Genomic DNA, 72,089 nt, shown 5'->3' on the forward strand with positions numbered 1-72,089 from the left:
GAAAAAATACAAATAATGAGTTAATGCCTAGTAAGTGATATTCTTCTCAACCCCGGATCAAGTAACCTTAATAAAAGACAATAAGCTTTATAGTGATTAATAGGTGCAAATCACGATCTTTAAGTTGTATCGAAGTCATATAATTCCATCATATCATACACAGGTTCTCCAAAATAGCAACTTTAGCTTTAGCTACACGGGCATCAACATTATTTCATAACACAATACTTCCAAAGCTCAAATCATTCTTTAACCCATGACTCATTGGCAACCTACACCCACCATTATACCTTGTGGAATATGTCATTATCGGTATAATGATCTAAAAAGACTCGACGATTCGGAATGAGTCAAGCTCGACAATTCGAAATGAGCATTTAGGAACGTTCCAAGCCGAACAAAACAAATAACAAATTGTAGGTTGTCTCATGAGTTTGGTCAAAGATTCCAAATAATTCTTATAATTCATAAACCCCATACTTAGGCATGCCCAAAGATATCTTTAATCAAATTTAATAGTTCAAAAACATGTCATAGCAATTCTTAGAATTGAATATATTTGAGACTTTGGTGGTCACTTTTGATGGTGAATTGTCCACCCCCCTTGCAAGCTAGCAAATATGGCCTCTATTTCTCCAAATAAATGATAATACACAACTAACTATTATATTATTCCTTCTCATACATGAACATTCAATTCCCAAGTGAGTAATTAAGGCCCAAATCCTTAGCTTACTATAATAAGCTATAGGGCAGGCCTAAGCTACCTTCATACTTGCATTAAGACAACCTCTATACCCTTCCTATAATAAGCCTCAAGTACTGTCCATCTATATATGAGAAGGAATATTTTAAATTTATTTTAATAATTTTAAGTAAAATAAAATTTGAAAAACAAACAGCCTGAAGGATGTTATGAGCAGGTGAATACATTTGATTATCTTTAAGTCAGCAGGAACCACAAGGAAAATAAATGTTCTGGAAAGAAAGACAACTCAAGAAAATCAAGGTTTTGTACAGACACTCCAAACCTTGTCTGTGTTTAAGAATTAAGAATGAGATGATGGGGTGGGGTAAAATGAGTAAACTGTGGCTAAGAAGAAACAAAACAGTGAGAGGTTAAGTTAGATTATCTGTACAACTTCATTTGCTTACAAACAAACAAACAAACAAAAAAATTTTTAAAAAAAAACAAAAAATAAAAAAAAAAAAAAAAAAAAAAAAAAAAAAAAAAAAAAAAAAAAAACTTCAGACTTATCCTTCATTCATGGTTTGGAGGATTGAAATTCAGCTCTGATCCTTCCTGCAAACTGCAATGCTATATATGGCAGCATCCATCATATCAGATTTCTGAGAAGCACAAACCATTTTAGCTAGATCACCACTATGCACATTCAAATTTTGTCTTCCCATCCAACAAGTTTCCATTCCTATATATATTTCCAAAAGTTTCTAATAAAAGAATTTGTTCAACACAAAAATCCCTTAACCAACTATAACAAATAATCTCTAAAGAATTACTCCTATCAAATAGCAATTGAGGTGTAGTTGGTTAGTTGTGCTTAGAATCGATTTTTCATTTTTATAAATTCACTATATTGAATTGAATTGTATAACAACAAAATAATCTATAATAAATTCCTTAGAGCATTATAATCTTAAGAAATGAGTGAAATGGCATCATCCATCAGACCTCTAATCATCCCAGAAGTAGAAACCAAAATATATAACAGAGTAGTCACCAGCCTGCAAAATTTGTCTTCAAACAATTTCTCCTTCACCTCTCTCTTCCTCCTCTTCACATTCTGTCTCAGATGTTTACTCTTTCAGGCTGGAAACAGTGAAACAGACAGCAGGTAGCTAGATAGGTAAGGAAATATATAGACAAATTGTACCTACAGTTGCGACCACAAAATAATTAAACTCAGGCGGGGTGCATGGATGGTGAACAAACCATTTATAAGCAAATAGACATTCATATATAGAGAAGAATGAGAGAAAATTAAAGAGATAATGATTATTCATTGCAGTGCAGAGCAGAGCAGAGCAGCTATATTGCAACCATCATATCTTATATCTACAAACTAATTCCCCAGTAGCTAAATCTGTACAAACTTCACCTCACTTAAGAAACAAACAAAACAGATTTCTAAGAACGAATTGCCCGCAGAGACCATTTCAGCTCACCGATATGCCCATTAAAAATTTGTCATTTCTTCCAACAATTTCTCCACGCCTTCCTATATATATTTCCAAAAAGGGAAAGCAATAAGCTTAATTAATCCATTTTTCTTTAATTTGAGACAAAAAACACCAAAATAAACACTAGTTATATGTGCTCATACAACATACCTACATATTGCTATTCATTCATCACTCTCTTCCTCCTCCATCCACATAAACCATGAACTCTGGAAACAATAAATTCAGTAAAAAGAAAAGCCGAACACACAATAGTTAGATATATAGGAAAGGAAATATGAGATAGAGAAATTAAAAAGGAGATAGAAGTGAGAGAAAACAAAAGATGATTATCCATTGCAACCATCAGCCATCAAAAATTCAAGTAGTATGCAGTGCATGTTAAATGGTGAGAGATATATCATAGGGATAGAAAGAGACCTTAATATTTTCAAAACGAACAAAGAGGGCATCATTTCCATAGTTGTTGTTTTGCTCTTCTTGAATCCACTTTGCAGAAGCCACAAGGGAATACCTACATTTGCGTATCTGAATCAATGCTAGAGTGGTGATATCGGGTAAAACCACGAGGGATTTCTTTCAACCGATAGCACTCACTTATCTCTAAACATTCGAGCATAGGGAAATGGTCACCCACAGCATTCCAACATCGGAAATTTATTTTTTTAATTACCAACCTCTTCAATCGATGGAACCCTCCATCAGATGTCTCCCACTCTGGGCCTTCACAAGCATCTATCAATTTTAGAACCTCCAGATTAGGCAACATACTAATAGCGCTCAGCTCACTCCACTGCAAATTAGACTTCAACACGCTGAGCTTCTTAAGATTTGGTAAACTAGTTACCCATGGGATGCTACACGTAACAAGGTTGACACCCATCCACCTTCTGATGCTTAGTTTCTCAAGCTGCTCCAAGTGCACAAAATTATAAAAACAATCTAGACTATTAACATAGTATCCACAATCAACCCCCAATGTTTTTAAATTCGGAACCACTATAAACAGATCCTTTGTACATAACTTAGAGTCCAACCAAGATATATTCTCTAAGTTTCTATAAACAACCGACAGAGTTTCTAATGAACAAATTCTTCCAATGCAAAAATTCCTTAATAGTGGTATTTTCCAAATTCTAGATGACTCAGAGGAATACAATATACCACCACCCCCACTAACAATAAAAGTTTGCATATTATTCCAATGCTCTAAGAGTTTTACATCCAAAGTGCCATTTGTATACAAAGCTAAGTATCTCAAATGAACGAGATTTGCAAACACGTTTAGTGCATTTTCTACATTGGAAATTCTACTTCTCAAGTCTACTACTCTTAGTAGTTTTAAGTGTGAAAATAGACGTTTCACATCTGCATTCCAAAAATAGTAAAGATGAGTTAAGTGAAAGGAATGAGATTTGTGAAAGCACTCATCTTCAAACCTGAACATTATTTCATTATAGAAAGATTCTGATGTATGACTTATCCAACGACATGGTTTTTTAACTCCATTAACACTCAAGAGATTTTCAAGTCTAGCTTCTCTCAAGCACAAATCTCGCAACAGATCATGAATCCTTATTCTCTTCATTTCCCCATTGTAGCTCTGTTTGCTAACTATAACAAGACTTCTGTCAACAAGATCTTGCAAGCATTCCATAGCTACTTTCTCCAAATTCACATGCTTCATAGTGCTCAAAAGTCCCTCTGCTGCCCACAACCTAACCAACTTTTTCACGGATATCTCATAGTCTTCTTTAAAAATTCCAAAATATAGAAAACAGGCTTTTAAGTAATGTGGTAATTGGTTGTAACTCAAATATAATACTCTTGAACATGCTTCATTAGAATCACCAATTACACTTTCTGCAACATTCTTCCACTTTTCCGCCTTCTCCTCTATCTTGGAGAGAAGACTAGCTACTAAAGTAATAGCTAGAGGTAATCCTTTACATTTCTTCACTATGTCTCTACCAATTTGCTCAAACACCATAGGGAATTCAGTTTTACCAAAGACTTTGCAGTAGAGATTCCAACTTTCATTAGCATCTAAGAAAGGCATGTTAAGAGGAGAGTTACCTGAGCTAGCATATTCTGCCACCTCTTTGAGTCGAGAGGTCAATAGTATACCACTTCCATTATTATCATCTGGAAGGCATCTTTGCACATTATCCCAAGCAGTAGTGCTCCATATATCATCCATCACTATCAAATATCTCTGGTCCTTCAAGTGTTTACGCAGCGTTCAGCCAATTGGTCTTGGCCATCTCTTGATGCTGTTGCAGTAACACAACTAAGAAGACATCGGAGCATTTGTTCTAGGTTATACTCTTGAGATACAGTAACCCATGCTCGCTTGTCGAAATAAGAAGTAATTGATGGATGTTGATAAAGTTTGTGTGCTAAAGTGGTCTTGCCTATTCCTCCCATGCCAACAATGGAAACAACTTGTCTCCCCTTAGTTGATTGTTGCGTGAACTGATCCAATATCGTCAAGAACACCTTGTCGCATCCGACCATTTTACCATCAAACTTTGATGGGTTTTTGGAAAAGTTACTCACAATAATTTTCTTATGTAATAGATGATGCAGTGATGATCCTCTTCGTCGGATCCAACCAAGTAGTGAAACCTTTGCAAGCTGGTACTCTGTTTGAATCCTAATCAACTCATTCCTGTGGTAATCAGTTTGTTTTTGTGCTTCATTGAAGATTTCATGAAGCCTGAGCATGCAAGCTGCTATATGAAGACTATCCGTCCGTCTGGCCCTTTGCTAGATAAATGGGAGTCAACTCCATCTCAATCCTTTCTTCCGCTTTGAAGGATGCATCTCTGATCTGCGCCTCTAAATCTTTCATCGCCGCATCATGACAGGCGATCTCCAATTTCTCAAGACTTTGTTGCAGCAAGCCCAGATTTTGATGTAGAGAAACTATCTTTTGTTTGAGTTGAGCCACCTCTCTGAGCCGAGAAGTCAATAATGGTATACTATGACCCCAAGCAAGCTGCTGCTTCCCATAAAGCCTGGGGAGGCAAGCCTTTATACAAAGAAGACGCTTTGATGATGCTCCTTCATCCAACTCCATCTCGAGAATTTGTTGCAGCAAGCCAAGATTTTCATTGACATACTCTCTGATCTGTGCCTCTAACTCTTCAACAGGAAAGGGTGGTTGTGATTCCAAGAAATTTAGAGAAAGTGTTTCCATAAGCGAAGTTACAGCAGCATAAGCCATTTAATTTTGCCTCTGTCTGTCGATCAGATTACAACTGGATAGGAAGAATTACAAAGAAATCAAATATTTTTTTGTTACAAGAAATGGCCCCAAACGCATCTGATTTCCAAGCTAGCGGGAGTCCAAACTGGCGGGCGGCGACTCCAATGTAAACAAGAATTCGTTGGTGTGATTTGACATGCTTTGAATTTTGATTTTTCAATTTAATGAAAAACATTATATGTACTCCTACTTTTTACTCCCTTTCAAATTTTTGAAGTAGACACTTTTCTGGGACTCACCTGGTGAATATGTCAAATTCTTATTTGTCACATATAGAATAAAAATGATGAAGTACAATTTGAGAGTATATATAGTAGAACTCCAATTTAACAGGGCAATAATGTTTACCTTCCCCCAATCAAATTTAAATACAAGTGGGATTAAATTTTTTGGAAGTACATGAAGTATTATTTTTCAAACATAATTGCGGTTTTGTCCCTATATTATAGGACAAACGTACGTGAGTCTACTTTTTTTTGAAAACCGTGTGTCTACTTCTTAATTATCATAATTTATAAACTTAGCTCTTTATTAGTCACAAATATAATTTAGTTTGTTGTTCAAAAATATATTAGAAACCACAACAGTAACTTTCATATGCCACTATGATATAAATAATTATTATATCTAATTACTATTCCCGCCCGTACATTGCACTGAATGGTTTTGTTATAATATTTTAACAATATTTGGATTGGTATACAATTATATAAATTATAACATCGAATATTATATAGCACAATTAATGAAATTGGTTGGATCGATTATGTTTTATGATGTTTTCCTTGCTAATTAGAGTAAATAATTGTCCAATTACCTGTGCGATGAACGGATAAATTTTTTATTATATATTTAGATAATAAAAATAAATATGAAATTATAAAAAATTCTAATATTGAATATGTATGTACATTTATTTAATTATAAAATTAGTGCAAAATTATTACGCAATCAATTGAATAATATATGACTTGTTTGTTTATAATTATCTTTAAAAGATCGATATCAAATATGACTTATATAATTATATTATTACTAAAATAAATATGGAAAAAAAAGAAGAAATAATTTAATTGTAATTATTATAAAAATAAATTCAACCACCAATGTTTAGCTTAATTACCATAATAATTATTAGACAATTATTAGTAGTCAATTACAGTAATATATGTGCAATTATACTTTTATGCCTTAACTATATATTCATTTTCACAGTATCGCATTTATAGTTTTTTTCTTTCTCCTCCATATTTGATTGAATTAATTGTAATTATTATTAAAAAAAAATCTAACAACCCATGTTTAATTAATTTTTTTAACGATTAAATAATTTAAAGTAGTTTTCACAAGGAAAGTCTAATTTCAGCTTCCTTTTAAAGTTTTCATGCTTCACAATGCTCAAAAATCCCTCTACCGCCCACAATTTATAGTTTTTTTCTTTCTCCTCCATATTTGATTGAATTAATTGTAATTATTATTAAAAAAAATCTAACAACCCATGTTTAATTAATTTTTTTAACATTTAAATAATTTAAAGTAGTTTTCACAAGGAAAGTCTAATTTCAGCTTCCTTTTAAAGTTTTCATGCTTCACAATGCTCAAAAATCCCTCTGCCGCCCACAACCTAACCAACTTCTTCACAGATATCTCATAGTCTTCTTCAAAAATTCCAAAAAAAAAAAAAAAAACATGCTTTTAAGTGGTGTGGTAATTGGTTTTAACTCAAATATAGTACTCTTGAACATGCTTCATTATAATAATCAATTACACTTTCTGCAACATTCTTCCACTTTTCAACCTTCTCCTATGTCTTGGAGAGAAGACTAGCTATTAAAGTAATAGCCAGAGGTAATTCTTTACATTTATTCGCTATGTCTCTACTAGGGATGCAAATGAGCCGAGCAGCTCGCGAACAGCTCAGTCAAAGCTCGGCTTGAGCTCGGTCAAATTCAAGCTTGAGCCAAGCTCGAGCGGCTCGTTTAACAATCCAGCTGAGCTCGAGCTCTAATATCTTAGGCTCCTAGCTTGTTGATTCCAAAAAGATTAATTAGGGTCTCTTCCTATCCCTCTGTCCATTTCACATTTCAACTTTTGGTGGAGGGTAGGCCCGGGGAACTTGTTTGAAGTCAAACCTGAAGCCCTCTTCATTCAAGTAACAAACCATATATGGATTATTATGATGGAAGATTTTAGAAAGGCAAACGGACTACTTAATCTGATTGAACCTTATGGCTGATTTTTATTTTAATTTTTTGTGGCAAAAAAAAGCGTAGTCACTATCCGAGAGTGTGTACTAGGTAATCCTGTCTTGTGACCGTAATTAGTAAAGGAGCACAATGAAGTAAACAAACTTAAGTTGCCCATAACTTACCGGCGGTTCAAACTAAGAAGGTAAGCAAGCTGCTCACATTAAGAGCAAAACTTGCAATCTTGTGATACCATGTCAATAAACTGACTAACTTGACTAGGATTATCCGTTATGGCTGATCTTCTCGTTATGCTGTGGTAGTACTAGACATTTTTGAATCTGCATAAGGGCTTTGTGGATGCTTTGGTGGATTCGACAGAGAAGTTGGTTGAATACTCTGTTGGCCTTTTGCAAACATATCTAGATCTCTACTTACTCATAACTGCATTGGAGCATTAACTGAAATAGTCCAAACTCCATTATGTTTGGGACTATAAGAAATATTACATTTCTCAAATGAGTTTCACTTAAGTGAAAAATTATTTTCTAATTCCTTTTAATAAGGCAAAAAATATATTATATTTAGATAAAATAATGAATTTGGAAATGCTTTTTACAACTTGGGAAAATAGTACATGTACTCACATTTCTTACTCCAAATTAAGCTTCTACTCCCTTTCACAAATTTTTAATGTAGACACTTATCATGGGCCCACATGATGAAAACATCCAATCCTTATTTGCTACATAATGGAGTAAAACTGTAAAAGTGAGGGAGTAGAATTTGGTTATATGTAGTAGAACTCTACGAATTATATGGTTTCGTATTCCAATTATTTAAAGAGTAATTCTACATGTACTCCCAATTTGTACTCCTATTTTATACTCCCTATGATTTGGCATGCTTTGATTGCTCAATTTAGTAGGGGAACCATGATATTTATCCATTCATTTTTTCTTCATCTAATCAAATTTGAAGACAAATGAGAGTAAAAATTGGGAGTAAGGTTTTGGAAGTACATCAAGTATTTTTCTTATTTAAATGTTTGGTTGGTTAAGGACTTGAAAAGAAATATGACAAAAATACCCTTGCTCAAAATTAAACAACAAATAATATTTATTTGTATATAAATTTAAATTGATATAGAATAACCACACATAAGAGTAGTTGTGGTATCTAATACCTTTAGCTATTATTAATGACAAGAATAGCTAATACTATGGGCCCGGTCATAGAAATTATTATTCTCGTTAGAGAGGAATAGTGAACTCCATGGAATTGTATTATGAGGTATAAAAGCTAATCAAAAGTCAGAATAAACATATTTATATGGCTGCATATATACAACTGCACTTTACTACACAAATAAATAACATATGAGACTTGAGAGGAAGAAAAACTACTCAAGAAAACCATGCAAGGCTTTGTATAGAGACTCCAAACTTATCTGTGTTTAAGAATGAGTAAATTGTGGCTAAGAAGAAAAAAACAGTGAAAGGTTAAGTTAGATTAACTGTACAACTTCACTTGGCAACCCAAAAAAAAAAAATAAAAAGAGTTCAGACTTGAGATGGAGTAGTTCAGCTTTGATCCTGCAAACTGCAATGCTATGGCAGCACCTAAAATATATAATAGTATGATGTGGGTGATATATTAGAGGGCCCGGATAGAAAGAGACCCATATATTTTTGGAACGAACAAGGAGGGCATCATTTTCATAGTTGTGTTGCTCATCTTAAATTCACTTTGCAAAAGCCACAAGCTAGGGACTACCTACATTTGCTAACTGAATCCCATCACTCCTTTTTGTTGAAAAAAAAAAAAAAAAAGCCTTCGAGGCTTATAACTGCAAATTTAGGGGTTTGGTTCTCCATTTTAGCGCCGGGAGGTATACATAGGCGCCAACAGCTTAAAAGGACAAATTTGCCCCTGACTTTGACATAGACTTTAACGAAAAATGTAACAGATGACTAATAATTTAGATAAGATTTTAAACAGAGAACCTTTACAATTAAATCGCAATAGTCAAGAGACCCCGCTAGTGTAATATCTTTTAATTATCACATCAATCATTTCTGCATTGCTAGGTTTCTTCCCCGTCGGCTCTTTACTCGATCTAACAAATTCCCCATCAAAAGTCTCAAGTATCTTGTAGAGCAAAAGATTACGGCCCTGTTTGGTAAATGGTTGTTAGCTGTTTGGGTTAGAAGATATGATTTGTTGATAACATTAGCTGATTGTAGAAAGTTGGTTGGTAAATTAGCTATTAGCTGATAGCTGTTTGGTATAATTTCTTTTCTCAAAAAGCTAATTGAAAAGGCTGCTTTGAGTAGCCTTTTCAATTTTAGTATTTTGGAATTATAAAATGCTTATTAACCAAACAACTAATAGTGATCAAATAAGCCAAAATTGGCTGATAGGCTAATTATTTACCAAACATGGCCTACAATGTAAAGAATAAAGTCATATGTGGAAATTAGCTAAGGTTTGGAGCCAAGGTTTTAGCTAAGGTTCTAGCTAGGTTCTAGCTAAGCTTTTAGCTAAGGTTTTAGCTAAGGCTTAAGCTAAGGAATTAAAGAATTGTGTCAGGAAGTAGATTTGCATTAAATGTTTGTAGGAATTGTAAATCTCAATGCACACAATTCTAGACACAAATCTAAGGCTAATATTCACTTAGGTTTGCTATAAATAGGCAATTCATTTTCATTGTAAATCATCCATCTTAGATAGAAATTCGTAGCATAGCAAAGTATCTTTATCAGAGAGATAGATAGTTATATTTGTAACTCCTGTTGTAATATCCTTTTGCCAATACAGAAAATTCTTCTTCAAATTGCATTATTGTGTGTATGATTTATTCTAAATCTTACACTAGAAATATTCTCATTATTTCCAACCCAAGTTGCTATTGTAATTAGGTGTTGTGAACCCGTATCGATCCTAACAAGTGGTATCAGAGCCCCAGGTTGGTTCATAGATATATTGTTCAACATTTGAATTAAGAACACCATTTACAATGGCATCAAAGTATGAGATTGAAAAGTTCAATGGGAACAATTTCTCATTGTGGAAAATGAGAATAAAAGCAATTCTCAGCTGGAAAGATAACTGCGTAGCAGCAATTGGAGAAAGACCGGCCGATTTCACTGACGATGCGAAGTGGACAGAAATGGATAGCAACGCTCTTGCCAATCTTCACTTAGCACTTGCTGATGAAGTATTGTCAAGTGTGGCAGAAAAAGGTACGGCAAAAGAAATATGGGATACTCTCATAAAGTTGTATGAGGCCAAATCACTACACAACAAGATCTTCTTGAAGAGGAAGCTCTACACTCTCAGGATGATGGAGACATCCTCAATAACTGAGCACATCAACACTCTCAACACTCTATTTTCACAACTCTCGGCTTTGAGTTATAAAATAGAAGTGAATGAACGTGCTGAAATTTTACTCCAAAGTCTACCGGATTCATATGATCAACTCATTATCAATCTAGTCAACAACAAGGAGGTACTTGTCTTCGATGATATTGCAGCTGCAGTTCTTGAAGAAGAAATTCGGCGTAAAAACAACGAAGATAAAGTTGGAATCTCACAACAAACTCAGGCGTTGACAGTGACAAGAGGAAGATCAACGAAGCCTGGCTCTAGTGGGAGTCAAAACCGAGGTAGATCAAAATCGAGGAGTAAAAAGAATGTCAAGTGTTTTCACTGTGGCAAAAAGGGGCACTATAAGAGTGATTGTTGGCAGCTCAAGAAGGATGCGGTCAAAGGCAAAAATCCTGAGACATCAACTGCTCAGGGTTGTGTTGTGAGTACATCGGATGGAGGCGAAGTTTTATTTGGTGAAGCAGCAACACTTGTTGATTCGTTGAAGGCAGGAAAAGTCTAGCCAATGTTTGGCTCATGGACTCGGGAGCAACATGGCATATGACTTCACGGAAAGAATGGTTTCATGAATATGAACCTGTCTCTGGAGGATCAGTGTTCATGGGAGATGATCATGCCTTAGAGATTGCTGGTATTGGTACTATTAAACTAAAAATGTTTGATGGTACGGTTCGCACCATCCAAGAGGTACGACACGTGAAAGGCCTGAAGAAAAATCTATTGTCTCTAGGACAATTAGATAGCCGTGAATGTAATATTCACATTCAAGATGGGATCATCAAAGTAACCAAGGGCGCGCTTGTTGTGATGAAAGCTGAAAAGATAGCGGCAAATCTATACATGCTTAAAGGAGAAACACAACTACAAGGAGAATCATCAATTGCATCAGACAATCTGATAGAGGAATCAACGATGATGTGGCATCAAAAACTTGGCCACATGTCGGAACGAGGTCTAAAGATTCTTGCTGATCAACATCTTCTTCCAGGGCTAAAAAGGGTATCACTACCCTTTTATGAGCATTGTGTTACAAGTAAGCAGCATAGATTGAAGTTCGAAGGTTGTAAAGTAAGAAGCAAAGCTATCTTGGAGCTAATCCACTCCGATGTTTGGCAAGCACCAGTTACATCCCTAGGAGGTGCAAAATATTTTGTATCATTTATTGATGATTACTCCAGGAGATGTTGGGTGTATCCAATCAAGCGGAAGGCGGATGTATTTAAAGTTTTCAAAATCTTCAAAGCGCGTGTGGAACTTGAATCCGAGAAAAGGATCAAGTGTTTGAGGTCGGACAATAGAGGAGAATATACTAGCGTTGAATTTGATAAATTCTGTCTACAAGAAGGTATCAAACGGCAGTTCACGGTGGCATATACTCCACAACAAAATGGAGTGGCAGAGCGGATGAACAGAACCTTATTGGAAAGAACAAGGGCAATGTTGAGGACTGCAAATTTGGCACAAGTTAGAGAAAATGACTATTTTGTGACAGTCAGAGCGCTTTGTACTTGACAAAGAATCCAGCATTTCATTCCAAGATGAAACACATACGAGTTCAATATCACTTTGTTCGTGAAAAGGTGGAAGAAGGAAGTGTAGATATACAGAAAATCCATACTAAAGATAACCTAGCAGATATGTTAACAAAGCCTATTACCAACGATAAATTCGTATGGTGTAGAGGTCCTCAATTGGCCTAACAAGTATGCAAGCAGCAAGGAATTGGCAAAAAGGATGAAAATCCACATTGTGACTTTAAGTGGGAGATTTGTAAAGAATAAAGTCACATGTAGAAATTAGCTAAGGTTTGGAGCCAAGGTTTTAGCTAAGCTTTTAGCTAAGGTTTAGCTAAGGTTTTAGCTAAGGCTTAAGCTAAGGAATTAAAGAATTGTGTCAGTAGTAGATTTGCATTAAATGTTTGCAGGAATTGTAAATCTCAATGCACACAATTCTAGGCCCAAATAAGGCTAATATTCACTTGGGTTTGCTATAAATAGGCAATCCATTTTCATTGTAAATCATCCATCTCAGATAGAAATTCTTAGCATAGCAAAGTATCTTTAGCAGAGAGATAGAGAGTTATATTTGTAACTCCTGTTGTAATATCCTTTTGCCAATACAGTAAATGCTTCTTCGAATTGCATTATTGTGTGTATGATTTATTCTAAATCTTACACTAGAAATATTCTCATTATTTCCAACCCAAGTTGCTATTGTAATTAGGTGTTGTGAACCCGATCCTAACATACAACTGCTATTCCACAAAAAGGATCGGAGTGGCTAAGCTGCTGGGATTGAACACTATATATGTCATCCAGTACAAGAAAAGGGATGATAATAAAGGATTGTCTGGGCTGCTGGGATGATGCCCTATCTGCTATCTAGAAGGTAGATAGATTCAGCTTCCCATATATGGTAATAAATTCTTAATTGTCCATTAAAATTAAAACACCAAATTATACAGTTGCTACTACAAAATAATTAAACTCAGGCAGGCCGGGTGCATATATGGATGGTGAACAAACCACTTATAAGGAAAGAGACATTCATATATATATGAAGCAGATAGAGAAAAATGAGAGAAAATTAAAGAGATAATGATTATTCATTGCAGTGTAGAGCAGAGCAGCTATATTGCAACCATCATATCTACAAACTAATTCTCCAGCAGCAAAATCTGTACAAACTTCACTTCACTTCACTTAAGAAACAAAACAGATTTCTGAGACTTTAATTATTGAATAAATAAAAATTATTTTCCCATGCAATGGCAGAGCACCATCCATCAGATTTCTGAGAACGAATTGCCCGCACAGACCATTTCAGCTCACCGCTATGCACATTCTAAATTTGTCATTTCTTCCAACAATTTCTCTAGGCCTTCCTATATATGTTTCCAAAACGGGAAACCAATAAGCTTAATTCATCCATTTTTCTTTAATTTGAGACAAAAAAAAAAAAAAACACCAAAATAAACAGTAGTTATATGTGCTCATAAAACATACCTACATACTGCTATTCATTCATCACTCTCTTCCGCCTCAAACAAAAACTGCTGTAAAAAGAAAAGGTGAACACACAACAGTTAGATGGGTAAGGAAATATGTGATAGAGAAAAATGAGATGAAGTGAGAGAAAACAGATCATATAGATGATTATCCATTGCAACCATCAGCCATAAAAAATTCAAGTAGCATGAAGTGCATGTTAAATGGTGAGAGGTATATCAGAGGGATAGAAAGAGACCTTAATATTTTAGTAACGAACAAGGAGGGCATCATTTCCATAGTTGTTGTTTTGCTCTTCTTGAATCCACTTTGCAGAAGCCACAAGGGAATCCCTACATTTGCTTATCTGAATCAATGCTAGTGTGGTGATATCGGCAAAACCACAAGGGATTTCTTCCAACCTAGAGCAGTCACTTATTTCTAAAGATTCGAGCATAGGGAAATGGTCACCCATAGCATTCCAACATTCCAAAAATGTTTCTTTAATTACCAACCTCTTCAATCGATGGAACCCTCCATCAGATGTCTCCCACTTTCGGCCTTTACAAGCATCTATCAATTTTAGAACCTCCAGATTAGGCAACATACTAATAGCGCCCAGCTCACTCCACTGCAGATTAGACTTCAACAAGCTGAGCTTCTTAAGATTTGGTAAACTAGTTGCCCATGAGATGCTACACATAACAAGGTTGAGATCCACCAACTTTTTGATGCTTAGTTTCTCAAGCTGCTCCAAGTGCACAAAATTATAAAAACAATCTGGACTATTAGCATAATTTCCATCATCAACCCCCAATGTTTTTAAATTCGGAATCATTGTAAACAATTCCTTTGTACATAACTTAGAATCCAACCAAGATATATTCTCTAAGTTTCTACAAACAACCGGCGGAGTTTCTAATAAACAAATCGTTCTAATGCAAAAATTCCTTAATAGTGGCATTTTCCAAATTCCAGATAGCTCAGAGAAATACAATACAGCATCATCGTACCCAACAATCAAAGTTTGCATACCATTCCAATGCTCAAAGAACTTTCCATCTAAAGTGCCAGTCATATATAAAGCTAAGTATCTCAAATGAACAAGATTTGCAAGCACATTTAGGCATATAAGTCCGTCGTAATTATTATTTCTCATGTCTAGTACTCTTAGTAGTTTCATGTGTGGAAGTAGAAGTGGCATATAGTATCCCCAAGAATAGTCAAGATCATATAAGTGAAAGGAATGATATTTGTGAAAGAACTCATCTTCAGACCTGACTTTTCTATAGAAATCCCATATTGATGTAACACTTAACCAACGACAATGTTTTTGAACTCCATTGACATTCCAGAGATTTTCATGTCTAGCTTCTCTCAAACACAAATCTCGCAATAGATCATGGATCCTTATTCTCTTCATTTCCCCATTGTAGCTATGTTTGCTAACTATAACAAGACTTCTATCGACAAGATCTTGCAAGCATTCCCTAGCCACTTTCTCCAAATTCAAAAATCCCTCTGCCGACCACAACCTAACTAACTCCTTCACAGAGATCTCATAGTCTTCTTTAAAAATTACAAAATATAGAAAACAAGCTTTTAAGTGGTGTGGTAATTGATTGTAACTCAAATATAGTATTCTGGAACATGCATCACTAGAATCACCCATTACACTTTTTGCAACATTCTTCCACTTTTCCTCTTCCTCTTCCATCTTGGAGAGAAGACTAGCTACTATAGTAATAGCTAGTGGTAATCCTTTACATTTATTCACTATGTCTCTACCAATTTGCTCAAACTTTGAAGGAAATTCTATTTTACCAAACACTTTGCAATAGAGACTCCAACTTTCATCGGCATCTAAGAAAGGCATGTTAGTGATAGAGTTACCTGAACTGCTAGCATATTCAGCCACCTCATTGAGTCGAGAAGTCAATAGTATACAACTTCCTTTATTATCATCTGGAAAACATCTTTGAACACTATCCCAAGCAGTAATGTTCCATATATCATCAATCACTATCAAATATCTTTGACCTTTCAAACATTTATACAGCATTTCTTGGTAGTTGTCAATGCTCTGTTCATGGAGTTCATCTCTTGATGCTGCAATAACACAACCAACAAGGCATCGGAGCATTTGTTCCACGTTATACTCTTGGGATACAGTAATCCATGCTTGCTTGTCGAAATGAGAAGTAACTGATGGATGCTCATAAACTTTGTGTGCTAAAGTGGTCTTGCCTATTCCTCCCATGCCAACAATTGAAAGAACTTGTCTCCCCTTAGTTGTTCGTTGCGTGAGCAGCTGATCCAATATCTTCTGGAACAGTTTCTCGCATCCGACCATTCCCCCGTCAAACTTTGAAGCTTTTTTGGAAAAGTTACAATAATTTGCTTGTGTACTAGATCATGCTGTGATGATCCTTTGACATCAGTGAGTCTTTGGTTTTGTGATGAAGCTGCCTTTGCAAGCCTAATCAACTCATTCCTGTGGTAAACAGTCTGTTTTTGTGCTTCATTGAAGATTTGATGAAGCCTGAGCAGGCAAGCTGTTACATGAAGACGACTATCCTTTGATAGATAAATGGCACTCAACTCCATCTCAATCATTTCTTCCAATTTGAAGGATGCATTTCTGATCTGCGCCTCTAAATCTTTCATCACCCTCACCCTCGCATCATCATAGGGGATCTCCGATTTCTCAAGACTTTGTTGCAGCAAGCCCAAATTTTGATGGAGAGAAAGTATGTTTTGTTTGAGTTGAGCCATCTCCCTGAGGCGAGAAGTCAAAAGAATAGTATCCCAAGCAAGCTGCTGCTTTCCATAAACTTTTTCATTGGCATCTCTGATCTGCGCCTCTAAATCTTTCATCACCCTCACCCTCGCATCATCATAGGCGATCTCCGATTTCTCAAGACTTTCTTGAAGCAAGCCCAGATTTCGATGGAGAGAAACTATCTTTTGTTTGACTTCACCCACCTCACTGAGCCGAGAAGTCAAAAGTATAGTATCCCAAGCAAGCTGCTGCTTTCCATAAACTATCTTTTCATTGGCATCTAAATCTGCAAGCTGCTGCTGCAGCTTTTCACTTTTAATAAACTTCTTCTTCTTGGGGTAATAATCAGTCTGCTTTACTGCTTCATTATTGAAGATTCCATGAAGCCTGCAGGGGAGGCAAGCCTTTATAGAAGAAGACGCTTCGTCCTCTCTCATCTCAGCCTCTGCATCATCATTGCCAATCTCAAGAATTTGTTGCAGCAGGCCAAGATTTTCATTGCCAACTCTAATCTGCGCCTCTAAATCTTCAAGAGGCAAGCCTGGTTCTGATTGCAAGAAATGCCGAGAAAGTGTTTCCATAAGTGAAGTTACAGCAGCGTAAGCCATATGCGCCGGTCGATCAGAGCAGAACACGTACAACTCAGAAGAATTGCATAGATCGATCTTGTGCAATGTAAACCGGAGTTCATTGGTCAACGCCAGAGTTCAATAAACGTGATTTTAAAATTAGCGGTAAGTTGCCTAGCTTCTTTCTTTCTTGTCATAATTGCAATTTTAGCCCCAAAATTATAGGACAAGTGCAAGTGTAGTTCTTAATTATCATAATTTATAAATTTGGCTCTTAGTTAGACCTGAAATATATTGCCCCACCTTATGTATTAGTTCAAGCTAAAAAAAAAAAAAAAGAGTTAATTGCAAGGTGGACCCGAGTCCATGGCATAACAATCGAGTTTTGGGAATTGAACATCCAAAGCAAGATTCATACCACTTGATCAAATGCCCAATTGCATCTTACACAATTGTTATACCATGAACGAGGTACACCTTGCATTGTGGACTCTGATCCAAAATAACATCTAAATTGTTATACCATGAACTAGGGTCAACCTTGTATTGTGAATCCTTGTTCAAAATAACTTCTAGATTATGTGCATATAGTTAATATATTATGTGCATATAAATAAATTGAAAACACATAATATGTTAACTGCAGGTACATGATTTATTATTTGCAAGTACATAATTATGTAACTACTATAATTACCATATTATGTATCCGTTGCTGTTATTACAATTAATAAATGATGTATATTCAACTTATTTATATGGCGCATAATTTGTTAACTGAAGATATAATATATTAATCGTAGACACATAATCCGAATATTATTTTGGATTAGGACCTACGATAAAAGATAAACTTTAGTTCATGGTATAATTTACCTGCCCATCATACATACCCTATTTTATATTGTAATCTATTTAAGTCCAGAATAAGAGAAGGCCTCACCAAACTCACAAAAAATATCATATTGCCAGACATAAAATCAGTTGAGAATTTTCACCCAAAAAAAAAATTACAAAAAGTAGAGTTGAGATTTGAGATGAAGAAATTCAGCCCCTGCAGTGCTATGACAGCATCCATCAGATTCCTAGTCACCAACTTCCTCTGAAAAGCAGAGACCATATCAGCCAACTTCAATTAGATTAAGGGCTACAAAATTTGTCTTCAAACAAATTTTCCCTTAACCAAAAAATGAAAGCAAGCTAAGCTTGAGATAAAAACAGCAAAATAAAAAAGCTATGTGCACATACAAGTATACAACATACCTACCCTTATTCATTCATCACTCGATCTTTAGCTTCCTCCTTAATACTCATCTCATCCTTCATTGAACTTGTGTAAACTTTTAGGCTGCATGTAAACAACAAATTAAGTTAAAAGAAAAGGTGAACACATAGTTAGACAGGTAAGAGAACATCAGATGGAGAGAAATGAGAGAAAACATATATAAATTACAACCATTAGCCATGAATTCAAATATCACAAAATGTTTATACCATGCACACCCTCGAATAATGGCTACGAATTTTCCTTGTCACCCTAAATATATCATGAAACCCATGTGAAATGGTTAGAGATATATTAAAGGTATAGAAAGAGACCTTAATGTTTTTGGAACGAACAAGGTGGGCAACATTTCCATAGTTGTGTTGTTCATCTCGAATCCACCTTGCAGAAGCCAGAAGGGAATCCCAGCAATCGTTTAACTGAATCAATGCTAGTGTTGTGATATCTATAAAATCACTAGGGATCTCTTGCAACAAATTACAGCTCTCTATCCCTAGACATTCGAGCACAGGAAAATGGTCGCTTGTAGCATTCCAATGCTTGAGATTTGTGTACCCAATTACCCGAATATTTTCAGAATTCAGCCATAATCTTCAATCAGATTAATCCATTCTTTGTTAATTAGTGGGCTTCAGAATTTGTCTTCAAACCATTTCTCCTTCACATGATATTGAAAGCAAGCTTGAGACAACAACACCAAAATAAACAGCTGTGTGCATATATAACATGCCTACATACCGTTCTCTCTTTCTCCTCATCACTTTTTGAAGCTGGAATTCTGGAAACAATAAATTAAGTTTAAAAATAAAAAAAAAAAATATAGAAAGAAAGAAGGTGAACACACAAATAGATAGGTAAAGAGATAGAGAAAAATTAAATAATATCAAGTGAGAGGAAACAGATGATCATAGAATGCAGTATGTAGGATTGCAACCCTTGGTGAGTTGGTGAAGAATTCAAGTAGCATGAAATGTGAAGCGGTTAGAGGGATAGAAAGAGACCTACCCGAATATTTTCAGAATGAACAAGGAAGGAATTATTTCCATAGATAATAAGTTGCTCATCCTGAATCCACTTTGCAGAAGCCAGAAGCAAATCCCAACAATAGTTTAACCGAATCAATGCTAGTGTGGTGATATCAGCAAAAGCACTAGGGATTTCTTCCAACGAATAGCATTTGCTTATCTCTAAACATTCGAGCACAGGAAAATGGTCACCCGTAGCATTCCAATATTTGAGATGTGTGTTTCTAATTACCAATCTTTTTAATCGACGAAACCCACCCTCCGATGGCTCCCACTCTTGTCCTATCAAAGCATGTATCAATTTTAGAACCTCTAGATTCGGCAGCATACCAATAAGCCTCACATCACTCCATGGCAAACTAGTTCTGATGAAGCTGAGCTTCTTAAGCATTGGTAGAAAACTAGTTGCCCATAGGGAGCTGCTACACGGGATGCGTTTCAGATGCCAATCTCTTATGCTTAGTTTCTCAAGCTGCCCCAAATCCACAAAATTATTAAAACAATCTGGATTTGCAGAAGAGAATCTACCGTCAATCCCCAATTTTTTTAAATTCGGGATTCTTGTAAACAGATCCTTTGTACAATACGTCTGACCCAACCAAGATATAGTCTCTAACTTTCTATGAACCCCCTCCAGTGTTTCTAATGAACAAATTTGGTCTGCATAAAAATTTCTTAATTGTGGCATTTTCCAAATTTCAATTGCATGAGAGGAATCCAACTTGCCAAATCCCCGAACAATTAAGCTTTGCAAATTCGGAAGCTCAAAGAGCTTTAGTTTAAGAGAGCCAAAATTTCTCCGGATGGATAACCCTAAGTATCTCAAATGAACAAGATTTAGTACAATATCTCCATAAACGGGCAATGTAAGCTCCATGTCCACTACTCTTAGTAGTTTGAAGTGTGAAAATACACCAGCACTAAAAAAGTTAACACAGTGCAAGGAATGGAATTTGTCAAAGCAATCCACCGTGAAACATCCTGGTCTAATACTTGTCCAGCGGCAAGGTTTTGAAAATGAATGTTGTGATTTCCTCTTGTAAAATGGAAGTTTTTCAAGTCCAACAACATCATGGTAATCATTTCCAATGACATTCAAGAGATTCTCATGTCGAGCTTCTCTCAAACACAAGTCTCGTAAAAGATCATGTATCCTTATTGTCTTCATTTTGCCATTGTAACTCTGTCTACTAACTATAACAAGACTTCTATCAACAAGATCATTCAAGCATTCCATAGCCACTTCTTCCAGATTTTGATGTTTAACTGTCCCCAAAAATCCTTCTGCTGCCCACAGTTTAACCAACTTCTTCACTGGGATTTCATAATCTTCTGGAAAAACTCCAAAATATAGAAAGCAAGGTTTCAAGTTGTGTGGTAATTGGTTGTAACTTAACGATAGTATTCTTGAACACACCTCATTAGAATCACCATTTACCAATCTAGTTACATTTTCAGTAACATTCTTCCATTTTTCCACCTTCTCCTCTGTTCTAGAAAGAAGACTAGCTACTACAATAATAGCTAGAGGTAATCCTTTACATTTCTTCACTATGTCTCTACCAATCTCTTCAAACACACAAAGAAATTCTATTTTTCCAAACACTTTGCAATAGAGATTCCAACTTTCATCGACATCTAAGAAACGCATGTTAAGGGGAGAGTTACCTGAGCTAGCATATTCAACTACCTCTTTGAGACGAGAAGTCAGTAGTATACGGCTTCCATTATTATCATCTGGAAAGCATCTTTGCACACAATCCCACGCAGTAGTGCTCCATATATCATCCATCACTATCAAATATCTTTGACCCTTCAAGCATTTATACAGATTTTCTGCTAATTGGTCAAGATCATTTCTTTGTGCAAGGAGCACATTGCTCTGTTCATCGAGTTCATCACTTGGTGCCGCCGCAATAACGCAACCAATAAGGCATCGGAGCATTTGTCCAACGTTATACTCATGAGTTACAGTAACCCATGCTTGCTTGTCAAAATAAGAAGTAATTGATGGATCTTCATAAACTTTTTGAGCTAAGGTAGTCTTACCTATACCTCCCATGCCGACAATAGATACAACTTGTCTCTGCTTAGCTGATTGTAGCGTGAGCTGATCCAATATCTTCATGAACTCCTCCTCGCATCCCACCATTCTACTGTCAAACTTTGAAGAGATTTTGGAAAATTTACTCCCCGCATTGGTCTCCCATTCTAGATTACTCTGTGATGATGTTGAACCAAGAAATGAAACATTAGTGATTCTTTCTTTTTGCGCTGAAGCCTTTGCAAGCTGGTGTTCACTTGTAATCTTAATAAACTTCTTCTTGAGGTAATCAGTCTGTTTTACTGCTTCATTAAAGATTCCATCAAGCCTGAGGAGGGAAGCCCATATACGAAGACGCTTCGTCCAACCCTTTGCTTTATATATGATACTCAACTCCAGCTCAATCCTTTCTTCTGCTTTGAAGGATACATCTCTCATCTGTTTCTCCAAATCTTTCATGGCCACATCATCGTTGGCGATTTCAGATTTCTCAAGAATTTGTTGCAGAAAGCCAAGATTTTCGTGGAGAGGGGCCATCTTTTGTTTGTCTTCAAGAGGCAAGCGTGATTGTGATTGCAAGAAATGTAGAGAAAGTGTTTCCATAAGTGAAGTTACAGCAGCGTAAGCCATTTTTGCTCTCTCTCTAGATCAGATCGAGCAGAACTAATTAAGAAGAATTACAAAGAAATCAAAGTTTGATACAATGTAGACACAAATTCGTTTGTCAAACGTCAACTCATGAGTTTAGACTTTAGATAGAAATTGGTTTCTCAATTCCCATTAAGGATACGCGCATCTTTTCAGTAGGCCTCACTTGTAGATATATAATATTATAATATTACACCTACATATATTATTAAAAAGAAATTACGTGGTGTTTAGTTTTTAAATTTTTCTCAATTTTCTGGTGCATTATGGACGTTGGATCAAAACAACGGCATCTGATGTTTAAGCTTTAGCAGACTTCATAGCAGCTTTCCGTTTCTCATGTTTCAACACAAATTTTAATTTATTCTAGGTATAGGGTTCTTATGCTTACGGTACAGAATAGCGTAACATGATGAATAGAAACGCATAACACGAGATACATACACATGTTTTCTATTTTACTTATTCTCATATCTGATTTATGTAAATAATTTATATCGTATAGGCACATAATTTCATAATACAACACATAAATTCATAAAATAAGACACAATATATTTTGTGTTAGGAAAAATTATAATTTATGCCCCTCACAAAACGCGACATATATTGCTCTTCCCATGAATTATTAGTGGTATAAATGTGGTTATCCGCCGTTTTCCTAGTTCGAAGACTACATTTTTTTTCTTGTATTTTTCTTTCTTTGTTTGTTTTCCTTCTGTCGACAATAATGTTTTTTCTTCTTCCTAGTAGGGGAGGGGCAATATAAAGGGATGTCAATCGTGCCAGCCCTGCCGGGTTGTCGAGCTTATCAGATTCGGATTGTCGATTAATTATTATTTGAGTTAATACCACAAATGGTCCTCTGACTATTGGGGTAGTACTCCTTTTAGTCCTTGACTTTCAATTCGACCACAAATAGTCCTCTGACTTTCATTTTTTACCACAAATAGTCATCCATTAAAATTTCTGTTAAATAGGTGTTAAATCTAGGGATATTATCGTCAAATTGATATATATAATGGTCATAAAATAAAAATGTTTAGAATTTTTCACCAACAAGCATAATTGAAACAATTAACAAATATAAATACTCTTAAATAAAAAATAATGCACCTTATATCTCGTAATTATGTGTACAAAATAAAGATTTAATATTAGAGCTATCTATTTTAATTTAACCAGCCAACTGATTAAAATGGAAGAAATTTTTTTCAAAAATCTCGCTTCCATCATTTTCATGATTGTTCATACATGGCCGATTAATAGTTTTCACTATTCATGAATCGATCAAACATTTTGTTTCGGACATATATAACTGAAGGCCGCCACCATTGAATTAATAATATAATTAATCAATTACAAATTGCCAACATTAATCATGGATTTTTATTTAATTTGTTCATTTATGTAATTTGTCACGTCCAGCATTTTGTTTTTATATTTATTAACTTAATGTGTATTAATGTTTGAAATTAATTATGTTGTCATATAATTATCAAAAAGAAGTAATAATAATAATATTAATCAATTTGACGATATTACCCCTAAATTTAACACATATTTAACAAAAATTTTAATAGAGGACTATTTGTGGTAAAAAATAAAAGTCAGAGGATCATTTGTGGTCGAATTGAAAGTCGATGACTAAAAGGAGTACTAGCCCAATAGTTAGAGGACCATTTGTGGTATTAACTCTTATTATTTTATTCTCGGATTCGGGTTAGCCCTAACCCTAAACGTCGGGCTTGTCAGGCTTATCGGATGGGCTAGACTATTTGAACTAAAATCGAAAATGAATACTTACATTCGATAAAACGGGTCAAGTCGTCAACCGGATCCGAATTCGATAGAACGGGTCAACCGGATGAGCATTGACACTTCAAAATTTAAATCAAGAGATAAATGAATACTTGTATTTGAATATTCGATAGAACATTAGAAGTTAGAACAGGTCAACCGGATGAGCATTGAGCACATTAAAATTTAACAAATGCAATTGCAACGGTTCGATTTCGGTTCGGATTTAATTCGGTCCGATTTAAGACCCCCAAATTTTAACATTTCCTAGGCGACAAGGCGGTCAACAGGCGCCACAACTTAACTGGGCGTCGTAATAAATATGTATGAAACATCACATAACCTAAATTCAAAATCTAATATCTAAATATTAAATACCAACATAACACATTAACAATTCAAACAAATTAAAATAAAACATAAAAACTATAATTTTGATTCTAAAACTAAAAACTGGAATGAATTTCCAGAACTAGAACTGGAAATTCATTCCAGTAATTCACTTGAATGAATTTCCAGTAAAATTATATATATAATATAATATATATATATATATATATATATATATATATATATATATATATATATATATTATTTATAATATTTATTAATATTTATTTAAAATTTATTAATTTATATATTTATTAAAATTTTATTTAAAATGTACCTAGTGATAAAAAAAATATTAAAGATGAACTCACCTATAAATTCTATGTATGTTATGTTTCATATCACTTCTATAATAAAGAATAGTTTTCAATTGTTCGGGCTATCGGACTAGTCCATTTAATTTCGGGCTAGCCCTATCGGGCCATCGGACTTATCGGTTTCAAGCTCATCGGACTAAATTTTTTTATCGGGCTAGCCCTTTCGTTTTTGGTTTTGTCAGGCTAGCCCATCGGGTTCGAGCCTGATTGACGTCCGTAGCAATATATGTCATGTTTTGAAAATTAAGAGACAACATTTACCCCACTAATAATTCAAATGTGATATTGATAATTGACATATTTGTGAGGGTATAAATTATTATTTTCCCTATCTGTTTTTTATAATATCTCTAATTTATAATCCATATATTATTAATTAACTTTCACAAACAAAATTACTGTTATACAATATATAAATCGAATTAAAAAAAAAAAAAAAGGACACCATCTTGGATCCAATAATAAATTTTTAATCTAATCTCTGATAAACCGAACCGGAAATCCAGACCACCTAGTATAGCTTTGAGCAGAAAAAAATTCTATCATTAAAAGATTGGTAGCAGAGATGATAGACTGAGGGAGGAGGCATAATTGTAGGACAAACATACATATGCTTTAATTTGTTTGTACAAAACTAATTAATTTCCCAGCAACATCAAATCGATCAGTACAAACAAACAAACAAACTTGACTTAAGAAACAATCAAAACAGTTGAGACTTTAAATGAATAAATTCATTCTTTTCCCATGGCTGCAAAGCAGCATCCATTAGATTTCTGAGAAGCCCACAGAGACCATTTCGGCTCACCGCTAGCTATGCACATTCAAATTCTCTGGAAACAATAAATTCAGTAAAAAGAAAAGGAGAACACAGTTAGATAGATAAGGAAATATGAAATAGAAGTGAGAAAAAACAGATCAGATCAGATGATTATCCATTGCAACCACAGCCATGAAAAATTCAAGTAGTATGAAGTGCATGTTAAATGGTGAGAGATATATCAGAGCTGAGGGATAGAAAGAGACCATAATATTTTCTGAACGAACAAGGACATCATTTCCATAGTTGTTGTTTTGCTCTTCTTGAATCCACTTTGCAGAAGCCACAAGGGAATCCCTACATTTGCTTAACTGAATCAATGCTAGTGTGGTGATATCGGCAAAACCACGAGGGATTTCTTCCAACCAATGGCAATTACTTAATTCTAAACATTCGAGCACAGGAAAATGGTCACCCACAGCATTCCAATATTCGAGATTTGCGTTTTTAATTACCAACCTCTTCAATCGAGGAAACACTTCATCAGATAGCTCCCACTTTTTGCCTACGCAAGAATTTATCACTTTTAGAACCTCCAGATTAGGAAACATACTAATAAGGCTCAAGCTACTCCACCACATTATAGAACCCAAAAGGTTGAGCCTCTTAATATTTGGTAGAAGATTAGTTGCCCATGGGATGTTACCCTCAATTAGTCTTTGACACCTTCTGATGCTTAGTTTCTCAAGCTGCTTCAAGTTCTCAAAATTATAAAAACTATCTGGATTAATTACATTTAATCCAAAATCTATCCCCAATTTTTTTAAACTCGGAATCATCGTAAACAGATCATTTTTACATAACTTATGATCCAACCAAGATATATTTTCTAAATTTCTATGAACAACCGATGAGGTTTTTAATGAAAGAATTCTTCCAATGCAAAAATTCTTTAATCGTGGCATTTTCCAAATTCTAAATGACTCAGACGAATACAATGTAGCACCATCCCCACGAACAACAAAACTTTGCATATTCCAATTCTCAAAAAGCTTTACCTCAAAAGTCTGACATGTAGACAAAGCTAAGTATCTCAAATGAACAAGATTTGCAAGCACATTTAGTGCCATCCCTCCATAGAAATCATCACCTTCTATGTCTACTACTCTTAGTAGTTTCATGTGTGAAAATAGTCCAAATTCTGCACCTGAGTAACAACTGCCCAAGTGTAAAGAATGTGATTTCTCAAACCACTTAAACTTGACTTGATTCCTGAGAAATACTGGTCTAGTACTTACCCAACGACAAGGTTTTGAAAACTGGTGCGGCGATATGCTAGTATTAAATGGAAATTCTTGATCTCCAATAATGGCATTACTCAAGAGATTTTCATGTCTAGCTTCTCTCAAGCACAAATCTCGCAACATATCATGTATCTTTATTCTCTTCATTTTCCCATTGTAGCTATGTTTGCTAACTATAACAAGACTTCTATCAACAAGATCTTGCAAGCATTCAATGGCCACTTCCTCCATGTTCACATGCTTCATTGCCCTCAAAAATCCCTCCGCCGTCCACAACCTAACCAACTTCTTCACATGGATCTCATAGTCTTCTTGAAAAACTCCAAAATATAGAAAACAAGCTTTTAAGTGGTGTGGCAATTGATTGTAACTAAGATATAGTATTCTAGAACAAGCATCATCATTAGAATCATCAATTACACTTTTTGCAACAACATTCTTCCACTTTTCCTCGTCCTCCTCTGTCTTGGAGAGAAGACTAGCTACTACAGTAATAGCTAGAGGTAATCCTTCACATTTCTTTACTATGTCTCTACCAATTTTCTCAAACACTAAATGGAATTCAGTTTTACCAAACACTTTGCAGTAGAGATTCCAACTTTCATAGGCATCTAAGAAAGGCATGTTAAGAGGAGAGTTACCTGAGCTAGCATATCCTGCCACCTCTCCGAGTCGAGAAGTTAATAGTATACGGCTTCCATTATTATCATCTGGAAAGCATCTTTGCACACTATCCCAAGCAGTAGTGCTCCATATATCATCCATCACTATCAAATATCTCTGTCCCTTCAAGTGTTTACGCAGGCGTTCAGCTAATTGGTCTTGGTTGGTGCTTTGTTTATGGAGTTCATCTCGTGATGCTGCAGTAACACAACCAATAAGGCATCGGAGCATTTGTTCGTTGTTAAACTCTTGGGATACAGTAACCCATGCTCGCATGTCAAAATAAGATGTAATTGAGGGTTGTTCATAAACTTTGCGTGCTAAAGTGGTCTTGCCTATTCCTCCCATGCCAACAACCGAAACAACTTGTCTCCCCTTAGTTGTTTGTTGCGTGAGCAGCTGATCCATTACCTTCTCGAACAGCTTCTCGCATCCGACCATTCCACCGTCAAACTTTGAAGCTTTTTTGGAAAAGTTATTCACAATAATTTTCTTGTGTACTAGATGATGCTGTGATGATCCTTTGACAAGCTGTAGTCCTCTTCGTCGGATCCGAGCAAGGAGTGAAAGCTGGTATTCATGAGTTTGAATCCTAATCAACTCATTCCTGTGGTAATCAGTCTGTTTTTTGGCTTCTATGAAGATTTGATGAAGCCTACTGAGCAGGCAAGCTGTTAGATGAAGAAGACTCTGCTTTGCTAGAGAAATGGTAGTCAAATCTATCTCAATCCTTTCTTCCTTCAACCATACATCTCTGATCTCTGCCTCTAAATCTTTCATCGCCCCCGCAACATCAGATTTCTGAAGAATGTCCTTCAGCAAGCCAAGATTTTCTTGGAGAGAGACCATCTTTTGTTTGACTTCACCCTCCTCTCTGATCCGAGAAAGCGGCGAATGTCTAATATTCAAGATTTGATGAAACCTGAGCAGACAAGCTGTTACATGAAGAAGACTCTCTTTTGCTAGATAAATGGCAGTCAACTCCATCTCAATCCTTTGTTCCGCTTTGAAGGATGCATCTCTGATCTGCGCCTCTAAATCTTTCATCACCGCATCATCAAAGGGGATCTCAGATTTCTCAAGACTTTGTTGCAGAAAGCCCAGATTTTGATGGAGAGAAACTATCTTTTGTTTCACTTCACCCACCTTCCTGAGCCAATTAGTGATTCTTTCATTTTGTGATGAACACTCTGCAAGCAGCTGCTGCTGCTGCTGCTTTTCACTTTTAATTAATTTCTTCTTCTTGGTGTAATCACTCTGTTTTACTGCTCCATTATTGAAGATGCCATGAAGCTTTATCCAACCCTTTGAAGACGCTGCTTCGTCCAACTCCATCTCTCTGATCTTTGGCTCAAGAATTTGTTGCAGAAAGCCAAGATGTTCATTGGCATCGTCTCTCATCTGTGCCGCTAAATCTTCAAGAGGAAAAGGTGGTTGTGATTGCAAGAAATTTAGAGAAAGTGTTTCCATAAGCGAAGTTACAGCAGCGTAAGCCATCAAAGATCGAACTAGGAAGAATTACAAAGAAATCAAAGATTTTGTTTTGAATCAGCCTGGGCAAATCTGAGAAAACTAGTTACCACACTCTACAAGAAATGGTTCCAAACGCATCTGATTTCCAAGCTGGCGGGCAGCGCTCCAATGTGAACAACAATTCTTTTGTTGACGCTACAGTCCAAACAAACAAACAAACATCATTCTAAAATTAACTGCCTAGCTTCTTTCTTTCTAATCATAATTGCAGTTTTTAGTCCCTATATTATAGTTTTTACCTCAAAATTATATTCAAACATTTATGTTTTGACAATTTTATATCAAACATTTGTATCTTATGACAATTGTATTAATTGGCACTAAAAGTATTAGGCAAATTATTTTGTGGACCCGGGTCCACCTTGCAAGGTGAATCTAGGTCCAAAATGCACAATTTGCATACTGAATGTTCACAATTTATATATACTAAATGTTTACAATTTAAATTGTGAACATTCTAAATTATGATAGGTCCACCTTATAAATTGGACCTAGGTCCATAGTATAACTATTGCTAAAAATAATACAACTCTTTTGGTTTAGATAATAGCTTGGTTGCTATAATATTTAAACATGAGAAAATTGTCATTTTGGTCCAATGACTATTGTAGTAGTGTTAATTGCTATCCGCGACTTTCAAAAATGTTAATTGCGTATCTTGACTATGCATTTTTTCTCAATTTTGGTCACGCCGGCCAAATTGCTGGCCAAATGTGACCAGAAAATATTAATAAGCCAAATAAGGAGGGTATTTTAGTCATTTTACTCCATTTTTCCTTCTTCTCCGACAGTCCATCAAAGTTGTCGTCGTTGTCCTTCATGTCCCCATGTTCATAAATGAAGTCTTTCTTCTTCGCAGCACTATTCTTCATCATCTCCATATTGTTTCTCCAACAAATCTCCTTCGCATATGCCCAGAAAGGAGAAACAAATATTGTAGCCCAAAAAGGAGAATTTGAGAAGATCTGCACGCACATCGAAGACACCATACAACAATTGCGGTTCAAGTTCTTAGGCCAATAATTTCTCCGTTGCCGCCGCCGTCCTTCATCTCCCCCTGCTTTGAAATTTTGATGTAATCCATACCAGAAAGAATGGGTTGGACTATTGGAGCTTGAACGAATCGGGAATAATAGACTTGGGAGAAGGCACTTCTAAATCTAAGTTGTCCTTGGAGCTTAAACATTGTTTGCGGAAAAATCCGGAGATGAAAGAAATTTGATGATATTGGGTTGGCTTTTTTATTTTGTGTTCGATCGCCGGAAAAATATGGGCAGCAGAAACAATCGCCGGAGAAGAAGGAAAAGTGGAGTAAAATGACTAAAATACCCTCCTTATTTGGCTTATTAATATTTTCTGGTCACATTTGGCCGTCAATTTGGCCGGCGTGACCAAAATTGAGAAAAAATGCATAGTCAAGGTATGCAATTAACATTTTTGAAAGTCACGGATAGCAATTAACACTACTACAATAGTCATTGGACCAAAATGACAATTTTCTCTTTAAACATTAGTGTGTGTGTGTGTGTGTATATATATATATATATATATATATATATATATATATATATATATATAGAGAGAGAGAGAGAGAGAGAGAGAGATGAGTTCTGGTGCGGGTACATGTTCCCGTGCGGTTGTGCGGTTAACTCGAAAAGACGCACATTAAGCATTAAAATGGTGCACCTTATAAAAACCACGCACCTTAAGCACAAACAAAACATCTTAATAACACAAACCACGTACCTTAAGCATTAAAATAGCGCACCTTAAGTATACAATTAACCCACGCACCTAAAATTTTAAAATGTCGCACATTAAGTTTCAACAACTGACTCACCTTAAGCATACAAATCACGCTCTTTAAGAAGAGAAACAACACACCTTAAGAAAGAAAATCAAGCACCTTAAGTTTGTACTATAAAGTAATTGAAATCAAATTAGTGTTATACATCAAAGCACCAGTCCAAAAAGGCTTTAACCGGGTAATAGCATAATGGCTTTAAGTGAAATAATTGCAAGACCGAAGCATTATATTTTTAATTGCAAAATGGCAGCATTATATATTGGCTTTTATGTGGCTTTCTGCAATTTGTAAAACTTATTATTATTATTATTATTATTATTATTATTATAAAATAACAAACCCACCACCCATTTATGAGTAAATTTCATTGATTTCAAAGGATAAAATACTCAATATACTCATGATCCCAACAAGCTAATAGAAAAAGCTACATTCATTAGCTTTTCAATTTTCAGCTTATTGGCCCAATAAGCCGAGAACAATAGGCCATTTACCAAACACTTCAAAATAGCTTATTGGTAAGTCAAACAGCTAAACTTGATCAAATAAGCTAAAATTTGACTGATAAGCCAATAACCAAACACCCCTAAATATTAGAGGAAGATAATGACAACATGAGACGGAATTGTTTAATGTTAAGTAGGGATTGTAGATCATCAGGTTCATGGATACAAGTGAATTAAGGTGAGCATGGAAATAGGAAATATAATTTTTAGAAAATAATTATTTTTTTGAAAAATATTTTCATTCGCTAGTGTTTGGCTGATAATTACAAACCAATTATTTTTTTATTTAGTTAAAAGTAAAAATATTATATTTTTGAAAGGAACAAGGAGGGCATCGTTTTCATAGTTGTTTTGCTTATCTTGAATCCACTTTGCAGAAGTCAGAAGGGAATCTTTACAATAGCTTAACTGAATCAATGCTTGTGTAGTGACATCAGCAAAACCACAAAGAATTTCTTCCCACCTATAGAACTCATGCACTTAACTCTAAACATTCGAACACATACAAATGGTGACCCACAACATTTCACTATTGGAGACTTGCATTGTGATTTTAATTACTAACCTCTTCAATCGACGAAACTCTTCATCAGATGTCTCCAACTCTAAGCCTCCACAAGCATCTATCAATTTTAGAACCTCCAGATTAGGCAGCATACTAATAGGGCTCAGCTCACAACATTGCAAATAAGACTCCAAAAAGCTCAACTTAAGATTTGGTAGAAAAGTAGTGCGCGATGTTATATGGAACACGGTTGTGTTTTCTCCACTTCCTGATGCTTAGTTTTTCAAGCTTCTCCAAGTGCACAAAATTATTTTAAAAATCTAAATTTTTTTTCAAAGTCATCAGCAATTCCCAATTTTTTAAAAATTCGTAATCTTTGTAAATATATCCTCTGTACATATTTTTTAAATTAGTACAATGCAAAAATTCCTTAGTAATGGAACTTTTCAAATTCTACATCCTCAAAGGAAACTAATGTAACACCATCCCATTACAATAAAACTTTGCATATTCCAATGCTAAGTATCGGAGAAACAAAAGAGTGAAAGGTTAGATTATCTGTACAATTTCACTTGGCTACAAAAATAAAACAGTTCACACTTATTTAGATGGTAAAACATGTATGAGAGACACAATATAATATGCAGCCAAAATTATATAAGATAATAGTATGATGTGGGTGCAACACAATATGATCCACTTATTTTCATATCATCTATACTTTATTATATCTTTTTTTTTTTTATCAAGAAAGGAGGGGGCTACCCCAACAAAACGCGAAAGACTTTATTATATCATTGAATACTTTTGGTAAATAAAAGTATAAAAATTGAACACAACATCAAACTAACTTATAAGAAGAAATACATACTTTTCATTACAGATACTACGTATATAGTAACAGAATCAATAGTATACTTTTGAATATACTTTCGGCCTTATAGGATAGTGTTTGTCGTGCTTCTTTTCATTACTACAAAAATAATATATAACATTGATTTTTTTAAAAACCGAGGTCATTAATAATTACGAAATATTTTTAAAATTTAAAAACGATACGACGTCGATTTTTTTGAAAAATCGACGTCTTTAAAATAAAATAAATAATATATATGGCATTGATTTTGGAAAAAACCGATGTTGTAAATTATACGATCTTTAAATTCTTTAGCAGACTTCATAGCAGTTTTCCGTTTCTCATGTTTCAACACAAATTTTAATTTATTCTAGGTATAGGGTTCTTATGCTTACGGTACAGAATAGCGTAACATGATGAATAGAAATGCATAACACGAGATACATACACATGTTTTCTATTTTACTTATTCTCATATCTGATTTATGTAAATAATTTATATCGTATAGGCACATAATTTCATAATACAACACATAAATTCATAAAATAAGACACAATATATTTTGTGTTAGGAAAAATTATAATTTATGCCCCTCACAAAACGTGACATATATTGCTCTTCCCATGAATTATTAGTGGTATAAATGTGGTTATCTGCCGTTTTCCTAATTCGAAGACTACATTTTTTTCTTGTATTTTTCTTTCTTTGTTCGTTTTCCTCTGTCGACAATAATGTTTTTTTCTTCTTCCTAGTAGGGGAGGGGCAATATATAGGGATGTCAATCGTGCCAGCCCTGCCGGGTTGTCGGGCTTATCGGATTCGGATTGTCGGTTAATTATTATTTTATTCTCGAATTCGGGTTAGCCCTAACCCTAAACGTCGGATTTGTCGGGCTTATCGGGTGGGCTAGACTATTTGAACTAAAATCGAAAATGAATACTCACATTCGATAAAACGGGTCAAGTCGTCACCCGGATCCGGATTCGATAGAACGGGTCAACCGGATGAGCATTGCCACTTTAAAATTTAAATCAAGAGATAAATGAATACTTACATTTGAATATTCGATAGAACATTAGAAGTTAGAACGGGTCAACCGGATGAGCATTAAGCACATTAAAATTTAACAAATGCAATTGCAACGGTTTGATTTCGGTTCGGATTTAATTCGGTCCGGTTTAAGACCCCCAAATTTTAACATTTCCTAAGCGACAAGGCAGTCAACGGTCACCGCAACTTAACTGGGCGTCGTAATAAATATGCATGAAACATCACATAACCCAAATTCAAAATCTAATATCTAAATATTAAATACCAACATAACACATTAACCATTCAAACAAATTAAAATAAAAAATAAAAACTATAATTTTAATTCTAAAACTAAAAACTGGAATGAATTTCCAGAACTAGAACTGGAAATTCATTCCAGTCAATTATTGGAATGAATTTCCAGAACTGGAATTTCATTCCAGTTTGCTGGAGTGAATTTCCAGTAAAATTATATATATATATATATATATATATATTATTTATAATATTTATTTATTTATTTATTTATTTATTATATATAATATATATGTATATTTATTTAAAATTTATTAATTTATATATTTATTAAAATTTTATTTAAAAATTACCTAGTGATAAAAAAAAAAAAATACTAAAGATGAACTCACCTATAAATTTTATGTATGTTATGTTTAATATCACTTCTATAATAAAGAATAGTTTTCAATTGTTCGGGCTATCGGGCTTGTCCATTTAATTTCGGGCTAGCCCTATCGGGCCATCAGACTTATCGGTTTCAGGCTCATCGGGCTAATTTTTTATCGGGCTAGCCCGTTCGAGCTATAACCCTGTCGTTTTTTGTTTTTTTCCGGCTAGCCCATCGGGTTCGGGCCCGATTGACGTCCCTAGCAATATATGTCACGTTTTGAAAATTAAGAGACAACATTTACACCACTAATAATTCAAAGGTGACATTGATAATTGACATATTTGTGAGGGTATAAATTATTATTTTCCCTATTTTTTTTATAATATCTCTAATTTATAATCCATATATTATTAATTAACTTTCACAAACAAAATTACTGTTATACAATATATAAATCGAATTAAAAAAAAAAAAAAAAGGACACCATCTTGGATCCAATAATAAATTTTTAATCTAATCTCTGATAAACCGAACCGGAAATCCAGACCACCTAGTATAGCTTTGAGCAGAAAAAAATCTATCATTAAAAGATTGGTAGCAGAGATGTTAGACTGAGGGAGGAGGCATAATTGTAGGACAAACATACATATGCTTTAATTTGTTTGTACAAAACTAATTAATTTCCCAGCAACATCAAATCGATCAGTACAAACAAACAAACAAACTTGACTTAAGAAACAATCAAAACAGTTGAGACTTTAAATGAATAAATTCATTCTTTTCCCATGGCTGCAAAGCAGCATCCATTAGATTTCTGAGAAGCCCACAGAGACCATTTCGGCTCACCGCTAGCTATGCACATTCAAATTCCTGGAAACAATAAATTCAGTAAAAAGAAAAGGACAACACAGTTAGATAGATAAGGAAATATGAGATAGAAGTGAGAAAAAACAGATCAGATCAGATGATTATCCATTGCAATCACAGCCATGAAAAATTCAAGTAGTATGAAGTGCATGTTAAATGGTGAGAGATATATCAGAGCTGAGGGATAGAAAGAGACCATAATATTTTCTGAACGAACAAGGACATCATTTCCATAGTTGTTGTTTTGCTCTTCTTGAATCCACTTTGCAGAAGCCACAAGGGAATCCCTACATTTGCTTAACTGAATCAATGCTAGTGTGGTGATATCGGCAAAATCACGAGGGATTTCTTCCAACCAATAGCAATTACTTAACTCTAAACATTCGAGCACAGGGAAATGGTCACCCACAGCATTCCAATATTGGAGACTTGTGATTTTAATTACCAATCTCTTCAATCGATGGAATCCTCCATCAGATGGCCCACGCAAGCATTTATCAATTTTAGAACCTCCAGATTAGGCAACATACTAATAAGGCTCAAGCTACTCCACCATAGATTAGACTCCAAGAGGTTGAGCTTCTTAATATTTGGTAGAAAATTAGTTGTCCATGGGATGCCACCCTGAATAAGTTTTTGACACCTTCTCATGCTTAGTTTCTCAAGTGCTTCAAGTTCTCAAAATTATAAAAACAATCTACACTAATTTCATAGTATCCACCATCCACCCCCAATTTTTTTAAATTCGGAATCATTGTAAACAAATCCTTTTTACATAACTTATAATCCAACCAAGATATATTCTCTAAGTTTTTGTAAATAACCAGAGGAGTTTCTAATGAAAAAGTTTGTCCAATGCAAAAATTCCTTAATAGTGGCATTTTCCAAATTCTAAATGACTCAGACGAATCCATTGTAGCACCATCCCCACGAACAACAAAACTTTGCATATTCCAATGCTCTAAAAGCTTTACCTCAAAAGTCTTATATGTGGACAAAACTAAGTATCTCAAATGAACAAGATTTGCAAGCACATTTAGTGCCATCTCTCCATTGAAAATTTCACCTTCTATGTCTACCACTCTTAGTAGTTTCATGTGTGAAAATAGTTCAACTTCTGTACCTGAGCGACAACTGCCCAAGTGTAAGGAATGTGATTTCTTAAACTGCTTAAACTTGATTTGATTGTTGAGAAATACTGGTCTAGTACTTACCCAACGACAAGGTTTTGAAAACTGGTGCGGTGATATGGTCCTCTTATCAAATGGAAATTCTTTATCTGCAATAATGGCATTCAAGAGATTTCCATGTCCGGCTTCTCTCAAGCACAACTCTCGCAACATATCATGTATCCTTATTCTCTTCATTTCCCCATTATACCTCTGTTTGCTAACTATAACAAGACTTCTATCAACAAGATCTTGCAAGCATTCCATGGCCACTTCCTCCATATTCACGTGCTTCAGTGCCCTCAAAAATCCCTCTGCCGTCCAAAACCTAACCAACTTCTTCACAGGGATCTCATAGTCTTCCCGAAAAACTCCAAAATATAGAAAACAAGCTTTTAAGTGGTGTGGTAATTGATTGTAACTGAGATATAGTATTCTAGAACAAGCATCATTAGAATCACCAATTACACATTTTGCAACATTCTTCCACTTTTCCACGTCCTCCTCTGTCTTGGAGAGAAGACTAGCTACTACAGTAATAGCTAGAGGTAATCATTCACATTTATTCACTATGTTTCTACCAATTTGCTCAAACACTAAAAGGAATTCAGTTTTACCAAACACTTGACAGTAGAGACTCCAACTTTCATCGGTATCTAAGAAAGGCATGTTAATGATAGAGTTACCTGAGCTAACATATTTAGCCATCTCTCTGAGCCTAGAAGTCAATAGTATACAGCTTCCATTGTTATCATCTGGAAAACATCTTTGCACACTATCCCAAGCAGTAGTGCTCCATATATCATCTATCACTATCAAATATCTCTGTTCTTTCAAGTGTTTACGCAGACGTTCAGCTAATTGATCTTGGCCAATGCTCTGTTTATGGAGTTCATCATCTCTCGATGCTGCAATAACACAACCAATAAGGCACCGTAGCATTTGTTCCACGTTATACTCTTGGGATACAGTAACCCATGCTCGTATGTCAAAATAAGAAGTAATCATAAACTTTTTGTGCTAAAGTGGTCTTGCCTATTCCTCCCATGCCAACAATCGACACAACATGTCTCCTCTTAGTTGATTGTTGTGTTAGCTGATCCAATATTTTCTTGAACACCTCGTGGCATCCGACCATTGTACTGTCAAACTTTGATGAGTTTTTGAAACATTTAGTCACAATAATGTTCTTGTGTACTAGATCATGAGGCAGTGATGATCCTTTGACAAGCTGTAGTAGTCCTCTTCGTCGGATCCGACCAAGGAGTGAAACCTTTGCAAGCTGCTGGTATTCAGTTTGAATCCTAATCATCTCATTCCTGTGGTAATCAGTTTGTTTTTCTGCTTCATTGAAGATTTCATGAAGCCTGATCAGGCAAGCTGCTATACGAAGACTATCCCCCTTGTCCTTTGCTAGATAAATGGTAGTCAACTCCATCTCAATCCTTTCTTCCGCTTTGAACGATGCATCTCTGATCTTTGCCTCTAAATCTTTCATCTCCCCCGCATCATTATAGGGGATCTCAGATTTCTCAAGACTTTGTTGCAGTGAGCCCAGATTTTGATGGAGAGAAAGTATGTTTTGTTTGAGTTGAGCCACCTCTCTTAGGCGAGAAGTCAATAATGGTATATTATGATCCCAAGCAAGTTGCTGCTTTCCATAAAGCCTGGGGAAGCAAGCCTTTATAGGAAGACGCTTTGATGACGCTTCGTCCACCTCAGCCTCGAGAACTTGTTGCAGCAAGCCAAGATTTTGATTGGCATCGTCTCTGATCTGTGCCTCTAAATCTTCAAGGGGAAAGGGTGGTTGTGATTCCAAGAAATTTAGAGAAAGTGTTTCCATAAGTGAAGTTACAGCAGCGTAAGCCATTTGGATCTGTCTGTCGTCGATCAGAGTACAAAGAAATCAAATACTCCGTATAATTTTTTTTTTTTTTTTTGGTGAATCAGGCTGGGCAAATCCCAGAACTATGCCTCCAAACGCATCTCATTTCCAAACTGGCGAATACGAATTCGTTGGTCACGCTAGAGTCCAAACAAACAAACATCATTCTATCTAGAATTAGTGGTAACTGCCATGCCTACTTGCCTAGCTTCTTTCTTTCTTGTCATAATTGCAGGTTTAGTCCCTATATTATAGGACAAATGTGAGTCTACTTCTTATCATAATTTATAAACTTAGCTCTTTATTACTCACAAATATTATTTAGTTTGTTGTTCGAAAATATATTAGAATGTACTTTAATTTGCCAGCCTACCAACAAGCACCAAAATGACACCCTTTTATTGGCTAAAATGATCATATGAATGTCATGTACTTGAGGTAAAGAAAAACAACTCAAGAAAACCAAGGTTTTGTATAGAGACTCCAAAACCTGTCTGTGTTTAAGAATGAGTAAACTGTGCCTAAGAAGAAACAAAACAGTGAAAGGTTAAGAGTATATGTACAACTTCACTTGGCTACAGCTAAAAAAAAAAAACAGTTTAGACTTAGCTATTTTGGTTTGAGTTGGTAAGTTACAATAAACAATCTAGACTAGTTTATTCCTTTGTCGACTAGGTCACAGAGCGAGGTTTTTCAAGTGCACACACTCACAAAGTACGTGACAGAAGGTTTCCTCGTCACCAAAAAAAAAATTGAGACTTGAGATAGAGAAATTCAGCTCTGATCCTGCAATGCTATGGCTAATCCAATCACCAACTTCTGAGAAACAGACACCATTGCAACAGAACATTCAGCCAATTCAACTTCAATTCTTGGCTAATCCACCAATGCATCCACAAAAAACAAATGCAGAAACCATTTCTGAGACTTCAAATGAATAAGTTCGGTTCCCATCCCGCAATGCTATGGCAGCATCAAAGAAAGGCATGTTAAGAGGAGAGTTACCTGAGCTAGCATAGTCGAAAAGTCAATAGTATACAATTTTGTAAGATATATTTAATATAAATATATCTATAGTAATTGAGAGGAATTAAAGAGAAGGATTATGGATGGAAATGAATTTATTTCTATTTGCTTCTGTACGTACACTCACACACAGACCACACTTTTTTTTATTGACAAAGAAATGTTTTGCTTTTCATTATTTCTCCACACCACACCTACAACCCTTCGGTAATACAACATATATATATATATATATACATATACTAGCAAACAAAGATGACAATAATTAATTCACACATCAAAGACCACTAATCCATGTTTGATGCTTTGTGCCCCACATCCCTTAAAACATTCCATGATTTAAGCTTTCATGTTTTAAGGGATATATCAACTCCATACATCCATGTTTTCAGGGATTATGATCCACTTGGTTTAATAATAATAATAATAATATCATAACATTGCCTCCCTTAAACCAAGTTGGATATATTCGTCATCCCAATTTCCTTCTTCAGTTTGAGAAATGTCTCTGTCTTCAATGGCTTTGTAAAAATATCAGCAACTTGACATTCACTTGCACAGTATTCAATGTTGATTTGTTTTTCAGCTACCAACTCCCTGATCTTGTGATACTTGATATCAATGTGTTTGCTGCGACCATGAAAAACAGGATTTTTTGACAACGAAATGGCAGACTTGTTGTCACAAAAAATTGTTGTAGGTGCCTCCTGCTTTTGTTGCAAAAACTCCAAAATTCTTCTGAGCCAAATTGCTTGAGTAGCACAGTTTGCTGCTGCAATGTATTCTGCTTCTGCGGTTGAAAGTGCTACAATCTGCTGCTTCTTTGAAGACCAGGAAAATATAGCAGAACCAAGATAGAAGGCATATCCTGATGTGCTTTTTCTTGTCTCAACATCTCCAGCCCAATCACTGTCTGTATATCCAACAAGTTTCACTGCATCATTAGTAGAGTAAAAAATTCCATCATTACTCGTACCTTTGACATATCTCAGAATTCGCTTTGCTGCAACCCAATGTGATTCTTTTGGTTCCTCCATGAATCTGCTGAGTATTCCAACTCCAAAAGAAATATCTGGCCTTGTAGCTACCAAATACCTCAAACTCCCCATTAAACTTTTATAAGCTGTAACATTCACATTCTTACCACACTCATCTTTGGACATCTTCAACTTTTCAGCTACTGGAGTTGAAACTGGTTTGGAGTTTTCCATTTTGATCTTTTTCAAAATATCAGCAGCATATTTCTTCTGTGAAATGAAGATTCCACCATTCATCTGAACAACTTCAAGACCAAGAAAGTAACACATAAGGCCCATATCAGTCATTTCAAATTTCTTAATGAGTGCCTCCCTGAATTCTGAGATTAGTTTCAAATTGTTTCCAGTAAAAATCAAATCATCAACATACAGACAGATTATAACAATATCTCCAAAATCTGTGTATTTGACATACAGAGTATGCTCATAAGGACACCTCATAAAACCATTCTCAACAAAATAAGAATCAATGCAACCATACCATGCTCTGGGTGCCTGTTTTAAACCATACAAAGCTTTTCTCAACTTGTAAACCTTATTTTCTTCCCCTTTCTTCACATACCCTGCAGGTTGCTCAACATATATTTCTTCTTCAAGAAAACCATTCAAAAAAGCAGACTTGACATCCATTTGAAACAATTTCCAATCATTTTGAGCAGCAAGAGAAATAAGCATTCGCACAGTATCAAGTCTACTTACAGGAGCAAAAACCTCAAAATAATCAATACCTGGTTTTTGTTTGTAACCCTTTGCTACCAACCGTGCCTTAAAACGGTCAACCTCACCATTTGACTTGTATTTGGTTTTATAAACCCACTTTACTCCAATTGGCTTCTTTTCGGGAGGTAATTCTGTTAACTCCCAAGTACCATTCTTTTCAATGGCACAAATCTCCTCATCCATTGCCTTAAGCCAATGAGTTTCTGTAGCAGCCTCCTCAAATGATATAGGGTCACAATCTGCAAAGAGAGCAAACTGAACAATCTCTTCATCAGTCAAGTCATTATCATTACCCAAAACATAATCTTCCAAACGAGCTGGTAAGTGACGCTCGCGTTGAGATCTCCGAACTGATGACTCTGGCTGTAAAGAAGATTGAACATTATCTGAAACCAATTGCTCATTATCAGGAATAATGGGAACAACAACTGACCTTTCTTCTTTAGTTGACCAATCCCATGCACCATATTCATCAAAAGTGACATCACGACTTATAACAACCTTTTGAGTTTCAGGATTATACAATTTATAAGCCTTTGAAATGTCACTATAACCAATAAAAATACACTTCTCACCTTTATCGTCCAACTTCTTTCTCAACTGATCTGGCACATGTGCATATGCCAAACATCCAAAAACCTTGAGATGTCTGATAGATGGTTTACTCCCACTCCAAGCTTCCTCAGGTGTCTTATCACGAACACTTTTAGTTGGACACCTATTTAACACATGAACAGCACAAGCAACAGCTTCTGCCCAAAAAGGTTTAGGCAGATTTTTAGATTTCATCATGCATCTTACCATGTCCATGATAGACCTATTTTTCCTCTCAGCCACTCCATTTTGTTGTGGAGTGTACCTAGCTGTCATCTGATGCTGAATACCATTTTTCTTTAAAAATTCATCACAAGCAATATATTCTGTACCTCTATCAGTTCTCAAAATCTTAATCTTATAACCACTTTGTTTTTCAACAAAAACCTTAAATTGTTGAAAAACATCACATGCATCTGACTTCTGTTTCAGAAAATAAACCCATGTTTTTCTACTGAAATCATCAATGAAGGTAACAAAGTACTTACAACCTCCATTCGAAGGAACTTCCAATGAACACAGATCTGAGTGAACAATCTCCAACTGCTTTGTCGCTCTTTTAGACTTGCCTATAGGAAAAGGTTCTCTATGCTTCTTCCCAATCAAACAACTCTCACAAATTTTGTCAGGAACATTAATAATCGGCAAATCAGAAACAAGTTTCTTTCTTGCTAAATAATTTAATCCGGAGAAATGAAAATGCCCAAACCGCATATGCCACAACCAATTATCATCACGGATTTCAGAATTAAAGCAAGTAAGAAGTGCATGGTTGATTTTTAAAGGAAATAGTCGATTTTGAGACATATTTACCTTTGCAATCAAAACTCCCTTGGCATCAACAATGGTACAACACCCTCCAGTGATATTTATTTTATATCCCTTTTCTGACAACTGTCCCATACTCAACAAATTTTGGTGTAATGCAGGAACATAGAAAACATCGGATATAAAATTGTGAGTACCATCCTTCAATTGAATAGAGATTTTACCTTTTCCCAAAATTGGCACTTTTGACTTATTTCCAAATGTCACCTCAGATCGTATTGATTCATCCAACTCTGAAAACAATTCTTTCTTCCCACACATATGATTACTACATCCAGTATCCAAGAACCATATGTTTTCATCTGCAGACAAACTGTTACTGACCAAAAATAAGGTTTCAGATTCAGTAGAACTCTCACCAGATTTTTCAGCAACATTTGCTTGATTTTCATGACCATCCTCTTTATACCAGCAATCTGCAATTTTGTGTCCATATTTGCCGCAATTGTAGCAATTGAATGGAAATTTACCTTGCTTGGTATTATTACCTCCACCTCTTCCCTTATTGAAGTTACCTCGTCCCCTTCCTTGATTTGAGTTACCACGTCCTCTTCCTCTGAATCCTCCTCTACCTCTTCCACGACCTCTACCAGCTCCTCCACCTCTTTGATTAGAGCTAGTCATATTAAAGGTGACTTGGCTCTTCAAAGCTTCTTCTGCTAGTGGTTCTGATTTTGACGCAATCCTTTCAATATGACTTTCGATCATACCTTTTAACTCAGCAATTGACAAGTCCTCGGTATCGTGTGACTCTGTTATTGAAGCCACCACATGGTCATACTTCATCGGCATCGTTCGTAGAACTTTTTCAACCACTGCACCATCCTCAATTGTGTCTCCGTATAACCTCATCTTATTTACAAGATCAATAAGACGAGAGAAATACATATCTACGGTTTCTGTAGAGGCCATCTCACAACGATCATACAACCTTCTCAACGTCTGCAGCTTGGACTTCTGTGACCGGTCGACTCCTTTGTTTGACACCTTTAAGATGTCCCAAGCTTCTTTTGCTGTTTGAGCACGAGCTAGTTGCCCAAAAATGGAGTAATGGACACCTTGATGAATTTGTCCCAACGCCAATTGATCTCGCCGTGTAGCAGCTGCATCAGCTCCTTCTGGTAGACCGGGATCAACATAGCTCCAAAGATTTTGAGCTTTCAAATGTGTGGTCATCATAATTTGCCAATAATTGTAATCGAGCTTCCCGTCTAATTTAGGACCCGACCATACAATATTGAAATTATTGGCCATATTTCACTAGAAAAAATATCTCAGGGTTGGAAGGTTGATAGGCTCTGATACCAAATGTAAGATATATTTAATATAAATATATCTATAGTAATTGAGAGGAATTAAAGAGAAGGATTATGGATGGAAATGAATTTATTTCTATTTGCTTCTGTACGTACACTCACACACAGACCACACTTTTTTTTATTGACAAAGAAATGTTTTGCTTTTCATTATTTCTCCACACCACACCTACAACCCTTCGGTAATACAACATATATATATATATATATACATATACTAGCAAACAAAGATGACAATAATTAATTCACACATCAAAGACCACTAATCCATGTTTGATGCTTTGTGCCCCACATCCCTTAAAACATTCCATGATTTAAGCTTTCATGTTTTAAGGGATATATCAACTCCATACATCCATGTTTTCAGGGATTATGATCCACTTGGTTTAATAATAATAATAATAATATCATAACAAATTTCCATTATTATCATCTGGAAAGCATCTTTGCACACTATCCCAAGCAGTAGTGCTCCAAATATCATGATTATCATCCATCACTATTAGATATCTCTGTTCCTTCAAGTGTTTACACAGGCTATCGGCTAATTGGTCTTGGTCAATGCTCTTTTTAGGTATATAAAAGGTAGTCAACTCTATCTCAATCCTTTCTTCCGCTTTGAACCATACATCTCTCATCTCTGCCTTTAAATCTTTCATGGCCCCTGCATCATCATTGCTAATCTCAGATTTCTGAAGAATGTCCTTCTGCAGCAAGCCAAGATTTTTATGGAGAGAGAGCATCTTTTGTTTGACTTCACCCACCTCTCTGAGCCGAGCAAGCTGCTGAATATTTCCATAAAGCCTGGGGAGAAAAGACTTCGATGCTGACGCTTCTTCGTCCAGCTCCATCTCTCTAATCTTTTCCTCAACAATTTGTTGCAGTAATCCAAGATTTTCATTATAATCCCTGATCTTGTAATCAGTCTGCTTTTCTGCTTCATTGAAGATTTGATGAAGCCTGAGCAGGCAAGGTGTTACATGAAGAAGACTCTCTTTTGCTAGATAAATGGCACTCAACTCCATCTCAATCCTTTCTTCCGCTTTAAAAGATGTATCTCTCATCTGCGCCACTAAATCTTTCATCTCCGCATCATCATAGGCGATCTCCGATTCCTCAAGACTTTGTTGCAGCAAGCCGAGATTTTGATGGAGAGAAACTATCTTTTGTTTGACTTCACCCACCTCCCTGAGCCAATTAGTGATTCTTTCATTTTGTGATGATGAACACTCTGCAAGCAGCAGCTGCTGCTGCTGCTTTTCACTTTTAATTAACTTCTTCTTCTTCTTCTTCTTGGGGTAATCACTCTGTTTTACTGCTCGATTATTGAAGATTCCATGAAGCCTGGGGATACCCTTTGAAGACGCTGCTTCATCCAACTCCACCTTTACATCTTTCGTCGCCATATCCTCAAGAATTTGTTGCAGCAAGCCAAGATTTCTATTGGCATCGTCTCTGATCTGTGCCGCTAAATGTTCAAGAGGAAAGGGTGGTTGTGATTGCAAGAAATGTAGAGAAAGTGTTTCCATAAGTGAAGTTACAGCAGCGTAAGCCATTTAATTTGCGTCTGTCTGTCTGTCGATCAGAGTAGATCCAACTAGGAAGAATTACAAAGAAATCAAAGTTTTTTTTCTTGGGGTGAATCAGCCTGGGCAAATCTGAGAAAACTAGTTAGCACAGTACTCTACAAGAAATGGCTCCAAAAGCATCTGATTTCCAAGCTGGCGGCGGTATTGTGAACAAGAATTCGTTGGTCGACGCTACAGTCCAAACAAACAAACATGATTCAAACATTTGAGTTTTGACAATTTTATATCAAAGACTAGTTTTACATTAATGCACAATGTTTATATTTAAATAAACATTTGAAAGTATATTTATATATGATAAATTCATACATAAGTAATTGAATCTCGAATTTTTTTATTTTTAAGTATATAACTTAAAGCATATGAATGCAATATAATATAGGAAATTCATTATAATTGACACTAAAATAAATATTTGCAACTTTGAAAAATCGATAGTCAAAATATTTGGTCTAAAAATGATAGTTTAAATAAATACTACTTTTAATTTGAATTTTTCTAAGTATTATTAATTATCTTTTGAGTAACATTGTGATTGTTTTCACCTTCACTATTTATCCACTTTCTTTTTTGTGGTAGTGTGTTATTTGTAATTGGGTTACTGTTGGTATAATAGATGACAACGTCATAATATGAGGTTATGGTGTAACAAGTTGTGGATTTTCCTTGTGTATATTATTGCGATCTTAAAATTTTTGTTATTGAATTAATATTGACATTTGAGTTACCTAGTTTTTCACGTGCATTGCGCGAATGCGATAATTTCAATGTTTATTTTTAAATAAGTATTTCAAAGTATATCAATACAAGATTATATATGAGATGTTCATGCGTATGCAATTGATAGTTGAATTTGTTTATCTAAATCAGTAATTCAAAGTTTATGAATGCAATATAATATATGAGAGATTAATTATAATTGTTACTAAAATAAATGTTTGCAATTTTGTAAAAAACGTTAATCTAAATACTTTGTAAAAATAAATATTTGTCAACAAATCTTCTATAAGTAGTTAATATTATTGGCTTCAAACTGTTTTTTTTTAAAAATTTTTTTCATATTATTAACATAATACTTGATAAATAAATATATAACATTATTTTGTAGTATAACTTTGGTATTTAATTATAAGATAGTGTAAAAAGAAAAAAACAATGAACAATGTAGTGAATAAATTATATCTTTTTTAAATTTTTTATAATGAATATTTTTTTGAATAAATGCGTTGTAGACATCGAATTATAAATTAAAAATGCAATGTATTTTTTTTGTTGTTGTAACTACTAATCTATACTATTAATAAAAACAATAGCCTCAACTTTAACTTCCCGCCCAAAAAATTCCTATACTATTAAGGTTTGCGTAATATTGTAAAATATGGTAATGCAATTCCTATTCGTAATACAATTGTAAATTAAAATATAGTGATACAATTTGTAATAAAATTTATTTTTACCTACGTTCCTATTCGTAATACAATTCTAGATTAAAATTAATAATACATATATATATTTCCTTGCAATGCCATCTATACTAAACAATATCTTCAACTTTATTCATATACTAAAATTTGGAATTTCGTGCCTGCAGGGGTCGGCGCACACGAGTCAAGCATTTTCAAGTTCATTGCCTGCAAGGGTCGGCGCACACGAGTCAAGCATTTTCAAGTTCATTTTTGAATTTTTTTTGCACCCCCTGCACGCGAGAGAGAGTCTCTCTACTATACAATTCAATAAGTCTTACAAAGACTCTTGTATAAGTAGTTGTGCAAACCCACTTCTCAAACCAATGTGGGACAAAAACTATTTAAAGTTTTTTCTTTCCATTTTTCTAATTCAAATGGGTCAACTTTGAGAACCAATTTCTCATTCACCCATTATCCTTTTTGAGCGTACAATATATCAAACTTTTCGTCTAACTATTAAGAATCGGAATCCACTTTGACCCGACCCAAATCGAAAGTGGACCCAACATATATTTGTACAACAATATATCCACTAAAATACCATTTTATGCTAATTTTTTCCAACAGTTATTTGTCTAGAGAATATCAACACTCTAGGTCAACCGCCAATCACTCAACTGATTATCCCATTACTCCCAAGTGAATTTTACTCTAATACTGTTATACTTACTGAATATCAAAATATAAGTGTATTTTAAGATCTTGTAATAACTAACCGACAAATAATTAAATTAATGATATATAATGCATAACAAATTATCTACATATTGCATTTATTGGCCTTGTTTGGTTAATGGCAGATCCGCCAATTTTTGACGAATTCGCCATTTTTCAGCGTTTTGAGCAGCGGATTTGCTCCAAACCGCCAAGCAGCGTGTTGCAACAGCGTTTTGGGGAAAGACAATTCTTTCCCCAAAACACCCTTAACATAAAAAAAAAAAATTAATAAACTAATGGGCAGGCTCCAATTCACGGAGCCTGCCTCTGTGAAGAAAACTACGCAAGGCTCCATTCCCCACTTATCCCACCGATGTGGGATAAGTGGGGGTTTAGGGGAGCCGCGCTTTCTTTTTATTTTTTTATATTTTTTATTTAAAAAATTATTATTATTAATAAATTATTAAATATATGTATACCCTTTTGGTCATTTTACATGTTAACCGCTAATCTAAACAGCTAATTTTACCAAACATCTTTTTACAACCCGCTAATACATTCCGCTGGTCAAACCTGCTAATACAATCCGCTATTTGATAACCGCTAACACAACTCGCTACTGCTAAACGCTAACCGCTGATAACCAAACAAGCCCATTCTCTTATTTTAGAACACTGAATTTTTTTGTAAAATCAATATGTTTTACATTGGAAAAAAAATCACAGAATATATACATGTAGATTATAAAATTAAAATTTCAGTGTCAATATTGTTATGACTCAATGCTTTGATTATATTAAAAGTGATTTTTTTAAATTTCAAGCTCAAGATATGGCACGCTTAATGAGTCGCAGCTGGAAGGTCAGTGATCCGCTCGCCGATTTTAGATGTTGTTGAACAAATAAATCAGACATGAATATTACAAAATGATGAACATATTTAAGTTGTAACTCTTTGTGTAAGGCAGAACCAGACGATGAAAATCTATTAGAAGTACACACTGCTAAATTCTTAAATAGTTTGAAATTGTATGATTTTCTTAATCATTCATTGACATTAATTAAATGCCGATTCACCTGTTATGTTATTGTGGAAGAAAGACCATTCTCTTGGTCTTTATAATAGAACGCGACTCATCATCACAAGATTAGCATATCACATTGTTGAAGCAAGAATAGTTAATGTGACTCATGAAGGAACCAAAGTTCTTATCCCTCGAATGTCTCTTACTCTTTCTAATACGAGATTGCCCTTCAAGTTCCAGCGTAAATAATTCTCATTGATACTTGCACATGTCATGACTTTCAACAAAAGCCAGGGCCGAACACTAACTTACGTTGGGTTATTGCTAAAAAACCAGTTTTTAATCACTATCAATTGTATATGGCTTTCTCCCGAGTCACCCATCCTGATAGCCTGAAAGTGTTAATTAGTTCTAGACGAGGATGGACAAGATTGTGTTGCTATTACCAATGTTGTTTACAAAGAGGTTTTCAATAATGTGTAAATACAACCAGTGATATTATGTTTTTTCCAAGATGGTAAAATTGCAATATATCTAGACAAAAATATATCTTCCATACACATGAATTAGAATAGCAATTGAATATTATAACTGAGTTACTAGAGAATGAGCATTTTGCCTAATTTATAAAAATCATAAACAATGATATATAAAATCTCTAAAGTTCCAGCACCGCATGCGTACATCTACACATTAGCTATTAATTAAGCAATTATTTGCTGGAATTTAAATAAAGATAGCACCAGAAAACATAATCGATCCAAAACATATCTTCAACTGCACTATATAATATTTGATGTTATAATTTATATAATTATATATCGATCCAAATATTCTTAATATATTATAACAAATCCATTCCGTGCATCGCACGGGTGAAAATACTAGTTTATTTAATAAGAGTATAATAAGAGTAATAGAGTGTAGTACTTTTTTTGAGAACAATAGAGTGTGGTACTTACTTTTGAATAATATACTCTAATATTTCGCAGTTCAACAATTATGCCAACTTTGATTAGGATGAGATTCGAACCTAAGACATTTCTTATAAAAATTAATGGGTAAGTTAAAAGTTAACGAAATATTAACTGAGAAGAGAATACTTAACAAAAAAGTTATCAGATAATCATAAAATTAAGGATAAATTAGAAAATCTCAAAGAAAAATATAAATCTAAACAATCTGAACCATCCATTTGATTTAATAATTTGACCGTCATTTTTTTTACTCATTATATGTCTAACTTCTTTTGGCTCTTATTAGTATAGTAGAGATTTGTATGTTATAACAATTTTATATTAATTGACACTAACAACACGTTTGGTTCACGGAATGAATTTGGAGGGAATAGGAATACTATTCCACAAGGAATGGAATAGAACATGAATTGTATTATATTGTTTGGTTCGCTGAAGGAATAAACTTTAGGAATTGTATTCCAATGTTTGGTTGGCTAAAGGAATAGAAATGAAGTAGGTTTTAAATATTTATTAATTTAATACACATGTATGTTTGTTTATATTTAAGTTGTCTTTAATTAATAAATATATAATATAAAGGGAAAATGACACTTTTTTCCCCTATGTTATGTGCATATAGCATTTTTCCCCACTGTGTTATTAAAGTGGCACTTTTCCCCCCTGAAATGTTAAATTGTCATTGTTACCCTTAAAAATAATTATTTCATTTATTTTTCTTCTCTAACAAATTATTATTTATATGTATGGATGATCACGATTCGGTTTGAACATAACCAAACACTGTAGCAATCATATCGAAATAGTATGGACGGTTCTGGTTATGATTCAGAACCGAAAAATTTAAAATTAAATAATTGTTGAACCGCGAACCGGAACTTAACTACAGTCATATATAGTGAAAATAATCAAACACTTATTTTGATAAATCGGTACGGTTCGGTTCCACTTTCAATTTTAAACCGCCAATCAAAACTTATGTATTTATTTACTACGTATTTATTTTTATAATTTTATTTCTTATTTAAAAATAGTATAAATTTAACAATTAATTTATTTTATTTTTTCGGTTCTGAATCGTAACCGTAACCGTCTATACTATTTAAGTTCAATTGCTACAGTGTTCGATTAGGTTCGTATCGAACCGTGATCTTCCATACATATTAGTAACAATTGATTGGAGAATAAAAATAAATGAAATAGTTATTTTAAGGACAAAAATGTCAATTTAACATTACAAGGGAGAAAACTACCACTTTTAAAATAACTGAGGGGGGAAAACTGACACTTTAATAACACAGGGGGAAAAAGTGCTATAAACATATAACATAGGGGGAAAAAGTGCCATTTTCCCTAATATAAATATGTGTTATATAATAAAATTTATTTATTTAAATATATATTTAATGATAGATAAAATTATAATTAATTATATATATACATTTATATAATACATTATATTTATTAAACATAAATACTAAATAAATTGCAAATGATATTTTTGGTATTTGCAATACAAAAGCTATTCCCAAGAGCATGGAAATAGCTAATACCAAGGGGGTCCCTATGAATGGCTATTCCCTTTGCAAAGGTAATAGTTCATTCCTAGGAATACTATTCCAATGATAATATGTCTAAAACAAATGATGAAATAGGTCTATTCTAAGGAATGTCATTTCAGTCCTGATCTATTCCATGAACCAATCCTCAATTTTTTTAAAATTCAAAGTGTTCTTGTAGACAAATCCTTTTTGCATATTCTCTAAGTTTTTATAAACAATTGACGAAGTTTCTAATGAAAGAATTTGTTCAACACAAAAATTTCTTAACATTTGCATTGTTCAAATTCTAGCTAAATGCCTCAGAGGAATATATCCCATGTAACAGATTTTTCACAAACAATAAAGCTTTGTATATTCTAATGCTCAAAGAACTTTAGCGCCATAATATCTTGGTTTGTAGTTTAAAGCAACGTATCTCAAATGAACAAGAGCGGCAAGCACATTTAGTACCTCATATCAATTGGAAAATCCATATTCAATGTTTACTACTCTTAGCAGTTTGAGGTGTGAAAATAGACATTTATCGATATGAAAGTAAAAACCAGTAGAGTAATCAAAACCAAGGTGCAGTGTAAGGAATGAGATTTGTGAAAGCTATCCCTCAACATAGTTGTGTCTACAAACATAATAACTGCATAAGGCTGATGGTGGCCTGGCCATATTTCACAAAACTAATTCCCCAGCACCAAAATTATCTGTACAAACACACTTCACTTCACTTAAAAAACAAAACAGATTTCTGAGACTTTAAATGAATAAATTCATTCTATTCCCATGGTAGCTGCATCATATCCATCAGATTTCTGAGAATGAAGCCCCCCCGGCAGAGACCATTTCATCTAGATCACCACTATATATGCACATTCAAAATTTGTCATACAGGTCTTCCAACAATTTCTCCTTAGGTTGTATTTCCAAAAAGGGAAAGCAATAAGCTTAATTGATCCATTTTTCTATAATTTGAGACAAAAAATAAACAGTTAAATGCATGTGCTCATACAACATACCTGCCTGCTGCTATTCATTCATCACTGATCTCTTCCTCCTCAAACCACTTACCATAATTTTCAAGTCTGGAAACAATAAATTCAGTAAAAACAAAACCAAAAAAAAAAAAAAAAAAAGGTGAACACCGTTAGATAGATAAGGAAATATGAGATAGAAGTGAGAGAAAAAGAGATGAGATAGATGATTATCCATTGCAACCATCAGCCATCAAAAATTAAAGTAGCATGAAGATCGAAGTAGAGGAAGTTAGACTAGTACAGTGTTAAAACTACTTCATGGATGACAAGGAAAATTAATCAACCATGAATTCAAGTAGCAACCATGAAATGTGAAATGGTGAGAGAGAGATATAACAGAAATAAATAATCTGATGCGTTCTTTGGAAAGTCATACCATTGATACTAGTGTTAAAACTTCATGGATGGCAAGGAAAATAAATCTTAAGCTAGCTTACTTGCAAGTATAGTACGTTTTGAGCAGAAAAACATTATCGTATCATATCGATCATTGAAAGAAAGATTGGTAGCAAATAGGCTTACCATAAGGCTTACTTGCAGAGTTGCAGGTATGTCCACATTACTTAAGAAGAGCGAGCAAAAGATTACAACTACTGCTATATATTCAACAAAAAGGTTAGAAGAAATCTGCTTGTAGAGAGATTTATAAATGATGAGGATTTTTGGGCTCAAGAGCAGCTAATAGTCAAACTGCAATGCACATTCTAATTTTGTCTTCCCATCCCATCCAACAACTTCCCATTCCTATATATACACTTCCAAAAAATGAAACCAATAATATGCTTAATTCATTTTTCTTAGCTTAATTGTTACAAAAACACCAACATAAACAGCTATAAGTGAATATATATTCTCTAAATTTCTATAAACAACGTACCAAGTTTCTAATAAAACAATTTGTTCAACACAAAAATCCCTTAACCAACTATAACAATTAATCTCTAAAGAATAATTACTCCTATTAAATAGCAATTGAGGTGTAGTTGGTTAGTTGTGCTTAGAATCGATTTTTCATTTTACGCTTCTTTATAAATTCACTATATTGAATTGAATTGTATAACAACAAAATAATCTATAATAAATTGCTTAAAGCATTATTATAGTCTTAAGAAATGAGTGAAATGGCATCATCCATCAGATCTCTAATCATCCCAGAAGCAGAAACCAAAATATATAACAGAGTAGCCACCTCTCTCTTCCTCCTCATCACATTCTTTCTCAGATCAGATGTTTACTCTTTCAGGCTGGAAACAGTGAATTAAGTTTAAAATTGGTGAACAGACAGCAGGTAGATAGATAAGGAAATATATAGACAAAAATGAGAGACAACAGATGACTATTCCTTCTAGATAAACAAGTAGAATGAGATGTGAAATGGTCAGAGATATATTTTCGGGAACGAACAAGTCAGAAGTGAATCACGATATGATAGTAGTTTAACTGAATCAATGCTAGTGTGGTGATATTCACAAAACCACTCGAAATCTCTTGCATTTATGTATTGCTAAACCTTTGAGATCCCTATCTGATCTGATCAGAAACATATATATTTTTGTACACCACGCCCGCCCCGAATCTAAACAGATTATATATCCATCCATCAACTTACTAGTGATATATAGATTGAGCTTCAATTCCCATATATACTAAATTCTTAATTGTCCATTAAAATTAAAACACCCACAATTCCCATATATACTAAATTCTTAATTGTCCATTAAAATTAAAACACCGAATTATACAGTTGCGATTAAACTCAGGGTGCATGAATGGTGAACAAACCACTTATAAGTAAAGAGACATTCATATATAAAGCAGATTGAGAAAAATGAGAGAAAAATAAATTGATTGATTATTCATTGCATTGCAGTGCAGCTATATATATTGCAACCATCATATCTACAAACTAATTCCCCACCACCAAAATCTCTACAAACAAACAAACTTAAGAAACGAACAATACAGATTTCTGAGAACGAATTGCCATCAGAGACCATTTCAGCTCACCGCTATGCACATTTAAAATTTGTCATTTCTTCCAACAATTCCTCCGGGCCTTCCTATCTATATTTTCAAAAAGGGAAACCAATAAGCTTAATTCATCAATTTTTCTTTAATTTCATACAAAAAATTAACAGCAGTTATATGTGCTCATACAACATACCTACATACTGCTATTCATTCATCTCTTTCTTCCTCCTCAAACCACTTACCATAATTTTCAAGTCTGAAAACAATAAATTCAGTAAAAAGAAAAGGAGAACACACAATAGTTAGATGGGTAAGGAAATATGAGATAGAGAAAAATGAGATGAATAGTGTGAGAAAACAGATCAGCCATAAAAAATTCAAGTAGCATATATGAAGTGCATGTTAAATGGTGAGAGAGATATCAGAGGGATAGAGAGAGACCCTAATATTCTCGGAACGAACAAGGAGGGCATCATTTCCATAGTTGTTGCTTTGCTCTTCTTGAATTCACTTTGCAGAAGCCACAAGGGAATACCGACATTTGCTTATCTGAATCAATACTAGTGTGGTGATATCGGCAAAACCACGAGGGATTTCTTTCAACCTAGAACAGTCAATTATTTCCAAGCATTCAAGCATAGGGAAATGGTCACCCCCAATATTCCAATTTTCGAGAGTTTTACTTTTAATTACCAACCTCTTCAATCGATTGAACCCTCCATCACATGTCTCTCACTCTAGGCCTTCACAAGCATCTATCAATTTTAGAACCTCCAAATTAGGCAACATACTAATACCGCTTAGCTCACTCCACTGCAGACAACACTTCAAGAAGCTGAGCTTCTTAAGATTTGGTAAACTAGTTGCCCATGAGATGTTACACATAACAAGGTTGAGATCCCTGCACCTTTTGATTCTTAGTTTCTCAAGCTGTTCCAAGTACACAAAATTTATAAAAACAATCTGGACCAATACCATAGTGTCCACCACAATCAACCCCCAATATTTTAAAATTCGGAATCATTGTAAACAGATCCTTTGTACATAACATAGAATCCAACCAAGATATAGTCTCCAAGTTTTTATGAACAACCGACGGAGTTTCTAATGAACAAATTCTTCCAATGCAAAAATTCCTTAATATTGGCATTTTCCAAATTCTAGATGGCTCATCAGAGGAATACAATATAGCATGATCCCCACTAACAATAAAAGTTTGCATATTATTCCAATACTTAAAGAGGTTTAAATCACAACGCCCATTTGTATACAAAGCTAAGTATCTCAAATGAACAAGTTTTTCAAACACATATAGATGTATATCTCCTTTCCAAAATCTATCTCTCATGTCCACTACTCTTAGTAGTTTCAAGCAGTGTGAAAATTGACGTTGCACCCTTACATACCAAAAATAGTGAATATTATGAGTTAAGTGAAAGGAATGAGATTTGTGAAAGTACTCATCTTCAAACCTGAATATTTCATCATATAAAAATGTTGCTGATGTGTGACTTATCCAACGACAAGGTTTTTGAATTTCATTGACATTCAAGAGATTTTCAAGTTTAGCTTCTCTCAAGCACAAATCTCGCAACAGATCATGAATCCTTATTTTCTTCATTTCCCCATTGTAGCTATGTTTGCTAACTATAACAAGATTTCTATCAACAAGATCTTCCAAGCATTTCATAGCCACTTTTTCCAAATCCACATGCCTCACCGTGCTCAAAAATCCTTCTGCCGCCCACAACCTAACCAACATCTTCACAGATATCTCATAGTCTTCTTCAAAAATTCCAAAATATAGAAAACAAACTTTTAAGTGGTGTGGCAATTGGTTGTAACTCAAATATAATATTCTTGAACATGCTTCATTAGAATCACCAATTACACTTTTTGCAACATTCTTCCACTTTTCCTCCTCTTTTGTCTTGGAGAGAAGACTAGCTACTATAGTAATAGCTAGAGGTAATCCTTTACATTTTTTCACTATGTCTCTACCAATTTGCTCAAACACCAGAGGGAATTCAATTTTACCAAAGACTTTGCAGTAGAGATTCCAACTTTCATTAGCATCTAAGAAAGGCATGTTAAGAGGAGAGTTACCTGAGCTAGCATATTCTGCTACCTCTTTGAGTCGAGAGGTCAATAGTATACGACTTCCATTATTATCATCTGGAAGGCATCTTTGCACATTATCCCAAGCAGTAGTGCTCCATATATCATCCATCACTATCAAATATCTCTGGTCCTTCAAGTGTTTACGCAGGCGTTTAGCCAATTGGTCTTGGCCATCTCTTGATGCTGTTGCAGTAACACAACTAAGAAGACATCGGAGCATTTGTTCTAGGTTATACTCTTGAGATACAGTAACCCATGCTCGCTTGTCGAAATAAGAAGTAATTGATGGATGTTGATAAAGTTTGTGTGCTAGAGTGGTCTTGCCTATTCCTCCCATGCCAACAATTGAAACAACTTGTCTCCCCTTAGTTGTTTGTTGCGTGAGCAGCTGATCCAATATGTTCTTGAACAACTTGTCACATCCGACCATTCCACCGTCAAACTTTGAAGCGTTTTTGGAAAAGTGTACTAGGTCATGCAGGTATTTTTTATGAGTTTGAATCCTAATCAACTCATTCTTGTGGTAATCAGTCTGTTTTTGTGCTTCTATGAAAATTTGATGAAGCCTGAGCAGGCAAGCTGTTATATGAAGAAGACTATCCTTTGCTAGATAAAAGGTAGTCAACTCCATCTCAATCCATTCTTGGGCTTTGATGGAGAAATACCTTTCATAATCTCTCATCTCTCCCCATAAACTTTTCATGGCTACCCTCGCCGCATCATCATTGCCAATCTCAAGAATGTGTTGCAGCAAGCCAAGATTTTGACTGAAAGAGACCATCTTCTCTTTGAGCCGATGCTGCTGCTGCTGATACGCCTTCTTCAATGATGACGTTTCTTCGTCCAAACCCATCTCAAAAATCTGAGCATTAACAAGTTGTTGCAGCAAGCCAAGATTTTCATTACCATCCCTGATCTGGTAACCAATCTGTTTTTGTGCTTCATTGAAGATTTGATGAAGCCTGAGCAAGCAAGCTGTTATACGAAGGCTGTCCTTTGCTAGATAAATGGCACTCAACTCCATCTCAATCCTTTCTTCCAATTTGAACGATGCATCTCTGATCTTTGCCTCTAAATCTTTCATCACTCTCGCATCATAGGGGATCTCAGATTTGTCAAGACTTTGTTGCAGCAAGCCCAGATTTTGATGGAGAGAAACTATCTTTTGTTTCACTTCACCCACCTCCTTGAGCTGAGAATTCAACAGTGTAGTATCCCAAGCAAGCTGCTGCTTTCCATAATCCCTGGGGAAGCAAGCCTTTATACGAAGACGCTTTGATGACTCTTCTTTCTCTGTGATCTGAGCCTCAAGAATTTGTTGCAGCAAGCCAACATTTTCATTGCCAAGTCTGATCTGTGCCTCTAAATCTTCAAGAGGGAAGCGTGGTTGTGATTGCAAGAAATGTAGAGAAAGTGTTTCCATAAGCGAAGTTACAGCAGCGTAAGCCATTTTGCTTCTCTCTCTGCAAGAGGAAGAAATGAATGCTTAGAATGAACAGACACTATTGTTGGTTGTCAAAAGAAAATGGGAAAAGTAGAAGAAAAACATTTAATTGTTTTTAGTAAAGGTGCGTTAGTGGAAGACAAGCAGACATTGTTTTAGACTGTTAGTAAAGCTGCGTTAGTGGTAAAGCTGCATTAGTGGAGAACTTTTGCATTATTATAATTTTGTTTGTCAATGTTGTTGTAACTTTATTATTATATTATTACTATATATATTTATTGAATGTAATTATCAATCACAATCCCTACCATATTTAGTATTTCTTTTATATTACTTGTCAAACACCTACTGGCATAATTCTGCAAAGTGGATTCAAGATGAGATGAGCAATAATGCAACAACTATGGAAATGCCCTGCCCTGCCCTCCTTGTTCAATCCAAACAGATTAATTAGGGCCTCTGTCCATTTCACATTTCAACTTTTGATGGAGAGTAGGGGAACTTGTACGAAGACAATTAAACCTGAAGGCTGAAGCCCTCGTCATTTAACTAACATAGCATGGATTATGATGGCAGATTTGAGAAAGGCAGACGGACCAACCTTATGGCTCATTTTTTGTTTTCAAGTGACAAGAAAAACGTGTAGCTAGCCAATTGCTGAATACTAGGTAAATTTTATTTTGTGATCGTACTCCCCAAATTGAGAATTTCTGGAGCCCATTTGATTCATGAAAACAAGAAGAAATTAAATTTAAATATCATCATAAATTTATTTCAAATACTGATTTTATTGTTGGTCCGTGGGAAACAAGTTCTTAAGAATAATTATTAATAAAACTCAAATATTCATTCATAATAAACATATGTGTTTTATAAATATACATAGAATTGTTTGGCAATCAATGGTTAGCGGTTATCGAATAGCGGATTGTATTAGCGGGTTTGACCAATAGATTTTATTAGCGATTTGTAAAAAAAAAAAAAAAAAGTATTTGGTAAAATTAACTGTTTAAGTTAGCAATTAACACATAAAATGAGACTCATTGGGAAGAGAACTAAAGATGCAAGAACGTATAACCTACCTACAGTCTCAGAGGTTGTAGCCTTTATTGTCGGTGATCTATCCAAACATGGGTGAGTGTGATATCTTGGTAGATTCTAATTAAATCAGGTATTTTGATAAGGATAAGTGAATTGAATCATTCGTACTTGCCATCGCAATATCCTCTTTTATTTTTATATGGAGAAGATGGATATATGGAGGATATTCAATTTGCTGGACAACAAGCCAACAATCACTTATGGGAGTGATCGCCTCGCCTTGACGAGGCGAGGCTAGTGGTGAAGACCGATCAATGATCGGAGAAGAAACGGCGTCAGGAAGAGAGGCCGAAAATTTTCGCAGAAGACTGTCGCAAAATTTCTCACATCGCCCCCGCGTTATCATAGCCAATCTCTAAAGATTCTTCAAGACTTTCTTGCAGGAAGTGAAGATTTTCATCGAGAGAAACCATCTCTTGATTGTTATCAAGAGGCAAGCGTGGTTGTGATTGCAAGAAATGTAGAGAAAGTGTTTCCATAAGCAAAGTTACAGCATCGTAAGCCATTTTCGTCTCTCTCTTTGTGGTAAGGTGATGATGATCAGAGCAGAAGAGATGAAAGATATGATACAATTTAGATAGGGAATTCTTTCGTCAACGCCGGTAAAGTCTTGACAGTTGGAATGAGTGGTCCAGTGTTATTTCTCCATGCCAAAATCTACCTATCTACTTATACAATAATACTCTCTCCGTCCCATTTTATGTATCTGGTTCAGTTAGAGAGGCTTAACTGAAGTTATTTTTAATTCAATTTTTCATAATATTAAGTTTAGTATTAATATACAAAATTTATATATTTAGAAACTACACTAAAAGTACTATTAAACACAAAAAATCCAATTTAAAAATAAGTAAAAAATAATAAAGAAAATAAATGAAAAAGAAAAAGTTAGTTTGACCCATAAATAGTAAGTAGGACAGATAAAATGAGATAGATGGAGTATCAAATATTAATAAAGTCAAAAGGAAATAAATAAAACACTTAGGCTTGGGGTGGCCTCAGCTTGAGGTAGCCTAGGCATTGTGTGCTACACACGAGGGCGCAGTCAAAGAGGATCCAATTGCGCACTGCCCTTTCCTATTCTCATGAGGGCGGTTAGGGAAAGCCTTAATACAAATTAGCTCATTATTATCTTGTTAAGACATCATTCAACCAATCCATTCACTTGTAATCATCTTATAACACACATTAGTACAAAATTTGTCTTTGTGGCACATTACTTATCATTTCCATTATATTATCCATATCATTATCTATTTATCACTATTGGAAACCAACTATTTTTTTACCACCCAAAAGTGGTCAGAAATACTTTTATAGAAATGCTGTGATGTGAAACTGGAAAGGCTCGATTTCATTTGCTGACTGATATATTAAGTGGACAAGCCAACATGAAAAAGGAGATGGTTTAGCTATTGAAAGAAGTGATTGTATTTGAATGTATTTTTATTTCGAATAAATTTTTATTTTTTTAAAAATACTTTGGATGGTAGCTCTACATAGAACCGTCGTCTAAAGTTTTTTTTAACAAAAAAAAAAAAAACACTTTAGACAGCGGTTATTTTGCGAAACCTTCGTCTAAAGTTTTCTTTTTAACAAAAAAAAAAAAAACACTTTAGACAGCGGTTATTTTGCGAAACCTTCGTCTAAAGTTTTCTTTTTAACAAAAAAAAAAAAAAACTTTAGACGGCAATTATTTCGCGGAACCGCCGTCTAAAGTTTTTATATACGGCATGTATGTATAGATTATACGGCGGTTTTTAACTGCCGTATATAAGTAACATACACGGCGGTTCTAAGAACCATCGTGCATGTAAAGTATTGATTTACTAAGTCGTCTATTTACACGACGCTTATATAACCATCATCTATGTGCACAAATAACTGTCGTAGTAGACCATTTTTGTAGTAGTGAAATGGCCTAAGTTCGGTAAATAACACTTTTTCTAAACATCTAAACAATTTAGATGTTCCTAAAAAGCCTGTATTTCCGACCACCTAAGAAGGTGGTCGGTAATAACGACCACCTTTTTAGACTCATCGAAAAGAACGACGAGCCTAACAATCCGTTGGATCCGAATTTTCCATTTACCATTGATTTTCCATTTACCATTGTACTCATTTTTTATGGAACAAAAAGAAAATGCGTAAACATCAGTGGAGGTCCCCGACTTTGATAGCACCGTCACTTTTAATTCTCAATTTTTAAATCAACCACTTTTAGTCCTCCGACTTTGATAACACCGCCACTTTTAATCCTCAACTTTTAAATCAACCACTTTTAGTACTCTTACTTTTTGTTTATAGTCACCTATGGTCCTTCCTTTACTAACATTAGTGTGTGTGTAATATATATATATACACCCTTTTATATAATTGTAAACTGTAAACCAAAATTCAATATATAATTATATTGAATTTTATAAACTAATTATATAATTATATAATTATATTAGTTTTCAATCTATACTATAAACTAATACACTAATTATAATATACGGAGTATAAACTATAAACTAACACTATAATTATAATATATAGCAAACTGTAAACTAATACACTAATTAATAATATATATATATATATATATATATATATATATATATATATATATATATATAATCAAGTTCAAAACATTAGTAAATTATATAAATGATTTGTTATTAACTTATGGATTAACACTTATTTATTAGTTATTATTGTGTTTAAAAAATTACAAATACATTACTATATGTTTAAATTATCCAGATTATTTTAGTATACACTTACTACATTTTTATATTAATTTTTATTTAAATTTAAAAATTTTAAAATTTGGCAGGCACCCGCCAAGGCCCGCGGGCATAAGGCGGGGCGGGCTGCCCCTACTTAGGCCCGCTTTTTAGCCCGACCCGCCACAAAGGCGGGCTTTGGCGGGGCGGGACCCGCCAGCCCGCATTGACAGCTTTAGATAAAATGCATGCATTGATAATAATTAATAGTGTACTGTGGACTCTAGTCTATAGTATAATGATTGTAAACTCTTAATGTGGGACAATGATAATGAGGCAAATTATACCGTGCACCACAGTGCACACATCAATGTGCACCACGTACGTAAACGACGTCGTTTTGAGCATGGTAAACTAATCGTCCCTTTTTTTGGAAATCACGTTTCCCGTTTCGGACGGTCTGTGTATTTATGTTAATATTCTGTGTATTCTAGGTAATCGTCCTGTATATATATTTTAAGCAATCATTCAGTGTATTCTAGGCAACCGTTCTGTGTATTCATGTTAGTAACACATGTTGTGATGTGTTTGTGCATTCAAATGTTTAGGAGAATGAGTTCTGTGTATTTTGTGTCAATATTCTGTGTATTCATGTTATTAACACATGTTGTGATGTGTTTGTGCATTCGAATGTTAGGAGGATGGGTTCTGTGTATTTTGTGTCAATATTCTGTGTATTCTGGGCAAACATTCTGTGTATTCTAGGCAAACGTTCTGTGTATTTTAGATAATAATTATGTGTATTATAGATAATGAATTCCCTGAAGTCGTTCGCGTCCGCGTCTACTAACATCAAACGACGTTGTTTTGGACTAGGGTGCACATTGCTATGTGCACCGTGGTGCACGATATAACGATTGTGATAATGACTTAACGAGTAATGACAAAGACTCTTCACATACCAATAACCCAGTTTAATTGTTTTGGGCTTTGGGCTTGAGAATGAGTTTTTTTGAGTTTATTTATATACCAATAACTTTTCAAGACTAGAAAACTACCATGGTATATTTATATATATAAAAAAAATACATTACCAGCAATCTTTCACAATTTGAGTTTATTTTGACTAAAAATACACCAATACAATAATAGTACACTAACAATATATTAATATTCGTAAAAATAAACCCTTTGGACCCATTTGATGCTACATGCCAATATTGTCTAGAAATTGTAAGTGCACACAAAATCTCAAGTTAATGTCCAAATTAAGAATGATATGACAATTTTCAAGCCCACTTAGCCAAGAGTGACATGCACCCTGCACCCAAAAGTAGAGAAACATTAGCTCCCAATTGAAGCTTTCCATTGTTTTGCATCCTAGGGTTCATGAAATCTGCTGCCAGCAAGTCCACCAGAGCCATATAGATCAAGATCCCTGCTGATGCTGAGTTCAATATCCCCTCCACGATCAGAGCCGTCGGGCTATTCTCGTCATATACGTTTGTTATCCCTAATCCGATCGCGATTCCAATTGGCGTCGTGAGCGAGAAGAAGAACGCCATAAGTGCCACTGCACGAGTTTTGAACTTTGCCTATAATGAAATAAGAAATAATAATGTTATTGCATTATTCATCTCGTATCACCTCGGAAAGTCTTACATTTCTAAGAATCAAAGACAAACATATCACATATTGCTAAACATCACACACACACACACACACGCATAATAAGAGTTAATACCATCGAGGGCCCTCCGAGTGTAAAGATTTTACCACGTTTAGTCCTAAATAATTAAACTTTCAAATTAACCACTCGTGATCTTTCAACTATCAAATTTTAACTCCTCATGGTCCCCTTTCAGAACGACCATTAAATTTTGAAAGTCGAAGGACCATGGGTGGTAAACTTGGACTACGGATGGTAATAATTTGAAAGTCGAAAGACCACAAGTGGTCAGTTTGAAAGTTTAGGACTAAATGTGACAAAATCACTATACTTTGAGGATCCCATATGACATTAACTCAATATACAGAGTAATAAATATGCAGTATAGTTATCAAGTTAAACTTTTAGTTGAGACAAAACACGTCATTCAATTTGGTATCTGAACTAACCCCATGTAAGAGGTCATGGGTTTAGACTGTCCCGACTATAAAAAATATTTTATTTATCATGGACAAATTGAGCGAAAAATCACAAATTTTTTATATGTAAAATATGAAGGAAAAAGTTATGATATTTTATTTAAAGCCATTGACTTATCATCAAATTATAAGATTTCTGACTATCAACTTTGATTTGATAAACTTCACAAATAGTATACCAAACTTAGAAAACCAAATTAAAAGGATTTGGTTGACCTGACCGACGACGCAGTTGTTGACTATATAATGCATGCGTATATGATAATGCACTTAATGGGCACTTACCACTGGCGAATACTAGCCGATTTTTTTTAGTCAAATGTAACTGCTGGGCTGATTATGATATTGGATAGGAACTAACATCAAATCTTGAATACATATCTATTCACATGAAATGATATAGAAGATCAAAGGGAAAATTGTATTTTTTATCTTCTAATTATACTCGTGGTACAGACTTAGTCTTTGAGTTATATACGTGAATACTTTTTTTTTTTTGAGAATATATACGTGAGTATTTTTAATCCTTAAGTTATGTATAGAGTGGTGGTTTAAGTCTTTGAATGATCAAATTAGTCACTTTATTAAGTCACAAATTAGTGATAGAAATAGCTATCGAGGGACTAAAATTGTCACTTCATGCATAACTTAAAAGTTAAATATAGTTATACATATAATTCAAGGACTAAATTTATACGTATAACTGAAGAACTAGAAATACAAATTCTATTTCCATATATTATTGCGATTCGTATTTGTCTATTGCAAACCAGAGAAAGAGTGTGATCTATGCTAAAATAAAAATTTAGTGATAAATATGCAGAACTTTTGGTATATCATTTAAGAGAAGAGAGCATCACTTTGAGTAATATTTGATTAAATTACAAAAAAAGGAAGTATTAACTAATTCATTTTCGAATAATTAGTTTTTAACCTCAGTGCTAGAAGCCTAGAATGCATTTTAATGCATTGCTCTTACCAGCCTAATCTAGTCAATAATAATTACTTTAATTGTCACTATTTTACTTGTCTAGCTTTCCCTAGCTATATATAGTATACGTCCTATCGAATCTATATTTTCTTTTACTATTCTAGATAAACAATAGGGATAGCAAGTTGGCAATAGGACAAGATAGGGTGGGGAGTATACTCCCCGTCCTGCAACCCCTCCCTGCTTCCCGTCTTCATTGAAATTTTAAAAAAAAATTCTCATTCTCATTCATCGAGAATTTTTTAAGATTGAAAATTCTTATCACTATCAACTATATAGTCAAACAAAAAGTTTATTACAATTTTTAATATATAAGAAAAAAATTGTTTCAAAAAAAAATATATATAAGAAAAAATTTAAAAGAAAATATTAAATATTTAATTTAAACTACCAAATTTAAATATTAATTTAGTACTCAATAAAAGCTTTTAATTTTTCATAACTTCATCAATATATAAATTTTTATATAATTTTTGAAAAATTAAAGTACCGAGGACGAGCGAGGCAGGGGAGGCTATCTCCATCCCTATTCCCATTTTTGTTCCCATTCACCAAATTTTCATATCCGTTCCTGTTGGAGCCCGGATTGGGATCCCTACTAAGTACGGGGAGAAATAGTCCGGATTGGAAAACCCTACTCAACAAGGATCGGAGTAAGATTAAATCAAATTTTCTTTTATCATACTTTTTAATCACCTATAAAAAAAATCTACAAATTCTAAACACTAAACATTTTGCAATTGGTATCGTCATAAGATCAGACTTGATACGATTTGTACTTTTAACTTAATTTTTTTTTTTTTGTAAATTTAATTATATATGTATTATGTGTATACCTGAGCAATGCAACCACCAAGTCCCATGCCCTCAAAGAATTGATGAAAAGTCAAAGCAGCAACCAAAGGCCTAATTGTTTGTGGACTTTCTGAAGCTCCCACAGCTATTCCAATTATGACAGAGTGAACTATGATCCCCAATTCCAATACCTGCATGCATGTAATACGCCAACGCACAATTATTATTTTTAATATATCTATAATACATTATTGAATTGGTCAACAAAAATGTTATTTTCAATACAGACATTATGCATATATACCATTATCTGAGAATGAGACATCTTTAATTGTTTTACCCAAACTGCCAAATTCCTTTCAAAAAATATTTACAAATATTTTGAAATTTTCTTCCATTATATATATATTGAAAGACTTGAGCGTAACAACGGTTTATATGGTCTGTTTATATCATAAAATGAAATAAGGAATCTTTTTTTAACACTATACATTTTCTTTGTAATGACTAAAATATGACAAATTTTTACATTTTAAGAAAGAGACATAAGAAAGAGATGTATGTATTAGAAAATTTGGTATATATACAATACACATAAGTACTTGTATGAATATGGAGTATATTCTTATAGAAAAATACTACTATAAGTACTCTTATATGTACTTATATATATTTTTACTTTCTACGGGCATGACACACTTAGCTTGGCATATTCATCCAAGAAATATATTAATTAGTTATAATATTTTTTCTTTTAATTTCTCTTAGAATAAAATCATAATATATGTGGGCAACCTCAATTGTTTTTGTCAAACTATTGACTTGATAACAATAAAATTACAAGTTCGACTCAACGAAAGCAGCCTAGGCTTTGTTGGTTTGAGTCGGTCAGCAATGACAATTTAGTTTGATTTATTTTCTTGTGATTTTTTGCTGGGTAGCATAACAAAATTGAGTTTATCTAATGCACAACCTAAAGTAGTGACGGCGTGTTTTCCTTTTCATTCAAAAAAATTGAACCAAAATAAGATAAATGTACAATTTTTTTCTTTTCTTTTCTTCTTGCAATAAAATCAAAATATGTGTGGGGCAACCTTTAAGTATGCTAGTCAAATTGTTGACTTGACAAGAATGTTACAAGTCCAACCCTATCGGGAGCGGTCCATTGGCCTAGACCCTAGACCTTCTCAATTTGAGCCGGTCGACTCGCTATGACAACCTAGTCTGATTTTTTTCTTTATAATCGTTTATCAACTAGACTCACAAAGTTGAGTTTACTCACTGCACAACCTAAAGTACTAATTATGACCTATGCTTTCTCTCTTTACTAAAAAAAAATAAAAAAAATGAACGAAGATTCCATATGTGATTTTCATTGTTAAAATAATCCCATCTAGCTGTGATAAAGATGTCAAGTACCTGGGAAATAACTCGATGTCTAAGAAGCTCCGACGAAGAATCAACCTCAGCAGAGGTCACGTGCGCATGCACGTGACCGTGAGCATGAACGTGAAGTGCAGCTTCTTCGTTCTCAACGGACGGAGTGCCGCCGTGGTTGTCATCGTTGCTATTAATTTTTCCGGCACCAGCGCCGGCGGCGGACTTGCTAGAAAAGTAGGAAGTGGCACATGTGTCGACGATCAGCGTAGCTATAGCCGCAACCATCGCGACAAATCCGCTAAACGGAAACTTCCCCCACGGGTTCTCTTTCAGGCACGGCGACGTCAAGCTCTCAAACGCGTCGGGGAGCACGTGGATGAACCCGGTGGAAAGAATAACGCCGGCGGCGAACGCCTTGATTATAAAAAACAAGTTTCTCTCCGGGCTGAGCGCCGGAACGGCGGATTTTCCGAGCACCGGAAAGGAAACGCCGATGGCGCTGGCAACTAGGATTGACGCTATGGCTCCCAGCTTGTACTTGAGAGCTAAACTCTTATCCCTGTCTTCTTCATCGGATTCGCAGGTGCATTCTCCTCGGACCATTGTCGGAAACAGAGTTAACATAAGCAAACCAACTGAAGCAATAATCACAACATGGTTCGCCACTTTGGTTCTTGTTTTCTTCATGGTTTCGTATGTAATATAATTCAATGGTTTATGAATTTGTAGAGGAGAAGGAAGAAAGATAGAAACTTGAAAGGGGTATATAGCAGTAGAGTGGAGCTATGAAGGAATTGAGTTGGATCAAAACAAGAGAAAAATGAGCTAGCAACAAGTTAGTTGCCAGATTATATATATATATGCTGTTTGTACACATTTTTAAGTATACAGTATTTAAAAAAAGAAAAAATTATAAATGATCTTCTAATGAAAATTAATATTTGTTAATATTTGTCCTTGACCTTGTGCTTGAATGACATTATTGTATGACTTTCTATTTCTGATTGAGGACAAGAAACAACACTCTTTCTTCTTTATTTTTTTGGTGTAACCTAAGATTTTTACCTTCCAATACAATGAATAATTCCTAACTGAATTGTAGGTACCACTAATTAGGTCGAGATGAATTGTATGCACTTCTATTAAATCGAAACACATGCAGTAACTAATCTAGCTTCTTGCTGAATTGTAGGTACTTCTATTGATGAGACAGCTGGCCTGGAGAAAATTACTCCATACTCAAAGCCAATGATCAAACCCTTAACCTTTAATTTGGTTAAGAATGGATGAAATAACACTCTAGTACAGTATTAATAAAGTCCAAGTTAAACATATCAAGCCAACCCTTCAATTTTTGCTCTAGGCTTGATATAATTTGAGAATTCTATGTTAGCTACGTTTGTATTCAATTCTTCCACATACATTTTAATTTTTTCCGTTTCATCAATAAAGTTATTGTTCGCTCTGTTTTCACTATGAATAATGGTTCATCGTGTTCCTAACTTCTGCCATTGTAAATTGGCATTAGTAGTTATAAAAGCTTCACTGCTTTCATCTCGATATATGTTATGGCAATTTAATTGTAACAGAATGAAAATATATATTATATTAAAATAGAATAAAAAATTCCAAGTCAAAATCAATACGTCGAATTTATTCTAACTTAATTTAAATCTTCTATTTACTTTAATATTTTTTTATTGTAGAGATTTTTGAATATTATTTTTATTTTTTTTTTCAATTTTAGCTCAATAAATTTAAAATTGAAATAATTTCATTTGATTTAATTTGAATTTAGATATATATATATTTTTTAATTGTAAATTTTATTTTCCTTATGCATTTTGAATTTTAATTCAAAGTAATCCATTTGATTCAAATTTATGTAAATATTTTGTAATGAAGATATTTTTTTATATAGATATTTTTTCATTATTTATTTTGAATTTCAACTAAGAAAATTCAAAATTGAAATAATTGGGGGGGGGGTTCAAATTTAGATATATTATTTTAATTCTATATTTAAATTACAATAATTGAATTTCTTTTTTTTTTCCTATCTTTTCATGCGTATAAAAAGAAACTTTGTTGGAAAATAAAAACAAAATAAATCAAACAGAATCTCATTAGTCATTACTATGTGCTATATTATATTGCTATATATAGAAAATATTATTATTGCCATATATAGCCATATAATGATGGAAAACAATATAGCAATCTAATGATGAAAAATAACACTGCAAATAGAAATAAGATTGCATTTGATTTGTTTTGCTCTTATTTTGGAACAAAGTCTCGGTTTATGCACATGAAAAGATTTTTTAAAAAAACAACAACTATTTCAATTACCGTATTTTAAATATAGAATTAATACATATATAATTTTTTTTAAAAAAATTAAAAATACATATCTAAATTTGAATCAAATGAAATTATTTCATTTTTAAATTATTTGAATTGAAATTCAAATCAAATAAAAAAATATCTATAATATTAAATTAAATAGAAGATTTCAATTCTATCCAATTAGAATAAATTCAATATTTTCAGTTGATTTCTTTTATTTTAATAGATATATATTTTCATTTTATATGAATTTTGTTACCATTAAATTAATATGATTAAATGATATATTATTACTTAATCTCTCTTAAAACAAATAATAATATATTATGTTTAAAATGATCCTCATTTGCTTCATTTGATCAATTAGGCACAAATTCTCTTGGTTAAGCACCAAAAAAAAAATCAATTTTGTATGTGTTTAGGGAGAAAATTGAGTCAAGTGGATTATTTGAGGGAAAAAAAGCAAGCAAATGTTACGAACCCAATAGTTATTTAGTGAGTCTAAAAGCGATTTTTTCAATGGTCTTGATCATGTGGGAAAACCAAGGCAAACGTGGAGCAAAAGAACAAGGGTTGTAATTCCTGCTCAACAACTGTTATTTGATATTTTGATCATATCCCACTGAAGAAATGTTCAAACTAAGTGATTCTTGCAATATTAGAAACATACTTAAATTAAAGGGATACAACATTTATGAAAACAAGCGAGTCAAATTCTAAATTAGGAAGGTCATAGAACACAAGAAAAATGAAAGGTAGTGTGCATAGCTTACCCACCAGTTCTTATATCGTGGACCGCGGTCCACAATGCATTGTGGACCGTGGTCCCAAAACGACGTCGTTTTAGTAAGTAGGAGACGTAGCCCGTAATTAACACTACAGTTCATCTCAAAAGATACTGCCTTACATTTTTTTTGATATTATCGAATGAAACTGCAGTTATATCGAAACGTAACTGTAGTTGTGTTGAAATGTAACTGCAGTGTATATGAACTGATACTGAATAACAGTTTCACATTTGTGTTTTATATTATTGAATGAAACTGTAGTTATATCGAAATGTAACTATAGTTATGTTGAAATGTAATTGCAGTGTATATGAATTGATACTGAATAACAGTACATTTGTGTTTTTATATTATCGAATGAAACTGTAGTTATATCAAAATGTAACTGTAGTTGTGTTGAAATGTAAATGCAGTTGTGTTGAAATGTAACTGAAGTTGTGTTAAAATGTAAATGTAGTATATATGAACTGAAAGTGAGTGGCGCAAATTCATCCATCTGTTTTCATTAATCAAAACGACGTCGTTTTGATGCGCGGTCCACAATGCAGTGTGGACCACGGTCCACGATATAGTTTGCGCTTACCCACGCCACCAAGATAAAATGCCCTCCTAGATAGGATTTTTCAACTAATTTTGTTGGCATGGCCATGCGCGCAGTCATGCTTGTGATTGTGTGCACTAGCTATACTCTACTCTATATTTAAGTCAATTTTAGGTTATTTTGAGTGAGATTCGAATCCTAGATAGTCAAAGTTCATTAATTAAATTAACTCTTTAACATATATTAGTATTAGATTTCATCTTATTAACAATTTCCAAGCTTGTAATCAAAGATATCAACATCAAATTTGATGTTCTTCATCTGCTTTCAATAGATAAGAATTTCCTTATTTTCATTTAATCTTGTGTCATGCTTATCTTTTCCATTTATGCTTTTGCTTTGTTTATGCTAATTATGTGTGAGCAATTCCATTTAGGACATTGATTATAATTGTTTAATCTATCTACTCTATTTGTGATTACTTTATAAAGCGACAGAAAACCAAGTTTGGATTCTTAATGTTTCTGAAGGATTTGTGATATTATCTTGTTGATGTATAGTGCACAACATTCATTGGTTTGCCTAGGAGGAAATTCAATCACAATGAGAGTTGAATTGAATTTCCAAGCCACTCCCTTTACAAACTCTATTTACAACTGCCAGAGTTATGTGTCCAAGCTACTCATATATCAACGTCAAGAAGTAGTTCTTTAGTTAATACTGTAGTCTTTATATAATCTGAGAGTTATGCGTCCAATTAAGCTATTTGTTAGTGGCAGTTGAGTTGGACAAATAGTTTTTTAAGAAAAGTTTTGTGTGCCAAGGACCTTGTAGTCCAGTGGCATCAAACTTTTCCTTTTATACGGGAGGTGGTGGGGAGGTGGTGGGTTTGAGCCTCAGTGCAGTCAATACTGACTCTTGTGCTTCAATAGGTTGAGAAAGTAATATTCTTCAAAAAAAAAAAAAAAGAAAAGTTTTGTAACAATGCTGGCTATATATAACTTCCTCTTTCTTTATTTATATATCTGGTTCTTCCATATACTTTTTTTTTTTTCCATTTCATCAATGAAGTTTTTGCTCGCTCTACTTTCAATATGAAAGTTTCATTTCCCTCCTTACATCTACCATCGTAAAATCGATCTCTCCAAAGATGTTTACACAATGTATTTTTATTAGTTTATTCAGGAGTGTAACTAGGACCACTTATGAATTAATTAGTTAACAAAAATATTTGATAAAATATGTAGTAAATTATTTTTTTCATCAAACTAACAAAATTCTATACATACGGGTTTGAGTTTAACTTAATGATGAATAACACTTTTTTAAAATAAAAGCGTAATAGATTTACGTTCCAATTCACCTACTCTATTCTGGTCAAAAGTCATATTTTATATTTTAAAAAATGTAATCCAAACTTGATAGACATGTTTTTCTAAGTCAAAATTGTCTCATAATGTAGGCATAGTTGATCTGCAATCATGGAGTGAAGAAATATTGGTACACGATATAC

At 34.2% G+C, this 72,089-nt stretch overlaps 4 protein-coding genes and 1 long non-coding RNA gene across 8 annotated transcripts; all 5 read right to left on the reverse strand.

Annotated features, from left to right (window-relative positions):
• Positions 1–1,956: 1,956 nt before the first annotated feature.
• LOC115996684 (putative late blight resistance protein homolog R1A-10) lies at positions 1,957–28,498 on the reverse strand. Its single transcript, XM_031236036.1, has 5 exons — positions 27,747–28,498; positions 2,880–4,420; positions 2,623–2,716; positions 2,353–2,411; positions 1,957–2,240 (listed from the first exon to the last, which is right to left on the reverse strand). The coding sequence occupies exons 1-4, from the start codon at positions 28,473–28,475 to the stop codon at positions 2,367–2,369; spliced, it is 2,409 nt and encodes an 802-aa protein (XP_031091896.1). The 5' UTR covers positions 28,476–28,498; the 3' UTR covers positions 1,957–2,240; positions 2,353–2,366.
• A 6,616-nt stretch (positions 28,499–35,114) lies between these two features.
• On the reverse strand, positions 35,115–38,506 carry LOC115996685 (putative disease resistance protein At1g50180). 2 transcript variants are annotated; one of them, XM_031236039.1, is made up of 3 exons: positions 37,566–38,506; positions 37,217–37,438; positions 35,115–35,364 (listed from the first exon to the last, which is right to left on the reverse strand). In XM_031236039.1, the coding sequence occupies exons 1-3, from the start codon at positions 38,398–38,400 to the stop codon at positions 35,357–35,359; spliced, it is 1,065 nt and encodes a 354-aa protein (XP_031091899.1). In that variant the 5' UTR covers positions 38,401–38,506; the 3' UTR covers positions 35,115–35,356. The 2 variants fall into 2 exon arrangements, with proteins under 2 accessions (XP_031091899.1, XP_031091898.1); XM_031236038.1 differs by lacking the exon at positions 35,115–35,364 and having other exon boundaries at positions 35,565–37,438.
• Positions 38,507–51,761: 13,255 nt separating this feature from the next.
• Positions 51,762–52,250, reverse strand: LOC115995621. Its single transcript, XR_004093541.1, has 2 exons — positions 52,219–52,250; positions 51,762–52,111 (listed from the first exon to the last, which is right to left on the reverse strand). It is a non-coding gene; the product is annotated as an uncharacterized LOC115995621 (long non-coding RNA).
• A 1,805-nt stretch (positions 52,251–54,055) lies between these two features.
• On the reverse strand, positions 54,056–57,819 carry LOC115995755 (putative disease resistance protein At1g59780). 3 transcript variants are annotated; one of them, XM_031234883.1, is made up of 3 exons: positions 56,314–57,819; positions 54,401–54,463; positions 54,056–54,300 (listed from the first exon to the last, which is right to left on the reverse strand). In XM_031234883.1, the coding sequence occupies exons 1-2, from the start codon at positions 57,776–57,778 to the stop codon at positions 54,411–54,413; spliced, it is 1,518 nt and encodes a 505-aa protein (XP_031090743.1). In that variant the 5' UTR covers positions 57,779–57,819; the 3' UTR covers positions 54,056–54,300; positions 54,401–54,410. The 3 variants fall into 3 exon arrangements, 2 of the variants coding, with proteins under 2 accessions (XP_031090743.1, XP_031090745.1); XR_004093561.1 differs by having other exon boundaries at positions 54,066–54,300; positions 54,649–57,819; XM_031234885.1 differs by lacking the exons at positions 54,056–54,300; positions 54,401–54,463 and adding an exon at positions 56,162–56,204.
• A 4,867-nt stretch (positions 57,820–62,686) lies between these two features.
• LOC115997094 (zinc transporter 8-like) lies at positions 62,687–67,674 on the reverse strand. Its single transcript, XM_031236572.1, has 3 exons — positions 66,938–67,674; positions 65,560–65,709; positions 62,687–63,179 (listed from the first exon to the last, which is right to left on the reverse strand). Exons 1-3 carry the CDS (start codon positions 67,583–67,585, stop codon positions 62,874–62,876), a joined length of 1,104 nt encoding a protein of 367 aa, XP_031092432.1. The 5' UTR covers positions 67,586–67,674; the 3' UTR covers positions 62,687–62,873.
• Between the last annotated feature and the right edge of the window lie 4,415 nt (positions 67,675–72,089).

Source organism: Ipomoea triloba, chromosome 11, assembly GCF_003576645.1.
Source record: "Ipomoea triloba cultivar NCNSP0323 chromosome 11, ASM357664v1".
Lineage (NCBI taxonomy): Eukaryota > Viridiplantae > Streptophyta > Magnoliopsida > Solanales > Convolvulaceae > Ipomoea > Ipomoea triloba.

Coding starts and splice junctions, on each gene's coding strand:
- LOC115997094 (XM_031236572.1), bottom strand. CDS start 67,585: ATGAAGAAAACAAGAACCAAAGTGGCGAACCATGTTGTGATTATTGCT. Junction 65,710..66,937: donor GACATCGAGTTATTTCCCAG/GTACTTGACATC, acceptor ACATGCATGCAG/GTATTGGAATTGGGGATCAT. Junction 63,180..65,559: donor TTGGTGGTTGCATTGCTCAG/GTATACACATAA, acceptor ATTTCATTATAG/GCAAAGTTCAAAACTCGTGC.
- LOC115996685 (XM_031236038.1), bottom strand. CDS start 38,400: ATGGCTTACGCTGCTGTAACTTCACTTATGGAAACACTTTCTCTAAAT. Junction 37,439..37,565: donor TGTTGGCATGGGAGGAATAG/GCAAGACCACTT, acceptor GTGTTATTGCAG/CATCGAGAGATGATGAACTC.
- LOC115996684 (XM_031236036.1), bottom strand. CDS start 28,475: ATGGTCTCTCTCCAAGAAAATCTTGGCTTGCTGAAGGACATTCTTCAG. Junction 2,717..2,879: donor GGGTTCCATCGATTGAAGAG/GTTGGTAATTAA, acceptor ACGCAAATGTAG/GTATTCCCTTGTGGCTTCTG. Junction 2,412..2,622: donor TTCGTTTTGAAAATATTAAG/GTCTCTTTCTAT, acceptor TATTGTTTCCAG/AGTTCATGGTTTATGTGGAT.
- LOC115995755 (XM_031234883.1), bottom strand. CDS start 57,778: ATGGCTTACGCTGCTGTAACTTCGCTTATGGAAACACTTTCTCTACAT. Junction 54,464..56,313: donor AGCAGAATATGCTAGCTCAG/GTAACTCTCCTC, acceptor TATTGTTTTCAG/ACTTGAAAATTATGGTAAGT.